The sequence below is a fragment of the Amphiprion ocellaris genome, chromosome 5 (assembly GCF_022539595.1).
Source record: "Amphiprion ocellaris isolate individual 3 ecotype Okinawa chromosome 5, ASM2253959v1, whole genome shotgun sequence".
Classification (NCBI taxonomy): Eukaryota; Metazoa; Chordata; class Actinopteri; family Pomacentridae; genus Amphiprion; species Amphiprion ocellaris.
In genome coordinates, this window is record NC_072770.1 from 1,779,221 (window position 1) to 1,836,463 (window position 57,243).

The 57,243-nt window shown below is 40.6% G+C and overlaps 2 protein-coding genes across 5 annotated transcripts in view; both read left to right on the forward strand.

The window, feature by feature from the left end:
* Window positions 1–16,375, forward strand: part of LOC111568405 (retinoblastoma-like 1 (p107)) — a 25,380-nt gene extending 9,005 nt beyond the window's left edge. Inside the window, exons 9-23 of one of the 2 annotated variants that reach the window (XR_008601829.1) lie at window positions 145–311; window positions 1,313–1,425; window positions 1,709–1,812; window positions 2,062–2,199; window positions 4,461–4,625; window positions 6,300–6,453; window positions 7,071–7,298; window positions 7,976–8,178; window positions 8,303–8,479; window positions 9,624–9,695; window positions 11,268–11,355; window positions 11,987–12,135; window positions 12,212–12,376; window positions 13,888–16,043; window positions 16,098–16,375. Coding sequence is in view for 1 of the 2 variants with exons in the window: in XM_023270051.3 (XP_023125819.2) it covers window positions 145–311; window positions 1,313–1,425; window positions 1,709–1,812; window positions 2,062–2,199; window positions 4,461–4,625; window positions 6,300–6,453; window positions 7,071–7,298; window positions 7,976–8,178; window positions 8,303–8,479; window positions 9,624–9,695; window positions 11,268–11,355; window positions 11,987–12,135; window positions 12,212–12,376; window positions 13,888–14,082 (2,118 nt within the window). In the remaining variant the exon portion in view is untranslated. Of the gene's footprint in view, window positions 1–144; window positions 312–1,312; window positions 1,426–1,708; window positions 1,813–2,061; window positions 2,200–4,460; window positions 4,626–6,299; window positions 6,454–7,070; window positions 7,299–7,975; window positions 8,179–8,302; window positions 8,480–9,623; window positions 9,696–11,267; window positions 11,356–11,986; window positions 12,136–12,211; window positions 12,377–13,887 lie in introns of both variants that reach the window. The other variant, XM_023270051.3, reaches the window with a different exon arrangement.
* Window positions 16,376–22,023: 5,648 nt separating this feature from the next.
* Window positions 22,024–54,803, forward strand: tmem74b (transmembrane protein 74B). 3 transcript variants are annotated; one of them, XM_035948043.2, is made up of 4 exons: window positions 22,024–22,153; window positions 28,446–28,508; window positions 29,591–29,860; window positions 39,392–54,803. In XM_035948043.2, the coding sequence occupies exons 3-4, from the start codon at window positions 29,639–29,641 to the stop codon at window positions 40,037–40,039; spliced, it is 870 nt and encodes a 289-aa protein (XP_035803936.1). In that variant the 5' UTR covers window positions 22,024–22,153; window positions 28,446–28,508; window positions 29,591–29,638; the 3' UTR covers window positions 40,040–54,803. The 3 variants fall into 3 exon arrangements, with proteins under 3 accessions (XP_035803936.1, XP_035803937.1, XP_054866643.1); XM_035948044.2 differs by having other exon boundaries at window positions 39,395–54,803; XM_055010668.1 differs by lacking the exon at window positions 28,446–28,508 and having other exon boundaries at window positions 22,049–22,153.
* Window positions 54,804–57,243: the final 2,440 nt, after the last annotated feature.

A 57,243-nucleotide genomic window follows, 5' to 3' on the forward strand; every position in this document is an offset into this window, starting at 1 on the left:
AAGTACTGCAGCTGATCGTGTGCATCCCTCCATGACCACACTTTACTGTTCAGCCCTACATAAACAACAGACTCTTGGTTTCATGTTCTGAAGTAAATACAGATGGTGTCAAGGCGCTCACAGAAACAATCTGTCTGTCTGCAGTCCGGCTCTCTCGCCCCCTCCACTCCTCTAACGGGACGAGTCTACCTGAAGGAGAAGGACCTGCTCGTCACGCCTGTTTCCTCGGCAACGCAAAGTGTGGGCCGACTGCAGAGCATGGTGGCCGGTCTGAGGACGGCACCCAGCGACCACCTGATGCAGATCTTCAAGTGAGTGCTCAGCTCTGTCTCTGTATGCAGAGAAATGACCCCAGAGTAAGAAGATGAGAGAAGAGGGCACGGCAGCAGATTAAAGAAAGATGAAAAAAAATGAATACAATCAGGATGAGTCGTCTGTTACTTTGGGGGTAGAATTTCTTATTTTTATCTGCTTTTTTGTGTTGTACTTTAAGCCTCTGAACCCCAAGCAGTTTCTTGGCATTTAGTTTACTGGCTGTGGGCTCATTTTTCACTGCAACATGAAGTTCTGCACCTTTATAGAAACAGCACAACCATGGCTAGAAACAGAAAGAACTCAAAATTTTCTTTTAAGCAATATGACAACATGGTACTGCGATAAACCTAAAAGCACTTAATTTCTTTGATTATTCAGCTTTTATTAAAAATTTTAAACTAATTGAAATCAACATGTACAACATTTTTTTGCAAGCAACGAGTCTTAACACAACTGGGAAAAAGTCACGACTCGAAGTCCATTTTTCATTTATTTCCATATTTGTCTTTTATCTGCTCTGTGTAATCACATCATGCAAGTTTAACTGAAAAGTTCCTGAATTTTTGTCATGTAACTGTTGGTCACAGCTGAGTTGTGTGTGACTTCATGGTTGAGCACTGAGTTGTTTTGTTCGATGCAAATTCAGGTCAGAGCAAATCATTCATATCTGGTGAATTTTTAAATGAGACATATAAAATGAAATGTTTTTGATGACATATTTTTTTAAAGTTTTAATCTTTCCCAAAAGCATGGCACATCAAATATGACTATTTCAAGGTCATTTCAAACCCACTTTTGGTTTCTGGGACTCAAAGGGGTAAAATGGACATTTTTTTTGTTAGTTTTTTTGGTTTTTTAGTTGTAACTGCTCTTAACGCTTTTTACATTTAAAACCTTAAAATCCTAACTGAATTGCAGAGTTTTAAATGAATGGTTCTAATGTGGTAATACAGTATAATTGTATAATAACATAATGTTTCCTGTGTTCCTATCAAAGGTCCTGCTCCAGAGATCCCACAGAGTCCATACTGGCTCGAGTCAAGATTCTGGGACAAACCTTCAAAGAACATTACACCAACGACTCAGACGATACGCCTGGCTCTCATATAGGTACAACACACACACACACACACACACACACACACACACACACACACACACACACACACACACACACACACACACACACACACACACACACACACACACACACACGGCTGGTGGTGACGTATCCTGAATTTTTTACGGATCAAATTAACCTTGAGAACTAGAAGTTTTACTATTTTGGATGTTTAGCCCTCGTCTGATCACTGAATCCTCCACAGCTGATTTTGACAACCTTGGAATCAGAGTCAGCAGGATTCCTGTGACAGATGAATGTCTTTTGTTTCAGACTTTGCAGAGAACCGTCTGAAGCTGGCGGAGATACTCTACTACAAGATCCTAGAGAACGTCATGGTTCAGGAGACCAAACGGCTGCAGGGCAGAGACATGAGTGTAAGCAGCCTCTAAAGTGTGCGATACCAAACACCATGACCGCTCAAACATGACAAGAAAATGTTCCAAAATCATCTGTAGTTTGAATTTTGATCAAATATCTGAAGCAGCTCCAAAATGTCAATCTCACTGTTCATTTCTTTCCAACTTCCAATTCCAGCAGATGTCTGTGTTATCTGGTTTTATGGCGGTTTTATGAAAACGTGTGTTTTTGTAGTGGATATAAATGTGTGTGTGCACTGTCCTCAGGTTTTACTGGAGCAGGACATCTTCCACTGCTCCCTGATAGCGTGCTGTCTGGAGGTGGTGCTGTTTTCGTACAGCTCCCAGAGGACCTTCCCATGGATCATCAGCGTCTTCAAACTGGCTCCGTTTTACTTCTTCAAGGTAACAACAACATTCACATTTGTCAGTTGAGCCAGACAGATTTCTTGATTTAATAAAATGACAAGAGGGGCACTGTATTTAGGCTCTTAACTGAATGTTGTCCTTTGCACACGGCGCTCTAAATGAAACTAAATCTTTGAGTGATGGGGAGAGTACGGTATGCAACACGTCAGTATGCTGCTTTGCAGTATCACTAAAATGTCAAATGACCTCTCAATAATTGCATTATTTCTGAAGTCGAACAGTAGAGTATTCCCTCTTTGGAACATCCTAAAAACATATAATATATTTTGCAAATTTCAGACTATATTAAAAATACAGGCCACAAAGTAGAAACTCGCTGCAACAAAAGTTAATGCACTTCACCAAATATCAGTCCAGCAGTAATCAGGAGGTACAGAATGAGCCACTAGTCAGAGCTGCTGCTGTTGATGTACTTCTGAAATGCCTCCACAGACGGTGCACTACTTTAACAATCCAGCTGTGAGAAAACACACGGCAGCTGCTTCTCAGTGGTTATGAATGGACGGCTCACATAGTGTGAAGGACGGGGCCGAATGTTAACCTAACCTCTATGGATGATGTCCAAGAAAAGCAGCCTTGTTTGCTTTTTGGCACAAAACTGTGAAATTAAATAGAATACAGGCCTGATGAATATTGGAAGTGCAGTCTTCGGTTGGATTACACCGAAATAAATGTGTTTGATTCAGACCAGGTCCAGAAAGTTTGGTGTGAACCTGGTCAGGACTACCACAGTGAATGCATGGTCCTGACAGTGAAGCACAGATCTGGGTGTGATGATGTGGTTCTGTACGAGTACAAAAGGTGCTGGGAAGATGATATTTACTCCACCCACCAAGGAAGGCGGTGGAGTTATGTGACAATCATCATCTGTCCCTCTGTCTGTCTGTCTGTCTGTTGGCAACATTACTCAAAAACAGATGAAGGGATTTGGATGAAATTTTCAGTGAAGGTCAGAAATGACACAAGGACCAAGTGATTAGATTTTGGCAGTGATGCAGCTTATAGACTGGATCCGTGGATTTGTTAAAGATTTCTGTATCATTGTGAGATAGTGGCACAGCGTCACTGTAACCATGACAACAAGTGAACACTACATCAGCTGCCTGCTGATGATCACATGACTGTGATCCTACTATAAATCCACCACTGAGGACTTATCAGGACTCATCCATCAGAAATGATACAAGGAGCAAGTGATTAAAATTGTGGGGGTGTTTCTGAGTCCCATCAATTCCCGCCTCCCGCTACATATTTAGGTCAGCCGATCCGGTATCCGTACATAACGTACACGTGCAGAACACATGCCTGTGCTCAGTGCAACATCATTTTTTATTTAAGATTTCATCCGTCGGAAATGATACGACTGAGCAGCCTTGGCGGAGTACTGCACTCTGAGTGCTTTTCTTGTTATAGATGGCACTATTAATGCTGACATGATGACTTCCAGTCTGCACAAGATGGAAGAATATTCCAGAGTGGTAATGATCCAGATCACACTGCCAAAGTCATGTGTGTTTCTACAGGAGAAGAAGTTGAAAACTTTGACCAAATATGTTGTCTGACCTAAACCCAATAGAACCCCTTTGTGGTATTTTAAAACTCTCCAACAAAGAGCAGCTGAAAGATGATCTTAAGAATGAGTGAACACCTCCAGAAGTGTGTACAAGACTGGTATCCTACATGCTGAGAAGGATTGAATTAGTTCCTGCTCTAGATGTGTTTTTTATTTACATGAGGGCGAACACCTTCCTGTTCAATGTGGAAGTGATGCTATTATAGTAAAGCGATTCAATTTTCACTTCATTTGACATCCACATTATAAAGGGTGTCCCTAAAGGCTGGACACAGGAAATCTCATTAACTATCATTTTTTTGCCTCCATAGATTAAATATGGCTTTTGTATTAAATATGTATTGATGAATTATCAAATATATATTAAATTCAATATATCAAAACATGTATTTATTGAACAAGCTGTTGTTAAAAATTAAATTTCTTGGAATTACGTATTTTTGCCTATGTGTCCGGACTTTAGAGAAACCCTGTAGTACCCACAAAAACTTCACCTTGGCCTCGTGAAGCATATTATGGAGCCATTTAATGTACAATGCAGCCAAACACTGCATTTAGTGCCGCTAAACTTCAGTGTACAACGTAATGTGTCTGTTTTGTAGTTGAGTTCTACCATTGTTTTTCATTGTTAACAAGCTTTCTAACTGGTCTGTTGTGTGTGCAGGTGATCGAGGTGTTTATCCGCTCAGAGGAAGGCCTGTCCAGAGACATGGTGAAGCATCTGAACTCAATTGAGGAGCAGGTCCTGGAGAGCAGAGCGTGGACTGCAGACTCTGCCCTGTGGAGCGCCTTGCAGGTTGCTGGGAACAAAGTTCCCACAGTGGAGGAGGTCAGCAGGACACAAACTCACAGAAACATACAAAATAATAATGATCAAATGCTCCATTGCTGTGCAGACATTAGGCCCCTCTACAGATGTTGAGAGAAGGTAGGAGATGTCCTTGAATAAGCGTTTTAAAACTTGAGGCCAGTGTGCAACACTTTGAACAAATAGAATAAGATTTGTTGTGAACTGCTGAGGTTAGTGTTAATAATGAAGCTGATTTTATTGAACCAAAAACAAAATAATTTCTTCTTTGTTCTTTAAAAAGTGTTAAATTATTTTCAAAAATTGCCCAAATCTCCTGCAAGAAGAAAAAAAGCAAGTTTGTTGTAAAATAGCAAGTAAACATTTAGACATGTTTACTTTGCAAAAAACACAGCAATTTTTTTTTGTTAGTTCAAAATGTTTTTTTTTTTGATAAGGTTCAGTTTATTTGCACAGTTAGAAGTACAAAGACTGAACAGGAATAAAACAAATTAATTCTTCAAGCAAAATCAAAGACAAATTGGCTCTTTAAATGTTTCTGTAAGTGTTTCATTTTGATTTTATTTGAACAGAAAGAAACAAACAATAGCAAAGAGAACAAGTTAAATACTGCTTTTGCTGATGTGTTTCCCTGACCACCTCCAGGTTGTTGTTGTTTCCTCAAGCACAGCTATAAGGGCAGCATATTAAAATTGAAGTCTGAACCTGTTGACCCTTCATTAGTTACGTTGTTACTCACCTTGGGCTCATTTTGCTAAAGGATATAATAATGGCACAATCATGGTTGGAAGTAGAGAGAACTCAAAAATACTTTTTGTGCAGCGTAACAAATGTACAATATCATAAAACATAAAAAGAAAAAACTTGATTTTGTTTGATGATCCTTTTTTTTAAAAGTAAAAAGCTGGAATCATCATTTACAACATTTTCCCAATATCCCACTGGTGTTTCCAATGCTGGAAAAGTTGGTGCCTCGAAATACTACAGATATTTTTACTTTGCCAAGACACATGGCAGAGTTATGTTATGATTGGTGTTGGTTTGTCTGTCTGTCTGTCTGTCTGTCAGCAACATTAAACGGTATAACGGATTTGGATGAAGTTTTCAGGGAAGATCAGAAATGATACAAGGACCAAGTGATTAGATTTTGGCAGTGATGCAGCTTATAGACTGGATCCATGGATTTGTTAAAGATTTCTGTATCATGGCGAGATAGCGGCACGGTATCACTGTAACCATGACAACAAGTGAACACTACATCAGCTGCCTGCTGATGATCACATGATTGTGATTCTACTACAAATCCACCACTGAGGACTTATCAGATCTTATCCATCAGAAATGATACAAGGAACAACTGATTAAATTGTGGGATTGTTTCTGAGTCCCATCAATTCCCGCTACATATTTAGGTCATGTGATTCAGTATCCGTACATAACGTACACATGCAGAACACACGCCTGTGCTCAGTGCAGCGTCATTTTTTTTGTGGTACATCTATATTAAATGGACGCATTCTATGCTGCTGTGATTTCTGATCATCAATAACTAATATACAAATACATTTATTTAAAAAATGCTGCATTTCTGACGATGCCATATGTGGGAATGAGCTGCCTTGGAGGAGTACTGCGCTTTTCTTGTACTATTTGTCCCAACTGTGAGACTATATCTCACCTCCCATCTCTCTGCAGGTGAATTTTTCCTCCAGTCTTGACACTGGCTCTGGTTCTGGCTCCTTCAGTGCTGGTTCCACAGTTCAGTCCCACCTTCCCCTGGTGGCCCTCTCTCCCATCATCCACCCTCGTATCAGGGAGTTCAGATCAGGCCTGGGCAGTGCACGTAAAGGTGAGTCCCCTGCAGAGGAGCACATACCGACATGCCGTCTTTGGAAACCTTCTCTTATACTATAAAAACAGTTCACCAACGTGTGCTTTTGAAAATAGAGTGAGGAAACGGCCATGCATCTGTCTTTATTGTAGATCAGCAACAGTTAGTGTAAAAGTTTTTCAGGAGTTCCAAGAGGCAGTCGAATACCCCTGATTTACATAACAAAGACTAAAACCCAACCTTATGCAGGTGAGGAGCAGCCAACGTGATGCCCCGACTACCAAAAACACAACTCTGCTCCCAGAATGTACTGCAAACCTGCTTCTGTAGACAGTGAATAGAAAGTGTAGACACACACCATTAGTTATGCTACTTTCTCATCTGTTTGGAGAATATGTTCCATGCTTGCGCCGTAGATCAGCATCCACGTATTTCATGCATTCACACTACTGCCTTTGTAGCGTACTCACCAAACCACACAATTCAACTCACTTGGACTCTAGCAGACGCTTCCATGCTCTTGGATGCAGAAATGCCTCTGGACTCAGTCTGGTCTGTGTCTGGAGGTAGCTTCTGTACTTAATGTGTGAAATCGCCTTCATGAGCTATAGTTTGTTTAATTTCCCCTCTTCCAGATATGCCTCCATCTCCGCTGTCGGTCCATGACAGGTACAGCTCTCCTGCGGCCGGCAGCGCTAAGCGGCGTCTCTTCGGTGACGACCCTCCGGCTCCATCTCCAGGCCTCAACCCCAGCGGGAGCCCCATGCCGTCTCCAGCCAAGAGGCTGACGTTTGGCTCCAGCAGCACCCTGAAGATCGGAGCACAGGGGACCCAGACCACCGTCCTGAGCATCCCGCTGCAAGGTCGGTACACATTTACATCTCTACACCCTCTTTGATCGCTTCAGACGAATCCACAGAAACCAGACAGGTTATTCAGATGTTTCTTTCCCTGAGCTCAAGTGGTTTCTTGCAGAGGAAGTGTAGGAGCTGTAACTCACACTTTTGTTAACACATTCAGTGTGTAAAGCAGAAAAGTTACATTTATATTTAAGCACAAGCTTCACATGTAAAGAAAAATATTTTAAAAGCAGGAAAAGAATGAAGAGTCATGAATTCAGTCCGTCCTCATTAAGGTTGTAATCATAACAACACAAGCTAAAAGGAGACACACTTCACTGTGATGACCCTAAATTTGAGTTATCTGGTAAAATAAATCTGTTGTGAGTCCTCTAAGAACTACTGCATCATCTTTTCCTAAACACTTTTACATGACCTCAGTGGAGGACTTCATGAGGTCATGGAAAGATGTGAGTTAGAATTCTTGAGGACAGGATGTTGGTGTGGACCGTATCACTGTGAATCTTGCTGCCATATGGACTTGTGAAACTGCATCTTCATACCTTACAGTTTGACCACTTCTTTTCACAGCACATGTAGTGAAGCCCCTCCCCTGACAGACTGAGCTGAGATAAGTCTACATAAAACATGCTGGCAGCTTCTTTATAGAGCTGATTGTGTGTCTGTGTGAATACCTGCAGGGATGAATAATGAGCGCACCATCACGCTGATCCCAGTCCAGCCATGTGACTCCTCTGCTGCCGTCACCGCTCAGTTCCTGCTGACTGCCTCCCCCAGCCGGATCGCCCCCATCCCGGCCCCCGCTGCTGCCACGACCTCCGACCCCCAGACAGGAAGTGGACGGCCGCGACGCACCGGATCACTGGCGCTGTTCTTCAGGAAGGTAGGAGCTGCAGAACAGATGAAGATGGATTTTAGTGTCCTTCATGGTATATTCCACAGATAAATCTGGGAGGATTTATCCTGTGCGGTCGTGGTGGTTTCATCCTTTCTTCTGTGTTTCTCAGGTGTACCACCTGGCCAGTGTACGTCTCAGGGATTTGTGCGTGAAGCTGGACATCTCATCGGAGCTGAGAGGGAAAATCTGGACGTGTTTCGAGCATTCTCTGGTCCACTCTACCGATCTGATGAAGGACCGACACCTTGACCAGCTGCTGCTGTGCAGCATTTACATCATATCCAAAGTAAGGAAAGCTTCACGTTTAGTTCACCTTTTGAACCACAAAACCTTCCAGCAGGTTTGAAAGGGAAGCTGTCTTTTTAACAAATCTCCAAAATGACACTATTTACATGATGGTCCTGGAACTAATCATCTGTGATGTTCCTTCAGAAACTTAAACAAATCTCAGCTTAAAATCATAGAGTTTCAATGAAATGCCTTTGGTCTAGATGTGTCACCGAAACTGTTTGGAGTTCAGGGGTTTAAGAGAACTGGTGAGAGCTGTTTTAAAAGGAAGTTTCTCTGCTGCCTTCAGGAGAAATATATTTAGGACATTTTTCAGGTTTTTAATTTTTAAATCATAATTTTGTCCTTTGAGAGACGTGTGTTTCTGACAGCTGCACTAAACTAACAGCCAGACTGAAATTAAATAATATCCGGTAGCTCTTTTTTTTTTTTTTTTTTTTTTTTTAAAACAATTCTCAATATGATTCTGTTTCCACCTGTATCAGTATCATACAGTTTTATAGAGATGCTAAACATTTATATACATTAATTATAAAATGTAATGTCTAGATATGTTTTTCTCCCTCTGTCACAGTCGCAGTTAACCAAGTAACACTCTAACAACACAAACTCAAGTCATTCGCATGGATTTAAGTTACCAGGTTCCTCAGAGCAAAGCAGGTGTATTTGTTTTGCATATTTTAGCAACAGGTGCAGTGCAAGATGTGAATAAAATGTACTAGATGGTAGGAAAATGAAAAATATCAAATCCTAGCAGTGGGAGTGGACCTCTGGTGTTCTGGGAGAGAAACCAGGTTGGACATGTGATTAGTTATCTCTCTGTAGTTACTGTAAATCCTTAAAGACATGCAGCAGGTCGGTTCTGATCTCACTGGAGAAACCTCACGTATTTTAACTGTATTAGTGATGAGGATGATGATGGTACTTGTGTGACTGTGTTGGTGAAAACACAACTTCTAGAGTCAACTTTGTGTCATGAGACTTTCTCTCAGTCTTTTGTTATGAACACGTAAGCTGTAAAAAACAAAACCATCGACTGGGGATTCGGGGGTCGATCTTCTTTAATGAATCCGAATCGACTGTAAATTCACTTTCTGTGATTAGACCGAATGTGACTCCTGTGATTCCTGCCTTCATTGTAGATCACTAAAGAGACGCACACCTTCCAGGACATCATGAAGTGTTACCGGAGCCAACCACAGGCCAGCAGCCACGTAAGAAACACACTAAAATACACATGCTAGACAAACATAATGTACCATTAGCCACGTTTACATGAAGTTTTTTAATTCAGAATTATTAATTCCAAATTAAAGTTTACATGGACCGCACGTTTATCCCCTTCCTTAATTCCGCTTTAACACTTGAGCGTTGGAAAGGATTCTGATTGGACAGGAAGTGGACGTGACGTATCCCTGTTTACCGGAAGAAAACAAACTCCATTTGCCGCGGCATTTCTTTTCCCCAACAACATGGAGGAATAACTAATAAGCACGCTTTTCGCTTTGCTTTTTATTGTCGTTTTGAAACAGCAACTCGACAATGGCGTACTACTTCTGTTGCGTCACTTGAGAAGGAGAAGAGAGACAGAATACCGGAGAAAGAGGCAGAAGACCAAGCTGTGTACGTCGCTACGTCATCGCTACGTGAGGAGCCAAGCATGCGCAGAATGACCGGAATTAACTAAAGCGGAATTAACTGTATACATGAATAGAACGGACACAGGAATAAGTTTATTCAGAATTAACATCGGAATAAACCAGGTAGTTTATTCGGAATTAAGTTTATTCGGAATTAACTTTTTAATTTGGAATTAAGTGTTTACAAAGAGATTTTAAAGCAGAATTAACTTTAATTCCGAATTAAAGAAGAATTAAAGGTCTCATGTAAACGTGACATGTGGTTATTACTCTGCCAAGGAGTGCAGCGGAGTTCTGTGATGATCGGAGTTGGTTGGTCTCTGTCTGTCTGTCCGTCTGTTTATCTGTCTGTCTGTTAGCAACTTTACTGAAAAACAGACCAACGGATTTGGATGAAGTTTTCAGGGAAGGTCAGAAATGACACAAGGACCAAGTGATCAGATTTTATCAGTGATGCAGCTTATAGTCTGATCCACGGATTTGTTAAAGATTTCTGTATCATTGCGAGATAGCGGCACGGTGTCACTGTAACCATGACAATAAGTGAACACTACGTCAGCTGCTTGCTGACGATCACGTGATTGTGATCCTACTACAAATCCACCACTGAGGACTTATCAGGACTTACCCATCAGAAATGATACAAGGAACAACTGATTAAATTGTGGGATTGTTTCTGAGTCCCATCAATTCCCGCTACATATTTAGGTCACGTGATTCAGTATCCGTACATAACGTACACATGCAGAACACACGCCTGTGATCAGAGCAAGGTCATTGTGTTTGTGGGTACATCTATATTAAATGGACACATTCTATGCTGCTGTGATTTCTGATCATCAATAACTAATAAACGAATGATGCATTTCTAAAAAATGCTGCATTTCTGACAATGCCATATGTGGGAATGAACAGCCTTGGAGGAGTACTGCGCTCTCTGAGTGCTTTTCCTGTTATAATTTTTTTTTTTTTTTTAAAATGCTTTTTGTGAAGTCTTGTGCAGTATGTTTAATCCTGTAATTGTCTGACTATTGTGGACAGTTTGTGTTTCAATCAGATTGGAAACTTACTGAACTCTGTGTGTGTGTGTGTGTGTGTGTGTGTCTGTGTGTGTGTCTGTGTGTGTGTGTGTCTGTGTGTGTGCAGGTGTACCGCAGCGTCTTACTGCGTCACACTCCCAGAGAGCAGGTAGCTGATGAAAACATGGAGGTGGATTCTGTTTCAGGTGGAGAATGTAAGATCACACAAATTCTTCACTAAAAACCTTTAAATGAAGACGGAGGCCTGTGGTCACATTTAAAGCAGCACTACGCAGTAATGAGTAATACCCCCCACACCAATCCACAAACAACCTTATTTTAGACTGATTCTGAACAGTTGAACCATTTTAATGGAGGTGGTGTTCTCAAAAATGTGTTAGTTTTAACCTAAAAAACTGACTTGCAGTCAATCATGATCTGGGTTTCACTGCATAACCCAAAGAAAGTTCTTTCTTTTTCCAATTAATGCACATTTTGACTCCTTAAAGGGGTGCTGAAGCACAGGTTGAGACCACTGATTTTCCATTCATAATGTAGAAATCCAGAGTAAATCTAAATCCATATGACCATGGAACAACAGGGAACAACAGAGCACACCAGGGCCACAGCTGATGATTGTCTTCATCAGAGATTAAACTTGTAATTGGTCATATTTATTTATACATTGACTTACTGATTCATTTTCTTGAATATAAATGTCACAAAAAGCCAGCAGGATTCAGTTTATTATGATACAAGTTTGAGAAAGTCACATTTTTGACATTTGAAAAGCTCCAGTGTACAAACGTTTGACATGTTTAATGATTGATTCATGTGTTTCTGCAGCTGCAGAGAAAACCAATCAGCTCCCAGGAGATGCAAACTCCAACCAATCAGTGGAGGAGGAGCGTGGAGACCTCATCCAGTTCTACAACAGCGTGTTTGTCCTGAAGATGAAGAGCTTTGCACTGCGATACGCCATCCACGATAACCGGGTACGACGTCTCCCCGCTGCACGCTGAGCACGCTGAGGTTTGAGCGTTCTGTTTAACTTTGTGTTTGATCCTGCAGGCCGACGCTCCTCCTCTCTCTCCGTTCCCGTCGGTCCGGGCTCAGCCTCTTTCTCCTCGCAGAGTCTCTCAAAGACACTCGCTGTACGTCTCCCCTCACAAGAACTCAGCAGCCTGCCTCACCCCGAACTCCTACACCTACAGGATCAACAGCAGCCCGTCCAAGGCAAGAACACACTCACTCACATGGCATCCCTGGGTGTCCACAGATCCCTGCACTGGGACCAGACTGTCAGGAAAAAGACAACCTGCCGCCATTATTAGAAGGTTGCAACACTCCTGCTGTGACTGAAATGGAAGCAGCATGTGTAGTTCTTCATCATTGCATCTTTAGCATCAGATTTGGTAGAACTGGCTCCATAACATCAGTGTGACTGACCCGCTGCTGTTAGACTGTTGTTTACTCTTTTCTACAGTTTTGATGAAGCTGGAGTGAAAGGTTTCACAGCTTTCACTCTGACACAGTAATACTTATTGTATTTGAATGTTTATCCTGGTGTCTTTGATCCATTGAGCCCATTTTCATTCTAGCCTCACAGATCCTGTTCGTGAAGTCATTCAGGGATGATTTTTTTCTTAGGGGGTATTTTTATTTTTATTTTTTTTTAAAGCAGTTAATCAGCAGTTTAAGTAAAATACATTCATTTATTAATTGTCTTTAAAAGTAATTAACAAGGCCTTAAATCCACGTCTCACAGGTCTAAAAAGCCTCAGTCAATGAACTGTCAGTACCTCAGAACCCACCAATGTGATCAGGAGGCAGTCATCTTAAAAACAACTTGGTAAAATGACATCATTTATCAGAGCCAGGAACCGAAAACAGGAAGAATTCTTATATTTTCAACTTTTCAGCAGTCCTTTACCACAGTTTGGGAAAATAATTTCATCAGCATCACTTTATTCTTCCTACCCATTTAAAATGTGGAACAAAATCAACTGTCTGTGAAGCAGATTCTGTGAAAAACAAAAACAAAGAAATTGGTGACAAAAATGGAGTTTTTGGTTGAACTACAGGCTGTGTTTACACAGAGCAGAGAGGAGACATGTAAGGAAAGTCCATTACAATAGATTTCACTGGAATCACTTTTTTTTTAATGTGTCTCCTTTAAAAATTTGCCAAAAACTGCATTTGCGCTAACCACATTCTGTAAAGAACAAGAAGCTAAGATCCATGACAGCCTCAACAGCCTCAGCCTCAGACCAACATTCATGGGCGTTTTGAACTGCAGGCTGTGTTTACAAAGACCTTATTTCTATGGTAAATGGCACGTTACAATGTTTCCCATTCAGTCAGCGATAGCGACAGCGCTGCCATGGTGCCTGCCTACCACTGGGAACAGTTTGAGGTCAGCGTCTGGCCCATGGAGAGGCTGCAGATCAGTGGACAACCAGCTCTACTTCTCATGCAGTGAAAAATGAGGCCACAGTGATCCAAAGCAGGACAGGAACCGTGTGGGGTTCAGAGGGTTAAAGGTGGAGGATTTGCTGCCTCTCTTTCATACAGGATGGTGAACTGAGTATCTTTGTTATTGAGACATTTCAGGAGGTCACCACAGACCTGGAAACTTGTGATCTGAAGTAAAAACTGCCCCTGTAGGAAACAAATAATAATGCTGGTTGTTACTGTTAGTACCATGAACCTCATTCAACGCTGTCTCTTCATCTGCCTCCATGCAGGAACTGTCAGACATCAACCGGATGATCCGGCAGGGCTGCGTGAGCAGGAAGAGGGCCTTCACTATGGAGGGAGATGTGATGATGTCATCAGCGTGCGACTCCCCCAGTAAGAGGGCGTGTCCAGAGAACGGCAGCAGTCCAGATGTGCTGCTGAAGCGTCTGCAGGACGTCGTGTCGGAGAGGCAGAGTCACTGAGAACAGACAGAAACCAAAACCCCACAGTTCATATGAAGCTGCTCCTCAGGTTAACAAGCTGCCCTGACAGAAACCTTCAGGAAACTAAACATTAAGGGTCTTTCTTTCACAACTTTGACTTTGCTATTATGACCTGAGGGTCATAGAGACTGCAGCATGATTCATGCCGTGTTGTTTTAAACAAAGCAGATTGTAGTTCCACTGTCATCATCCCAAAGTTTTGACTTTTATACCAGTAATAATATCCAGGATGTGATATTTACACCGCATCAGTTATCAAAGCTTAGAATGGAGCAAACAGCAGTCAGACGATAGTCTGTGTGTCATTTACAGCCATCAGCATCACATTATGACCTTCGTGGAGCAGACTGATCCTGGAGCATCCCACAGATGATGGATGTTTTTCACTTCAGCTGTCAGTGGTCAGAATGTTGTGGCTGATCAGTGTGTACGTGTACAGACTGCTTTTATACTGTACCTGTCCACTAGGTATCATGTTTAGCTCCTTAGCTGTTCGTTGTTTCTTTTCCATTTTCACTCAGCCTCCTCTCCCAACCAGAAATCGGATCAACCAGTGACTTAAAGCGTAGGTTGTCGAGGTTCAGATGTTTTCAGAGACCTAACGTATCGACGACAGTTTGTCTTGGTGCTCACTTGCCGTATTATAATGGAAAAAAATCCCTGCAGCCCTAAAATATTTTTAATTGACCTTTTCATTGACCTCCATTATAAAAAAAAGACATCTGTAAAAGTGTGCTAAAAACAGGGTTTGATTTTACTTTTTCTACAATAAGCTTTTAATCTATTGAGGTTTTGTAAACCTTTGTGACCTGCAGTTACCCAGAAGACCTTCTCTCTGTCACAGTTTATTGGCAGTACATCACTTTGGCTTAACTATTTTGTCAGTGTAAATTGAATATCTGTTTGACCTAACTGGATAAAATGAATCTTGCACTAACCCTCTGCTGCACTGACCTACAGGCGTTTTTAACAGAACATGATGCAGCAAAAGATGCTTGAGGTACTTCAAAAATGATGCAAAAAGCTATTTTTCCTTGTAGTCACAGAATAAACAACCTGAATGAGCTTCTTCAAACAGTGTGGATCTGGACTAGTCTGATAGTGTTCAAATCAGATGTTATTGTAATGTAACAGTTTGACGATCAGATCTTTTTCCCATGTGGGTTGGATGCTGATGTTGAAGCATCAGAAGCATTTTTTTCAAAGCTTTTGGAGCTTGGTGACAGCTTGAGAGGTAATTCAGTGTTTCTGCAGGATTTCATTTCCACCTTTAACGGACTGAAAGAAACAGCACGCTCTCTCCATTAACAAAGAATAGCAGATGTTTGTAGTACGTTCTTGAATGTAACACCATCCCAGCTTTTTCTAAAACAAAAAAACATCTTATATTTTCTTTAAAGTCGGTATTGAATTTTACAGCCGTGATGAAGAAGAAAACATCTTCAGTGAATCGATACGAAGTTTTTTGGCTCAGATGACCTTTTTATTGTTTCCTTTTTATTCATCGTTGCGTTCACTGCGGTACGATGAAACTCTGGGTTACCATGACAACAGCGGTGCTCACATCTTTTCACGGTCGAACCTCTCAACCTGTCGGTGCCTTGTTTTAGACAAAAAACTGACGATATTTTTAATATAAATATAGGAATTTCAAGTCCAACTGGTGAACAGTAAAGCTCTCTGCTGCCAGGTGAGTTTCAACCCCCAACTTGTGTATAGTTTTCTCTAACATGATGTGTTTCACTACAATGTCTGCAGAACCTCCACTTTGTTTGGAGACTTTATTTCTGTCTAATCTTAATAGTCTCCTTTTAATATTTTCTTTCTTTGGTTTTGAACCATGTAATGCTGTATAATGCTGTAAAAACAGGCTGAATGCTAACAAAAAGAGCTCGACTCATGCAGCGCTTCTGTACCTAAGTGTGTGTGTGTGTGTGTGTGTGCGTGCGTGCGTGCGTGCGTGCGTGCGTGCGTGCGTGCGTGTGTGTGTGTAGTATCTACACTTGATCTTTTTACTGAATTTAACATACTGAATTGTTTTCATTTATACAACAGTACTGCTGTTAGAAATCAATCTTTGTAACGTTTAATATCTTTTTACTTTCATACCTGTTGAAGGAAAAGGTCAGAAATGAACCACTTAGTTTTTTTTTCTTATTGACAGCCTTAGAACATAATGATGGAGTCTGCTCTTCTGAACACTCACCAGTCAGTGACTTTTGCATTTTCTGCAGTCATTCAGGTTTTGTACAATAAAATTTACTTCATTCTTTTTATGTCTTCAGGTTTCATTTATCTTCTTTAAAGTGTAAATGCCTTTTAGAATGGATATATTTGAGGTGCAACGTTAATCCTTGACCCAGAAAATGTGCTTGAAGCTTCAGAAAGACCTCTAAATGCTCCATGTGAGATGATTTTTTTTTAAAAAACATTTTTGTATTTTTTTTGTAGTGTGTAGTTCTGTTTCCAGCTTCAAGATTTAACTTCAGCGTTTAAGACCAGTATGCATGAAAATGGCATTTTGAATCTGTTCATTTATGTGATTAAAAAAAAGCTTCACAATGACTGCTAAATGGACCTTAATGTGAAGATCACCAGATGTGAGTAGGAGTCGTTCTCTGGAGACATGATTACAAAGGAAACATAAACGTCATCATCATCCTGCTAGTATGGCTGATAGAACGTAGATCACACAACTGAAGTGACAGTTTTGTTTTTCTCTGTGGTCCTTTAGCATCTTTCTGTGGCCATTTTGCATTTGTGCTCATTTTTTATTTGTTTACAATAATTACTCCGCCAAGGAACGTGGCAAAGTGGCATAACAATCAGCGTCTGTCTGTCTGTATGTATGTCTGCAAGATTACTCAAAAACAGACTAATGGATTTGGATGAAATTTTCAGGGAAGCTCAGAAATGACACAAGGACCAACTGATTAAATTATGGGGGTGTTTCTGAGTCCCATCAATTCTCGCCTCCCGCTACATGTTTAGGTCACGTGATTCGGTATCCGTACGTAACGTACACATGCAGAACACACACCTGTTTTCAGAACAAGGTCATTGTGTTTGTGGCTAAATCTATATTAAATACACACATTCTATGTTGCCGTGATTTCTGATTTAGCAGTGATGCGGCTTATAGTCTGTGGTTAATTTGTGTTTCATTTTTCTTCACTTCCTTTTCTTTGTGGTGGATTTCAGGCTTTTTGTGATCATACAGTATCTTTTGTGGTCACTTTGCATGTTTTTGTGGTTGTTTGTGGGGTTTTTTTTTTATCTCTATGGTTGATATTTGTCTTTGTGGTATGCCTTTGCTTTTGCTTTTGCCTTTTTGTTGTTTCTTTGTGCTAATTTTGCACCAGTTGGTGGTTGTTTGTGGTCATTCTGTGTCTTTTTGTCATTGTATTTTGTCCTTGGAGTAGTTTTGTGTGTCTTTGTAGTTGATTCTTGCATTTTTGTGGTCAGTTCGCATCTTTTTGTGGTTTAATCTGATGAGTCCAGGTTTGAGATCTTTGGTTCCACCTGCCATGTCTTTGTGAGACCAGAAAAGGTGATGGATGGTCTCTACATGTATGGTTCCCACCGTGAAGCATGGAGGAGGAGGTGTGATGGTGTGGGGGTGCTTTGCTGGTGACACTGTTGGAGATTTATTCCAAACTGAAGGAACCCTGAACCAGCATGGCTACCACAGCATCCTGCAGCGACATGACATCACATCCGGTTTGGTTTAGTTGGACCATCATTTATTCTCCAACAGGACAATGACCCCAAACACACCTCCAGGCTGTGGAAGGACTATCTGACCAAGAAGGAGATGATGGAGATGACCTGGCCTCCACAGTCACCTGACCTGAACCCAATCTAGATGGTTTGGGATGAGATGGACCACAGAGTGAAGGCAAAAGGACCAACAAGTTCTCAGCATCTCTGGAACTCCTTCAAGACTGTTGAAGAACAATGGCAGGAGACTAAGGTGCGTGTTTCGGTATTTCTAAAAACACGTTTGTTTTTTTTTTTTTTAAATCTGATATTGCACATCCTAAAGAAGACTGAGGGAAATAACACGGTGTCATGTGGCAGACTGTGTAAACCATATCGACTCTAACCCTGGAATCATATTTTTTCGTTCAACTGTTTTTCTTCACAAACAACAAGTCGATCCAGCTTCAAGTATCCACACGATCACTTGGTATTTCTTAACATTCCTTTTGCACTGCTATGCTGGTGTACCCATGTAGAGGTCTTAAAAGAGTCATATTTACTATTGTAAACACTGAGAACCTTATCGGTCGTCACAGTCTTCATTTTGGTGTGAATTTAGTTAAAAGTGAGATCCAGAGAGAACTGCTGCAGGTTTTCAGTATTTAATCACTGTGAGGAATAAAAGAAAGCCAAAATGTTCCATATGCCCATGAATACAATCCTTTCTCATCCTTCAAACCTGGATACAAAGGCCTGATCTAAAATTAGCCCAGCTGAGCATTTAGGCCAGCTCTGCCTGTGAACCAGCCTCTCTGTGGTTCCTCTGTGCAACGACTGAGACACGCCACACTTCCCTGACCTCACATCTCCTCAAGGTGAGCTGATGATCCGCCTGAGGCTGCTCAGAAACACATCTTCACCGCCGTGACATGAGATTATTCAGCATTTCACGGCCTGCTGCCTTTTTACATGGATGACTTCTCTCTGACAGCTGGTGCTCCCTTCGCCTTCAGTATCTGTTCATCGTATACCAAGAAGTCACTGTGATGTTTAACGTGTTCCAGGAGCTGCTTTCACCTGCCACTTACATTCTTCTTTTTCATTATTTGCCAGCTCTACTCATGAAAAACCTTGAGCTAAATCCCGCTAGGGGCCCATTTCCAGTCTATGTTAAGTACTTACCCATCAGCCCAACCTCACATCCCAGTGTTAACAGAATCCTGAATACAGTTTTATACTCTCAATCCACACAGCAGCCTGGCTGTCCACTGGTAGCTTTCCCACTTCGATCCTCAGTAAAATATCTGAACCACTTCTCAATATTTTACATCATCTGTTGAAAGGGTAGTGTGAGGTTGACAGTGTTTGTTTTGGGTGTAATACTTGGGGGCTGCACAGAGGCTTGGTGGTTACCACGTTCATCAGCTAGAAGATCCCCGGTTCACGTCCTGGCCTTCCTGGGATCTTTCTGTGTAGGGTCTGCATGTTCTCCCTGTGCATGCTTCTTCCCACTGCCCCCCAACTGCAAAACTCATGTCATTCCCACCAGCCTCAGCTTTAAAGCTATCTTTTTTTTTGGCTATTCATCTAAAGCATTCTAATATAGAAACTAGGAGGGAAAATATAGACATGAAGCTGAACAACAACGTGGTAGCATGCTAACGCTGCCATCATCAGGTGAAATCATTTGTGTCATGACTGAGCCCTCTTTGGCAGGAATGTCAAACATGAGGCCCGTGGGCAAAAACCGGCCCTCCAGAAGGTCCAATCTGGGATGACATTGCAGAGGTGAAAACTAATCCCAACTGTGAAAATATTTAAAGACATTGAACATTGTTCAACATAATGTGAGTCAGCAGCTTCAGCATGACTGAGTCTGGTTTGGTTGAACCCTATTGTTGATGCACTAACACAACTTTTATGCATTTTTATGTACACATTTTCAACATTTACAAGGCAGGAGGACAACTTAATCTTCTTCCTTTTATTCACTAAAACAAAAGGAAATATTTGGAGGAGTTGTTGTCCTTTATAGGTTTATTATGCTATGATTTGACCGGTCCGGCCCACTTAAGATCAAATTGGGCTGAATGTGGCCCCTGAACAGAAACTAGTTGGATGTTCCTGCTCTACAGGATAGATATCTGTGGGCATCCTGGAGTGCGTGAGTCAGAATAACGTAGTGTGTCTGTGCTGATGAAGGGACCATATTAGGACCACAAGAAGCTAAAAGGAGAAGGTTATGTCAGGCTTTTATACAACTTATTCTTTAGCTTCTTGCATCATCTGCTGACCAATAATGTGGCTGCAATGCATGCTGTTTTTTGAGGCTGCTGGAGAAACTACAGTCCCCTCCATGGTGCCCATTAGCAGCCTGATGATGTTTACCTCAGCAGAGTGTTTGGAGCTGCAGACATACAAAGCATCATTCCTGGAACTGTTCTCCAGTAGAACCAGGAAGAGATGAGGGAACATCGTCAGAGACCCCATTCACCCTGGACATAAACTGTTCTCCTCCCTCCACTCCTGTACACTGAAACCTCCAGACACAAGAACAGCCTGATAGACAGCTGAGCCATTCCTCCACACCTGTACAACATTCTGATGGATATGCACATTATTTTTGCACTAAGAACAGCATTCTCTGCTTTTTACACTGTATTATCACTGTAGCAGTTATCATTTTGCACTACTGTGTTTATATATTCTTTCTTTTTTCCTAGATGTGTAAATATCGGTTTATTTATTTTTATTAAACTATTTTTTAATTTACTTTATTTTTTCTCTTCTTCTTTCTGTAGTTTCTTTTTTAAATTATTATTCTCTTTCCATATTCCCAGGGTGACACCAGCAGCTGATACCAGACTCCTTGTATGTTGTGTACGTACTCAGTCATTAAAGCTGATTCTGTAGATAATGTGTAGAAATCAGCAGCAGTCAGACGACAGGTGTTTGTCAACTAATGTTTTCATGACTGCTGCTTTTATGAATGCTAATGTCTACGCTAGATGTGTGTTGCCGTAGTAACGGGTATGGGGATTGTAATCTTTGGAAACCAAAATGAGGCTGCTTCCTGGTTCTGTTGCCTCCCTGTGGCTGTTTTGCATCTATTTGTGAACATACTGTGTCTCTCTCTGGTCATTTTTGCGTTACTCTGGTTAATTGTTGTCATTTTGTGTCTGTTTGTGGTTGTTTTGCGTCTCTTTCTGGTTGTTTTATGTCTGTCCATGACTTTGCAATGGCAGGCACGTTTCATCAGTGCATTGGTTACACAAACTGGCTGTGCAAGACAGAAGAAAGCACTTGTTACCCCACGAAAAACACATTCAAGTATCGCTGTGCAGCATTTTGTTGGCTTTAGATGATGTGAAAAGAGGCAGTTGTTTTAGGTTTTGTTGGACAATGTAAAAAGCACGATTTTCCCCATCTTTTAATGATATTGAAAACTGCATTATTTCAGATTTTGTTGTGTAAAAAGTTGCTTTTGCTTTGTTGGCCTTTGATGTTGTATTAAGCATGTTGTGTTTCTGATGGTGTTCAAAGCTGATGGTTTTCTTCTTGGCTTCTGACTGTAAAAAGTGATGGTGTAAAAAGCAATGATAGCCTGAAAGTCACTAGAGCACCGTAGAAGGCATGTTTTCATGTTGTAAATTATTATGGCACCATCAAATGGCTTTGATGGTGTTAAAAGGCTCCTTTCCTTTTCTTCTTACCATTTCTGTTACTCCCAGCTATTTTTATATATATATATATATATATATATATATATATATATATATATATATATATATATATATATATATATATATATATATATATATATATATATATATATATATATATATATATATATATATATATATATTTGTTTTTATTTATGTTTTTGCTCATTTTTTCTATATTCTTTCTTTCAGGGTTAAAACCTATTTTGACAAACCAGGGAAAATCTGCTCTAAAACCCGTTAAAAGCAGTTTGAAAGCGTTCATTGTTGTGGTTTACTTGGAGGACAGCATCCCTGAAGGTGTGTTTGGGGGCGCTGTAGACTCGGTGCATCAGGAGATCTATCTAAGAGATGTAGGTCAAAGGCATGAAGTCAGGAGGTTCCTGTGACTCCACCAGCTCCACACACACCAGCACCACTCAGATCCACGGGCTGCTTCTGCGCATGGTCAGTCTCACCCCTCTCTCTCCCCCTCTCTCTCCCCCTCTCTCTCCCCCTCTCTCTCCCCCTCTCTCTCCCCCTCTCTCTCCCCCTCTCTCCATCCTCCTCACTCATCCTCCAGCAGCATCCATCTCTCCGGGCGTCCACGGCGTCTGATTCCCGGCCGGTGGCGGCTCCAGCTCCAGGTAAGACTCGTCGTTCCGCCGTCATTCCGCCTCTTTGCGCATCGAGCCTCTCCGTCCTCTCCGTCCTCTCCGTCCTCTCCTCCCGGCGGATGATCGATGCTTTCGGCGGCGTCTCTACGGATGCAGCTCAGGGTGGATGCTGAATCCATCCCCGATGTTTCCCTCCGGAGAAATGTGTCGCTGGTTGCATAATTTCCCTCCGATTATCCGCTGACTCGGTCGGTCCCTCCTCCCGTTACCAGCCGTCCGGATAGCATGCCGGTGAGCGTTATCTTCCCCGGTTCCTCCTGTCGTCTCCACACAGCCGGGGTGTGCGGTCCAGGTTTGGCCGTTTGGCGCATCACAAGGTCACGGTGCTGCTGATGGCCGGAGCTGCAGAATGACCACCGGGCACCGGGCACCGGGCACCCTGGGGCTCCGGAGCTTCATGTCAGGATGGATGGGAAGTGTGTCAGTGGGCTACTGTGGCCTGGAGCTCCCCGGAGATTAACCTGTAGCAGAAACTAATTTTACAAAAAGTAAATATCTGCGGGATAGATTTAAAAAAGGATGGTCTGTCAGGAGAATAAACTCCAGCTGTAATATCCTCCCTTATGGATCACACCCAGGACTCTACAGGAAAACACAGGCTTTCTTTATATTCTGCTGCTTTTAGCTGTGTGTTGCTTTGTGAGGATATTTGTGGAAAGTGAATTTTAAGGGCTTATTTTGGAATCATATTTCTGTTTTACAGAAAAAATATCTATTTTTTCCCTTTATGTATATATTATCAGATTAAAACCGAAACACAACGTATTACGGAGTCTTGAATCATAACAATATAGTCATAATCTGCTATTAACATAATGATAACAGAGTCCTGACACAGATATAAATTTATAGCCAAACCAACACGATAACAGAAGCAATAATAATAGCAGCAATAATAAAACTGCACTTAATTTAAAAATAAAAATGAAGAAACACCAAATGAAACAATGGATTTTAGATGTACATTTAGAATAAATATTAGTTATTTTCCGTCATAACCACACTAGCTATTTCTGTATCTAAAACTTAATCGTGGCTCAGTGGTTCATTTTCAAAATAAACTTTGAAAATGTCAACATAAAAAGAGAACAGCAACAAAAGACAAAAAATATGTTTCTCAAAAATGGGTGGGAAGAAGTGGAAGTTTATCTAATCCCACCGCTTCTCCTTACACAATGATTGTAAATCTATTCATTCTGCTTCTTCAAAATACTACTGTTTATAAACAATTTTAATAATAATAACAATAATAATAATAGTGAACATGATTGTAGAATAAATATACACCAATATGTCCATTTTCATTTTTACAAAAGGACCTAACAACAGCAAAACACAACGGAAAGAATAGACCCAACTAATAATACGCATAAATAAAGAAAAAACAAATCATTAAAGAAATAAATCATTACTAACAGTAACCTGTGCACACCCAGTTTTAAACTGTTGCATGTTTGGATGTTGTTTTATGTCCTCACCCAGACTGTTCCAGAATTTCACCCCACAGAATGAAATGCAGAATCTTTTTCTGTTTGTACAAATTTCGTTCATTTTGAAGTTGTATTTTCCTCCCTAATGAGGATTAAGTGGTGTTAAAGGATGGATGTATGTATGTATATATTATCTTCTCATGAGCGTTTTTAACAAGTTACAGAACAAGTTCCATTGATGAGCCATTTTGTTTCATCCAGAAAAGTTGCATGTCTGTCTAGTGTGAGTCCAACACTGATCAGGTTACAGTAAAATGTTCTTTTCTGCAGAACTCGGTGAATTTGAGTCAGTTTTATGTCAAGGTTGAGCAGGAGATGCACACATGTCAGTGTAGGTTCAAATGTGTGTGTGTGTGTGTGTGTGTGTGTGTGTGTGTGTGTGTGTGTGTGTGTGTGTGTGTGTGTGTGTGTGTGTGTGTGTGTGTGTGCACATCTTTATATGTTTCTGTAGACACATTTTAGATGATTTTTTCAGGCTTTGTTAGATTGTAGGGCTGCATAATGAAGTGCTTCAGCATCAACATTACGGTATGATTCTATAATAAAAGTGCAGGAGGTGCACTGTGAAGTCAGGCAGCTAACTCACAAACATTTTGTTGCACCTTTTCTCGCTTCTCAGTACTAAAGGTTTTCATTTTAGACAAGTCAGATTGATGTATAATTTAGTTAGATTTAAAGGTCTTTGAAGCGTTACTTTTTTTTGTTTTTTACTTTATTTACAGGACACAGAGTTTGCTGAAATGTGGCTTTCACATACACACCACAAACTGGGCAAGGAACAGGAGAGAAGTGCTGAAAAAAAGACAAAATTAAAAAAAGAGAGAAAGAAACGCAGCTGTATGGAAATATATCAGCTACACAAAGGATGATGCTGACCAACAACTGGCCCTCTGTTAGCAGAGTCCTTCAATCACCACAACTACACTGAACAAAAATAAAAACACAATATGTCCAGTTTTCTTTTCTGACTTGAAAAATCTCAGTCTCTCATCTCTTGTTATGGTTGGAAAAGCGTTCAGTTTGTTCAGTTGTGCACAGAAACAGATGCTTGACCATGGAGTTAACCTACACCCTGAAGAGGTGTGGCTTTAAAGCACAAACATCAGATAGTGTAGCTCCTTTCATCAGTGAGTGTTAAAGGACACCTTAAAATGCAGCTTTATTCAAATGACACGATGCTACAGACAAATATTCAATCCTTGATTGCTAAAACAATAGATCTAATTTAATTATTACATGCTGCATTTATATTTTTGTTCAGTATAACTAGTCTGACCATTTGAATCAGCACCCAATAATCTGGTGAAAATTCCTGTATTTTTTCATATAGCAATATATTTACTACAGAAAACTAAATATCTCCAGTATTTACAGCCCTATTAACTGGAACAGGCCTTGGCGATAAGGACTTACATGATGCTTTATGGAGCTGAACAATATGCAGCAAAAATCCAGTTCTGATTAGACTAGGTGGCCTTCGATGTTGTAAAATGCAGCATTTTGTTGGCTTTTGATGGTTTCAAAAAAAAAACATGCCTATTTTTGTGGCTTTTGACTGCATTAAAAGCAGATTTCTTTGGCTTTTGGTGTTGATCAAAGAGGGAGTTTCTTGCCTCCTGGCAGCACAGAAAGTGACATTTATTCGACTTTGACAGCGTAATAAAGCAGACTTTATTTTTGCATTGGACACTGTAAAAAGCACAGTTTTTTCCATCTCCCAATGATATAGAAAGCAGTGTATTTTCAGATTATTATTAGGTAAACTGTCGTGGTACGAGGGGGGATTTGAACCCAAGAGTGAGAGCATATAGAGCAGGCGGTAAGCAGATCTCTATTAAACAGGTTTTATTAAACAAAGAGCAATGCCAGGCAGGATCCTCCACATGGTTTATCTTTATTTTCATGACTATTTTCATTGTAGATTCTCACTGAAGGCATCAAAACTATGAATGAACACATAAGATAAGTCCTTTATTTCTCCCCACGCCAGGGGAAATTTACATTGTTACAGCAGCTTATGTAGCAATAGACATAGTAATAGGAATAAAATAATAATAGAACAGTAGTAATAATATTTACAATATATACAGGGGTGAGCGATGAGGATGAAATAATACAGTATTGACACACTGTAAGACAATGTAGTATAAAGTGGCTTAAAAAAATAATGTTTAAAAGTGCAAAGATTTAGCAGTGCAATAATGTCTGTGTAAATTTTATGGTTTGGGGTGGTAATGATATGAGTCCAGTTTATGTTAACATCAGCCAGTGATGCTGATGTTGTAAAGTCTTATAGCAGATGGAATGAAGGACCTGTGATAGCGTTCCTTCTTGCAGGGTGGATGTCTCAGTCTGCTGCTGAAGGAGCTGCTTAAAGACTCCACAGTGTCATGCAGTGGGTGAGAGGGATTGTCCATGATGGATGTGAGCTTTGTCAACATCCTCCTCTCACCCACCTCCTCTATGGAGTCCAGGGAACAGTCCAGGACAGAACCTCCTCCTGACCTTCTGTTTAGTCTCTTTCTGTCCCTTTCAGTGCTCCCTGCTCCCCAGCAGACCACTGCATAGAAGATAGCAGACGCTACCACAGAGTCATAGAATGTCCTGAGCAGAGTCCTGCACACTCCAAAGGACCTCAGTCTCCTCAGCAGGTGGAGAATGGAGAACATCTGGAATTCTGTAGTAAACAAAAAAGTGTGAAATGAGTCAAAACATGTTTTATATTTTAGATTCTTTGATTACTGCTTTGAACACTCTTGGCATTCTTTCTATAAACTTCATGAGGTAGAACCTGAAATAGTTTCCAACAGTCTTGAAGGAGTTCCAGAGATGCTGAGCACTTGTTGGTCCTTTTGCCTTCACTCTGTGGTCCATCTCATCCCAAACCATCTAGATTGGGTTCAGGTCAGGTGACTGTGGAGGCCAGGTCATCTTCATCATCTCCTTCTTGGTCAGATAGTCCTTCCACAGCCTGGAGGTGTGTTTGGGGTCATTGTCCTGTTGGAGAATAAATGACGGTCCAACTAAACCAAACCGGATGGGATGTCATGTCGCTGCAGGATGCTGTGGTAGGTAGGTAGGTAAAATATGGACCCATCAGACAAAGCCCAGATTTCCACTGGTCTAATGTCCATTCCTGGTGTTTCTGGGGCCAAACTAATCTCTGCTGCTTGTTGCTTTTCCTTAGTGGTGGTTTCTTAGCAGCTATTGGACCATAAAGGCCTGATTGGTTCAGTCTCCTCTGAACAGGTGATGTACAGATGTGTCTGCTACTAGAACTCTGGGTGGCATTTATCTGGGCTCTAATCTGAGCTGCTGTTAACTTGTGATTTCTGAGGCTGGAGACTCAGATGAACTTCTCCTCAGCAGCAGAGGAGACTCTTGGTCTTCCTTTCCTGGGGAGGTCCTCATGTGAGTCAGTTTGGTCGTAGTGCTGGATGGTTTTTGTGATTCCATTTGAGGATACATGTAAAGTTGCTGAAATTTTCTGGACTGACTGACCTTCATGCCTTAAAGTAGTGATGGACTGTTGTTTCTCTTTACTGAGTTGATTGGTTCTTAGCATACTATGTCTCACAAAGACACCTGGGTGGCACCAAAGATCTCAAATTTAGACTCATCAGACCAAAGCACAGTTTTCCACTGGTCTAATGTCCGTTCCTGGTGTTTCTGGGTCCAAACTAATCTCTGCTGCTTGTTGCTTTTCCTTAGCAGTGGTTTCTTAGCAGCTATTGGACCATAAAGGCCTGATTGGTTCAGTCTCCTCTGAACAGGTGATGTACAGATGTGTCTGCTACTAGAACTCTGGGTGGCATTTATCTGGGCTCTAATCTGAGCTGCTGTTAACTTGTGATTTCTGAGGCTGGAGACTCAGATGAACTTCTCCTCAGCAGCAGAGGAGACTCTTGGTCTTCCTTTCCTGTGAGTCAGTTTGTTCGTAGCATTTGATGGCGTTTTTGACTGCACTTGGGGAAACTTTCAAAGTTTTTGCAGTTTTCCGGACTGACTGACCTTCAGGTCTTAAAGTAATGATGGACTGTCGTTTCTCTTTACTTAGCTCATTGGTTCTTCCATAATATGGATTCTAGCAGTTGTCAAATAGGACTGTTAACTGTAGACCAACCTGACTTCTGCACAACACAACTGATGGTCCCAACCCCATGAAGAAGGCGAGAAATTCCACAAATGAACCTTGACAAAGAACACTTGTGAAGTGAAAACCATTTCAAACACCAAGGGTTTGCAAAACTGTCATCAAAGCAAAGGGTGGCTATTTTGAAGAATATAAAACATGTTTTGACTTATTTCATTATTGTTTACTACATAATCACATATGTGTTCATTCATAGTTTTGATGCCTTCAGTGAGAATCTACAATGAAAATAGTCCTTAAAATAAAGAAAAACCATTAAATGAGAAGGTGTGTCCAAACTTTTGACTGGTAGTGTACATCTGAAGAATATGATTTGTAACTGCAGTTAGAGATTTTGAGACTTCAGTAATATTTTGGATGAACTGTTCAGTCTTAGTGCTAAATGAGCTACTAGGATGTGTCTATAACTATAATTCAAAGCCATCAGAGTTTTTTTTTTTGACCAGTCTTCACTATACAGGACACTTCTGAGGGGTATTTTGGGTTCGTTTGGTTTTTGGGTTCAGAGTGAGGTGTTCAGGAGTCAGTGTAGGTTTTCATTAAGCAGAAACATCTCTTCTCTCTGTGGCATCTGTTTTAGATTCAGCATCTGATTTTAACTGTCCATTGCACTCAACAGGATGTGACAGCAGCGCTTCCAGTGATGACAGGAGGAAAGCAATGGGAATAAATAACCACCAAGGTGAGATTCCTGTGATTCAATGTGTTTGTGTGTGATGATTCATGGCTGAGATGAGATAACAGTTTTCCCTGAAAATCCTCTCTGGTGCAACAAAACTGAGCCATTTGTGACAAACTGAGATGTCGCTGAGATTTTATTTACTGTAACAAAGGTCAAAACACTCCAGTGAAAGTGTTTGCACTCAAACACCTGTATTTGTATGGCACATTATGCTGAGACATTGCGTATAATTGGAGATATTAGTGGTTAATTAAGGTAGGTAGTATGTTAGTGCTCTCAAGAGATGCATTATTTTAATGAGTTTAAATAGTGTTGAGGTATTTAATAAATAAAAGACACATTTTGTGAATTAAATCTTGATTTGAAAAGCAGGCCTGTTGCCTTAGCTGTTAAATAAACGCCGCGGGCATTGTGGGAAATTAGTCCCACTATAAAGTGATGCAGAAAAGGAACATGTGGTGCATAAAAATGTCACCAGAATGCAGTGAATGAAGTGTTTGATGCTCAAAGACCCCTGCTTAATCTTTATAAATGGAATGTATATAAACTGTTGGGTTATTTAATAAATAAAGTAAATGTTTTGTGAATATCTAAAATAAAATTTGGGCTTTTTACTGTAGCTGTTAAATAAGTGCAGTGTACAGGCACATTTTTAAGGTGAAATGCTGAAAATGGTACTTATATTTCACTCCACTACTGTTTTTTCTTCAGCACTGGATCTTTTTTTCCTCCAAATTGTCAATATGAATTATAAGCTCATACAATCATTGAATCTTTAATTTAAAGTCTAATTAGATCCATATCTATTCTGTTGTATTTTATTTGATTTTCTGTTTTCCTTTATAATAAAGACATTTACATGATAAATTAATACAGAAAAGGCAAAATCATGCATAAAAATTAATCAGATTTCAGGAAGTGTTTGAAACTTAAAGACTTATTTTGTCCCGTCCCATATTATAATATTATTATAATAAACCTACGCCCATCATTCAAACTATACCAGTGTAAAGATGTTGTGTTAATATAACCAGGCTGCTTTTTCTTGTGCTGTCAGTCACTGTTTTAATTCCTTCTTTCAGGGAGGATAAAGCAGAGCTGAGGGCTGGTGAAGACATGAGCACATTTTGATGGATTCCTCTTTCAACGCCGTGGAGCTCCGGGAGTTACGGGGTGGAGGAGGCCGACGAGGCCCGTCTCCATCGCTGACCTCCTGGACCGCGGCCACAGTGGGCAGCACCGCCCGGGGCTTCGAGAACGCCTCCTACCTGCAGGACGAGGAGCAGAACCAGCAGCAGCAGGAGGCGACCACATCGGCCAGTTATCCACCTCCAGCATCAGGCAGCAGCAAGGTAGACCAAGGTGTTCAGCAGATATCTGTGGTTAACTCTGACTATTCATAATTCCTGGCTGCACAGTCACTTGGTGGTTAGCATCGTCGCCTTGCAGCTAGATGATCATGTCCCGGCCTTCCTGGGATCTTCCTGCATGGAGTCTCCATGTTCTCCTGTACATGTGTGGGTTTTCTCCAGGTTCTCCAGCTTCCTCCCACAGTCCAGAAACATGCTGAGGTTAATTGGTGATTCTAAATTGTCTGTAGGTGTGAATGTGAGTGTGATTGTTTGTCTCTATGTGTAGCCCTGTGATAGATTGTTACCTGTCCAGGTGAACCTGTGATAGACTGTTACCTGTCCAGGTGAACCTGTGATAGACTGTTACCTGTCCAGGTGAACCTGTGATAGACTGTTACCTGTCCAGGTGAACCTGTGATAGACTGTTACCTGTCCAGGTGAACCTGTGATAGACTGTTACCTGTCCAGGTGAACCTGTGATAGACTGTTACCTGTCCAGGTGAACCTATGATAGACTGTTACCTGTCCAGGTGTCTCCTGCCTTCACCCTCAGTCAGCTGGGATAGACTCCAGCCTCCCATGACCCTGATGAGGATGAAGCGATGGATGGATGGATGGATGGGATAGTCATGATTCTGGTTCAAGATATCTTTAATTCTTCTCAGTTCAGGATATCTACATTATCGTGTAGTTTTATCCTTGTAGTTAGAACTAATTTTGTAAATATATTGAAATAGAATTCTGACCAGTAATTGCAGATACCTTGACAGAGACAGCTTGTTTTTCAAACACTGCTGTGGACAGAGACCGACGTTCAACCACAAGTCTAATGAACAGAGCTCTTGTTCTCCACAAACTCCTCGCTGATGAGCAGAGGTGGGACCAAGTCCTTGTTTTGCAAGTCAAAGTCGAGTCTCAAGTCTTTGCGCTCGAGTCCTGAGTCGAGTCCCGAGTCAAGACAGTCGAGTCCCAAGTTGAGTCCCGAGTCAAGACAGTCGAGTCCCGAGTTGAGTCCAAGTCCTAAACTTTTTTTCCTCGAGTCCTAAACAAGTCATTAAAAAATAAATAACTGGGGAGGTGCCAATAAGGAAATTTTTGGCTGAGATATCAATACACTCTTTGTGAGATGTGAGCTTGTAGATTGGGTATTTTCACAATATCTGTCTGTCAAACACAACCAAGTGAAACAAATTTAACGCCCCACTCCTACACTTCCAGACATTTGAAGACACTTTCACACCTTGAATTACATAAAATAAAATGAAGATTTAATACTTAAAGGATCCAGAGCCCCTGTTCTGTTGTGTCATTTTGTGAAAGAGACAATAGAAAACCATTAACTTGAACTTTAATAAAAAAATAAAAATGATATATGGATAAAGTTTCAAAATGTTTATTTCTTTCAAGGTTTTTTTTTCCCCCCAAAGGTGCCACTGAAATTTAACAAAAATACTGCACAAAAATAGAGCCCAACACAACTTTCTCTGTTGGCTATAACAGTCTTTGAGCTTATTTATACAGGATTACCTGAAAAAAATTCTAATGTAATGTTTTATTTTTAAATGTAAAACTTAAACTTTAAAGGACCAATTTACCTTGAAAATGACTTGTTCTATCAGTTACTCTCCCCATGGTGAGTTGAATACAAGGACAATTTTAGTTTTCAGTGATTCAAGAAATCCAGAATGAATGGAATTGATGGAAGGGAATGAGATCTGCTCCCCCGTTGGGCAAAATCAGGCCCTGTCACTTCCATTCATTCTGAATTTCCTGAATCACCTTAAAGGAATGTGACAAAAACAAAAATTCTCCTTGTGTTCAACTGATCGTGGGGAGAGTAACTGATAAAACAAAATTCATTTTAAATGGGAAGTGATCCTTTAACAGTAAACTTTAACAGTAGAACGTATGCACAGCAGGAAGCCAATACCAAAAACCTCCTTTAAGGATAAACAAAAAAGTGCTAATAATTCTTTCAGAACATAAGAGGTAGTTGGCACTTTGCAACATAAATCAGAATGAGCAACATGCCCCTGTACTGTTGAACACAAGATTTGAGTTTTGAAATACAGCTCAGTGTGCCTTGGAAACATTCCTCAGTACTTCACCTTATAAATGACTTTTCTTCTTTCAATTACTCACAGCCCTCCATGTGTTCTGAGGTGATTTATTGATACAAGAAAAGCCATATTTTAGTATATAAGTATATAGAGTGGTATGTAAAAGTTTGGGCACCCCTGATAATTTTCAAGATTTTCCTTTATAAATCACTGGTTGTTCGGATCAGCAATTTCAGTTAAATGTATCATTTAGCAGATGAACACAGTGATATTTGAGAAGTGAAATGAAGTTTATAGGATTTACAGAAAGTGTGCAATAATTATTTAAACAAAAGTAGGCAGGTGCATAAATTTGGGCACCCTTGTTGTTTTATTGATTTGAATACCTTTAGCACTAATTATTGGAACACAAAATTTGTTTGGTAAGCTCACTGACCCTTGACCTACATACACAGGTGAAACCAATCATGAGAAAGGGTATTTAAGGTGGCCAGTTGCAAGTTGTTCTCCTCTTTGCATCTTCTCTGAAGAGTGACAACATGGGAGCCTCAAAACAGCTGTCAAATGACCTGAAAGCAAAGATTGTTCAACATCATGGTTTAGGGGAAGGATACAAAAAGCTAGCTCAGAGATTTCAGCTGTCAGTTTCCACTGTGAGGAACATAGTGAGGAAATGGAAGACCACAGGCACAGTTCTAGTTAAGGCCTGGAGTGGCAGCCAAGAAAAATCTCAGATAAGCAGAGGGGAAGGATGGTGAGAACAGTCAAACTCAACCCACAGACCAGCTCCAAAGACCTACAACATGATCTTGCTGCAGATGGTGTCACTGTGCATCATTCAACTATTCAGTGCACTTTGCACAAGGGGATGCTGTATGGGAGAGTAATGCGGAAGAAGCCTTTTCTGTGCACATGCCACAAACAGAGTCGCTTGAGGTATGCTAAAGCACATTTGGACAAGCCAGCTTCATTTTGGAATAAGGTGCTGTGGACTGATGAAACTAAAACTGAGTTATTTGGACATAACAAGGGGTGGTATGCATGGAGGATGAAGAACACAGCATTCCAAGACAAACACTTGCTACCCACAATAAAATTTGGTGGTGGTTCCATCATGCTGTGGGGCTGTGTGGCCAGTGCAGGTACTGGCAATCTTGTTAAAGTTGAAGGTCGCCTGGATTCCAGTCAGTATCGGCAGATTCTTGCGAACGATGTTCAAGAATCAGTGACAAAGTTGAAGTTGCGCCGGGGCTGGATACTTCAACAAGACAACGACCCTAAACACTGCTCAAATTCTACTAAGGCATTCATGCAGAGGAACAAGTACAACATTGTGGAATGGCCATCTCAGTCCCCAGACCTGAATATTATTGAAAATCTGTGGTGTTATTTAAAGCGGGCTGTCCATGCTCGGAAACCATCAAACCTGACTGAACTGGAGATGTTTTGTAAAGAACAATGGTCAAAAATACCTTCAACCAGAATCCAGACCCTCATTGGAAGCTATAGGAAGCATTTAGAGGCTGTTATTTCTGCAAAAGGAGGATCTACTAAATATTGATGTAATTTTTCTGTTGGGGTGCCCAAATTTATGCACCTGCCTACTTTTGTTTAAATAATTATTGCACACTTTCTGTAAATCCTATAAACTTCATTACACTTCTCAAATATCACTGTGTTCGTTTGCTATATGATATATTTAACTTAAATTGCTGATCCAAACAACCAGTGATTTATAAAGGAAAATCTTGAAAATTATCAGGGGTGCCCAAACTTTTACATACCACTGTATATAAGTAAAGTTCTCCTAAAGTGGTTGTCTTACATGTTTTTAACAATACACAGCAGAAAGAATGTGATCAATTTGAGGCCAAAAGTGAAGTCATGTTAAATCAATGACTAGGTTCTAATTTGGTACACAGAGCTCTTAAGTAAGTCCTCTGTGTCTGTGTGTGTGTGTGTGTGTGTGTGTGTGTGTGTGTGTGTGCGTGTGTGTGTGTGTGTGTGTGTGTGTGTGTGTGTGTGTGTGTGTGTGTGTAAGAGAACTGACATTAAAATGTCATGTGCAGTTGACTTGCTGCATTTTTAGTTATGTGTGAGAGAGAAAGAGAAGAACTAATATGAGACAGTCACAGCCAGCCTGGCTATTATAGCATCTGTGTGTGCATGCATGTATTTGTGTGAGAGAGAGCCATGATTGCTGTTGGATTTGTGTGAATGTTTGCAGTGGTGGCATACACATCAATGTTTCATTCACCTACAGACTAGCATTGCATTTGCAAAAGATCAAATTGGCCAAAAGTCTGTCAGTCATTTGTGCACAATGGGGCTGCTTTATGATACCACCATGGCTGAAAACTCGCTCAACCGGAGCACTGGTAGCAGGAACTGCTAAGACCCTGATGGCAACTCGAAATAGTGAAGGAAGAGCCTTCATGTGCATTGCCCAGAATGACAACACACTCTGTCCTTCACAGAAGTTGAGATAGTGACTTAGTTGTAATGCTGGAGTGGCATTAGCATCCTTCCTCTGTCTCTTACGGTATGCAGCAAACAGACCTTCTTCTTCAAGGTATTCATCTCCCTCCTCATGAGACACAGGTTGGTCAGCCTCCACTGCATCTCGCAGGACCAGTTCTGGCAAAACATGTTAAAACAAAATAGAGATTATTGTTTGTGTTGGGAATACAGTGGGTTAAACTCAAGGGTATTCTGTGTTTTATTATTTAAGAGGAAATACATTAACAGTGATGCAAACACAGTGTGGGTGAAAACAGAACAATATCAAAACCATTGCAGTGAAAATAGCCAAATTAGTCGTTTGTATGTCCAGTTAAACTCAAAATTTACCTTTCACTTCTTTGGCCACCTCTGCCCTTATGCCAGGACTGGCCAGCACATGGTGGTCAACCCAATACAAAGCAAAGGCTGGATCCAAGGCAGCCGCTTTGAGGTAGACTGGGTCTGAAAACGGGACGGTGGTTCCATACTGTGCAGTGGCCATTTTCACATTTACAAAGATTCCAAGAAATCTGTTCTTCGGGGATTCCTGGAGACTTCTGACCAGACTGCCCAGGAAACGGACTCGAGGTATCATCTTCTCAAGGTGGTGATTGAGGGCCAGAACCGAAGGAACAACAGAACTGATGGTAACCAACTTCTCCCCCTGTGTCAAATCTGTTGCTTCTGCAAATGGCTTCAGGATGTCTACCAGCTCCTTCAATAGACTCCACTCATGTGCTGTGAATGTCAACTCCATGTGTCCCACCTTTTCCAGGACATTGGAGAGCTTTAGATGATCACATCGGAGAGCTGCCTGCACCTGCCTCAGTGTTGAGTTCCATCTGGTGTTGACAGCAGCAGGGATGCTGTTTCTTTCTCCATATGCAGCCTCAAATTCCTCTTTGAATGTTGTTCTTGTGTGAAGGAGTGAACTGAGTTTTGACAACTTTGACAAAGAAGATCTTGTCACCTTTGTGTCTTTCAACCCGTCTCCCACCACCAGCTGGAGAGTGTGTGCAAAACACTGCAAGCGCTGTTTTCGTGCCATAGCAGCATCTACTACCTCCTGATTGTCTAGACTTAGGTCATGCCATAGCTCTGGGTCATCAAGGTGATCGTCATCATGTACTTCACCTTCTTCACTGGGGAAGCACACTGTGAATGCCTTCCGCATATTGGCTGCATTGTCAGTAATAACATAGTCCAGCTTACTTTTAATGTCATACTCATGACATACGGCCTCAAATTGTTCACAGATCCTTTCTCCTCTCTCTGTGTGAACCTTTGAAGCGATCGCAGGCCAAGAGATTGGACTTCAGCTGTATGTTATCTTGGTCTATCTCCATGTAGTGCACGGTGACACCAAGGAACCCCCTCATCCTTCGGTCAGACCAAATGTCAACAGTGACTGAAACACTATCTGAGTTGCTCAGCTGAGTTTTCAGTTTGTCACGTCTCAATCCAGCAACTGTCTCTGTTTTTGAGGTCAATGTTTTGCGGCACACTGAGTTGTATTGAGGATCAACTATTTTCAGGAAATCCCGAAAACTCTTGTGTTCCACCACAGACAGGGGCATTTTGCATTCGATGACCAATTATTCCAGTATTCCATTGGTAATAGCTTTCTGCTGTGGATGATTCATGGAATACTGCCCTACACAGATGTCCAGGAACTGCGAGACTGAAGGCTGTTGTGGTTCTGGTTCATTTGTGATGCCTTTGCTCATCATGTATTCGTCATATCTGTAAGATAACAAATTAGCATGTGTCAGAAAATGTGCTACAGCTTTCATAACAGCAGACTAAAGAACTCTATTACTCATTTTCTACACGTACACATGGAACCAGAAACCCTCATTTGGTTCCACTTGTACACTCAGAGTTACAGTAACACTGAGGTTTTGACCGTGTAGATTGGAAACTATAGGGAACCTTTGGTCATTGTAATTTAAAACGTTGGAAAACACATACTGTACTGGATGTCCCTGTGATCCGATGAAGTGAAGCGATACGAATAAAAATGATTCATACATCACACTTTTAATTTTAAAAAATTGCACCATTATGACTCGACATGACTCGTCGAGTCAAAGGGGTCGAGTCAAGTCCAAGTCTAGAGTCACTGAGCTTATAGAGTCCAAGCAAGTCCAAGTCTTTTTTTGATTTCATCAAGTCGAGTCAAAAAGTCATAAAATCGGGACTCGAGTCCGAGTCGAGTGTCCAAGTTCCCATCTCTGCTGATGAGCTACTTCAGTCTTGTTCACCACAGCAGCAGCCATCACCTCTGCTGTCTTAGCTGGCCAGCATCAAACATGAAGCCTCACATGAGCAGCGTCATCACAGCAGGGAAGTTTCTGCTCTGCTGTCAGTCTGACTGAACCCAATGTTGCTGTAGATGTCTGGAATATAAATTCTGGCTCGTCACAGCACCATTACTCAGAACAGCGTTGTTGATATCTGTGATGCTAAGTGTCAGTCTGCTTTTGAATGCTAAAGCGGCTCGTCTAAGGTGAGTGCGGTTATTATTTGATCGCTAATATTTGCAGGAGCTTCTTTCTGTCATCTACCTAGAGACCAGCGAGTTTTTTTGTGTTTCTTTATGGTTACTTTGTATATTTCAGTTGTGATTTGGAGTTCTTTGTGGTTGATTTCTACCTTTTTGTGGTCATTTTGTACCCTTTTATGGTTGACTTGTGGCCATGTTGTCTTTTTCTGATTGTTTTACTCCTGGTGGTTGTTTTTGATCATTTTGAGTCCCCAGGATCAATTGTGGTAATTTTTTGATACAAGGACCAAGTGATTAGATTTTGGCAGTGATGCAGCTTATAGTCTGGATCCATGGATTTGTTAAAGATTTCTGTATCATTGTGAGATAGTGGCACGGTGTCACTGTAACCATGACAACAAGTGAACACTACATCAGCTGATCGTGATCCTACTACAAATCCACCGCTGACGACTTATTGGGACTTATCCGTCAGAAATCATACAACAACTGAGCAGCCTTGATGGAGTACTGTTCTCTCTGAGTGCTTTTCATGTTGTGTCTGTGGTCATGTTATGTGTCTTGTAGCTGATTGCTGCCTTTTGTGATAATTTTGTGTGCTTTGTGTGGTTGTTGTGTATCTCTTTGTAATCATTTTGCATCTTTTGTCATTTTTCCTCTTTGTGGTAACTGTGTGTGTCTTTTTGTGGTGGCTTTGTGGTCATTTTGTAGGTCTTTGTAGTTAATTTGTGTCTTTTTGTGTCTTTTGTGATATGTTTGCATCTTTTTCATGGTCATTTTGCATCTTTTTGTGGTTGTTTGTGCTTATTTTACGCCTCTATGGTTGATATTTGTCTTTGTGGTATGCCTTTACATTTGCTTTTGCCTTTTTGTTGTCTCTTTGTGCTAATTTTGCACCACATGGTGGTTGTTTGTGGTCATTCTTTGTTGTTTTGTCCTTATTTTTTGTCCTTGTCTTCGTAGTTGATTCTTGCCTTTTTGTGGTCAGTTTGCATCTTTTTGCGGTTGTTTTACATCTTAGTGGTCATTTTGTGCCTTTTGTCGTCAGACTGTTCTCCCTGTGATTACGTTGTGTGTCATTGTGGTCATTGTGAGTTGAAGAACTACAGACCGTCTGGTTGGCTGGTTCACCAATCTGCTGCAGTCACATGAGCATGTATTCAGAGCTGATGAATTCATGTTTAAAGTTCTCTCTGTTAGCTCTGTTTTTGGTCTCTACCTTGTTTTCAAAAAGCTACTTTGACCTTCGATTTGCTTTCACACCCAATGAAATATGCAAAACCAACACCAGCAGCACTCATGTTTGAGTAAGACAACCTGAATGCTCCGTGACTCTGCACTGAAAACAGTCCAGATTGTAAAATATGAGCGGCTGGTGAATCCCAGTTCAAACCCAGCACCAACAGGATGAACAGACTAATGGGCTGCTGAGGAGCTGCCAAAGCTCTCCAAGCTCACAGCGGTGAAACACAGAAAACACAGTGACGGGACCACAGCAGGAACCTTCTCATGGTTCCAAATACCACCACAAATATTACAGATAATAGATATTATTCATCTTTTAAAATAGTCATGTGCCACTTTATACAGTTACATACATTTTCATTTGTCATGAATAAAACAAACATTTACTGTTTACTGCCTGCGTTACCTGAGGGTATGTTGTTGTTTGTGGCAGCAGATTATTCACTGACTTACATTATTTATTATTTATTACCAACTTCATATTTGTTTTTTGTGTTTTTTTCTGATCTCCTTGCTTTTCTCCTTTTCCTTTATTTCTTCTTTCCTCCCTTCTTCTCCTCTTTTTCTTTCCTCTTTTGTTTCTACTACTTTCCCATTTTTATTTCATCCTTTCCTCCCTCCCTTTTCCTTTGTTTGTTTTCGTTTTCAATATTTTTTCTTTCATTTCTTTTTTCTTTCCCTCTTTCTTGCTTGCTTTTATTTTTTCTTCTTTCTTTCCTTCATTCTGTCATTTCTCCTATTTACTTTCATCCCCCTTTCTTCTGTCACTCTTTTCTTTTTTCTTCCCTTTGTTTCTTCCCATCCTCTCTCTTCTTTCCTTTCTTTCATTCCTCCTTTCATCATACCTTTCTTCTTCCTTTCTCCATTTTTGTTTCTTCAATCTTTTTTCTTCTTCCCTGTTTACTCTCCTTTTATCACTCCTTTTCTTCTTTCATTCTTTACTCTCTTCTTGCTTTATTTTCATTATTTCCATTGTTCTTTTTTCCCTTTCTTCCTCCTTTCTTTCTTACTTCTCTTGTTTTCTTCCATCTTTCCTTCAATCATTGTTTCATTCTTCATGTTTTCATCTTACCTCCATTCTTCTTTTCCTTTTTGTTTTTCCTTCAATCTTGCCTTCCTTCTTTCTTTTTTTGAGCTTTTTTTTAAAAAATCTTTTGTTTTTCATTAACCCTAACCCTTCCCTCACTCATCCCTCCTCTCTTTCCTTCCCTCTTCCAGCAGCAGCAGCAGCAGCAGCAGCAGCAGCAGCATCAGCATCAGGAGGCGTCTCCTCAGTCCTATGACGATGAGGAGGCCACTGCTGCAGCTGGAGGTCCAGAGGACGGTCAGGACTTGACTGAGTTCAGCCCGGCTGACGACCACACAGCAGACTACGGCTTCATCCTGGCTCTGGTGTTCCTGGTGAGCGGCATCGTGCTGGTGGTCATCGCCTACACCATCCCCCGGGAGGCTAAAGTGGACCCAGACTCGGTGTCGGCGCGGCAGATGGAGAAGCTGGAGATGTACTACGCCCAGCTGGGCTCCCACCTGGACAAGTGCATCATTGCGGGTCTGGGCCTGCTGACGCTGGGGGGGATGTTCCTGTCGGTGCTGCTCATGGTGTCCATCTGCCGGGGAGAGATGTACCGGCGGAGGGCGGCCTTCGTTCGGCCCAAAAGGACTTACGGCTCCATCAACCTGAGGATGAAGCAGCTGGCGACCGGGGAGGCGGGAGGAGGCGACGGCGGGGACGGAGGGGAGGAATTTTTGGTTGCAGAGACTCGGAATAACGTCCAGCCTGAACCGAGCCGGGACTCCAAACTAGAAACAGGACCGAGCAGACATCCAGCTCCTCCTGCTGCTTCAGCTGGACGAGGACTCAACTAATCCTGCGGTTTGTTCACTCTGCAGACGTGTTGCCTTCCTGTGCCCCGTTGCATTATGGGGATGCACAGCAGTGCAGGTGCCGACTGGAGAAGCACAACCTGAGCACAAGGCTTTCCGCTGGAGCTTTACGCCGGCGTTTGGGATGAACTGAGTTAAAGGATATTTATTCTAACTGATCACGAGGGATGTACTACTTCACAGAAGAGGGCTTTGCTGCGGTAGAAGAGTGAGGTAAGGCTGTGGCTGCCTGGAAAAGAGCACATGTGGAGACGAACAGTTCCATATCAAAGATTAGAGTTTCAATATTAAATCCCAGTATGTTAATCAGAGACTTGATTTCACAATAAAAGCACATAATAAAGAAAAGCACTGCAGAGAGCAACATTATTGTGAAGATATTCCACATTAGCCATATTTTTAACACTTTAAATTTTGGCTTGCAGCTGTGAATAGCACTTGTGAAATCTGAAAGACAGTTCAGCCGTTGGATAGCAGCGTCATTCCAGACGTCTTAAAGAAGTGGCACGGACAGCGTGATGCTAGCACAAAGTAAACACAGGCAACGTTCTGGGAACTCACTCACCACTAGCAATAAATGGACAATAAAAGTGTAAATATTCACAAAGCAAAGGCAAAAAAAATCTCAGTTTAAACTTGCATTAAGCAACATGTTTTCACTAATTAAAAGGATCATTTGACTGCTTTCAGCTCATTGTTTTGGTTCTCTGACAGCACAGTTGAGCTTCACGTGAGGCAGTAGATTAGAGCTGGATGGGTTCTGATTCATCCTCAACATTTTCATCATATTATCGTCACTTTAAGTTCATTATGTGTCACTTTGGATCATTTTATACTTAAAACAACAGGTGTTTGTAGCCATAAAACATATGCAAATCCAACATTTTCTATCTTCAACTCTGTTTTTGTCTCTTTAGCTACTAAATGCTGCTCTGTGTTCACCAGCTCGTCTCTAACTATCTGTCTGCTGTGGAGCAGGTAGCGATCAGAGGCTTTTTACAGCTTTATTCTCTTCAAACATCTGCCTCCAGCACTCACAGAGCAGCATTATGATTCATATTGAGTCATGGTTGTGTGCATCTGATGGATTTATCATCCAGTATCCAGTTTTTGAGAGATATGCGGCTTTTCAGCTGCTAAATGCTCCATGTTAACCAGCTCATCTCTAACGGAGTCTGTCTGCTGTTTGTTGCTGCTGTATCAGCGCAGAGAGCAAACCAAAACACTACAGTTAGAGTAAACAATGAACTGGCTCTCTGTAAAGTCAAGATTCATCTTCAAAAGGATGTTCATTTGTTATTATTGTAAGATCACAATTATAGTCACTTGTAATTCAAATATTCAGATTTGTTTTGAACAAGACTGCAGATAATATTGAGACCTTAATATAAAAATCACAGATGAAGTGGCCCTTTAAAGCAACAACAGATATATTAGCCCATATAAAATGTTTTTATGGTTTTGTCAGTCATAGGAAAACAGCTCCATAGTGTTAGCAGATGTCAGAAACTCCACAGGGAACCTTTAAACTATAAAATATTAATACTTATATTGCCAATCAATCTGTCTGTGACTGCAGTTGAGCTACACAAAAGCAAAGACAAGTGAAAAGATAAAATAGCAGCCAGTCTCCCCATGGAATGAGAAGTTTACTGAGAGAATCTTAAATGTCTTCATGTGGAAGATAATTGCTTAATGCAGCTTTAAACACTTAGCCGGTCGTCAATAAGATGCAGTGAGAGGCAGGAGGTGACGATCAAAGGCGAGACTGAGAGGTGCAGAAGTGAAATGAGTCACCGTTTACTGTAACTGCAGCAGCCAGAATCGGTTTGTTGTTGGCTAACAGTGTGTGGTTCTCAGACAACTGGAGGAGACGTGTAGCTCTGCCTGGAAACTCCTCCTCAGTTTCTCACATATTTAACGTCTTCTCTGCTGCGGCTGAAGGCCAAAAACACAAAAACAGATTTAAACACACGAAACATGGCGAGCAAATATTCTAACACGTCCAGTGTCTCATAATGCTGCATCACCCAGAAGTGTTGCCTCGTGTTTACTGATCAGCATTTCTGCTAACATCTCCGCAGAATCACAGTCGATCTTCTGTCAGCAGCTGCTGTTCCCAAACTTGAAATTACATTTGAATGGTCATATTTATGTGACGTTTTAAGGTGGAGTATCAAACTTTCCTGTGCTACGTACTAGTGGCTGCTGCTGCTGCTGCTGCTATAAAAAGAAACTCCAGCTTTATAAATGAAATTTTGCAGATCAAGCTTTTATTATAGTCAGTGGTGGGGGAAGTTCACATTACTGATACCACAGAAATAGAAATATTTATTACAAGTATGGATTCCTGCATTGAAAATTTCACCTAAATGTTACACAAAATGACCCTTGTGACTGATAGGCAACATATCATTGTAATTGCAGCTCGCTGGTTGTTGTTTTTTTTTTTTGGTTTGTAATAATTCAAGAAATACTTCATTGTCACCAGAGCCTAGAGTGGCACCTTCACCATAATTTATTTTTAAAAGATTTATTATTCAAGAAAAGTGAATATACACGTTTGAGAATGGAGTTGGAGTGATGAAATCTAGGGGCATTTTTCTATTAAAAATAACTTCTGCTGCTGCTCATTTGAGCTCTACTAGTTTCATTTAGGGCTGCAGTGATGATTGTTTTCATTGTGGACTAATCTGTGGATTATTTTTTTAAACAATCAATTAGTTAATTACTCTGTGAAATGTTAGAAAGTGGTTTACACCCTCCACTGTCTTGTTTTGTTTACAACTAGGCCTGGGCGATATGGCCTAAAAAAAAATCTCCGATTTTTTCACAAAAAATCCAGATTCACGATTTATCCGATTTTTTTTTTTTTTTTTTACCCCCTACCTAACCTCTGCAGGCTGGAGTCCAGTCTACTTAATGCAAATGAGCTGCAGCCCTCTCCAGGTAAACACACCTGATCACAGCTGGAAATACGCCGCATGTGGCATGCTGGTCCGGCTGTGGTGCGTTTCCAGCTGTGATCCGGTGTGTTTACCTGGAGAGGGCTGCAGCTCATTTGCATAAAGTAGACTGACTTCTACTTTATGCAAATTCAGTGAGGCGTGCGGAGATTCCACGCATTGTGAAATGCATCACTGTAACCATGACAACAAGTGAACGCTACATCAGCGGCCTGCTGATGATCACATGACTGTGATCCTACTACAAATCCACCACTGAGGACTTATCAGGACTTATCAGGACTTATCAGGACTTATCCATCAGAGATGATCCAAGGAACAACTGATTAAATTGTGGGGGTGTTTCTGAGTCCCATCAATTCCTGCCACCCGCTACATGTTTAGGTCATGTGATTCAGTATCCGTACATAACGTACACATGCAGAACACACGCCTGTGCTCAGTGCAACGTCATTTTGTTTGTGAGTACATCTATATTAAATGGACACATTCTATGGTGGCTTGATTTCTGATCATCAATAACTAATAAGCAAAAAGCTGTATTTACAAAGAAAAATAAAAATGCTGCATTTCTGACAATGCCATATGGGGGAATGAACAGCCTTGGAGGAGGACTGCGCTCTCTGAGTGCTTTTCTTGTTTCCAAAGCCTTTAAGGGTTTTATTCACCAAAAGTTTAATTTAAAAAGCACCTCCAGCTGTTAGATAAACATAGTGCAGTGAAAAGTCGAATAATTTCTACTGAACTGACTTCAGATAAACGTCTAAAGTACAGTACTTGAGTAAATGCACTTAAGTACATTCCACCACTGATTATAATGAGCTGGGCCTGAATGGGAACTCAGCAAACTGACTTTTAAAGCATTACGGAGACATGTGTGTGTTTTCTCTGTCTACAAGGAGTTGGTTTTGAGTGGAATAAATCTTTCATGACACAGCGCCTACTTATTTGTATTATAACCTGATGTAATTTATGTCATGTAAGGATACAATATGCCTTAATGAGTAAACACACACATTGTAAATTGTATATATATTATGCTAATGTATTATAGTCTGTATAGTTAACCAGTTAGCCAAGGGTAATGTAGCCACACACACACACATATACAGACAAACACACACTTTAAGTCCAGCTCACTGTTACATTTATACTCATCCTGAGCTGTTTGCTGTGACACAGTACAGAAACATTATAAATATCACAAGAAGACGTCTCGGATGTAGAGGAGCAGCAGAAGCTAAAGCTCAAAAACCAAATACGCAACACAGGTATACAAAAGGGGAAAAACCTCGTCAAAGCTGGACCAGTTTGTTCCTGTTATCAGATTACTGACTGCAGCAGGAACAGAAAACGGAGAAATTGTGATTTAATGAACATACAGGTAAATTAAATCACAAAGAAATACACTAAATGGTTTGTAGATATTAGGGCTGATTGATTATTATAGTGACTATTTCCCTGATTAATTGACTGTTTGATCCATAAAATGTCCAAAATAACCTGATTTAAATTATCAAATAGATTATCATAACTTTTGCACCTGGAAACAGTGAATTTGGGGTCTTTTTTGGTTAAAAACATGACATTACTGACAATAAAACAAGTGTTTATAATGAAAATAGTTGTCAGTTTTAGTCAGTTTTAACTCCAGAGTAGTCTACTAATTATTTCAGCAGTTACCCATTTAATGTCTCATAAATGCTAAAACAACATTATAAGAGCCATAATCCTCAAAATATTCAGTTTAACATCCAGTTTGACAAAGAGAAGCATCATAATGTCACATGTTGGAAGCTGGAACAAGCAAACATGATAAACCAATTATCATCAATTCATTTTCCAGCTGTTCATGAAGTAGTTGATGCTTAAAAGGAAAACTAGAACATCAGGTTTCCCCCAAGATTCACTTCAATTTCACATGCACAGCATATACAGTCACCAGCCACCTTATTAGGAAAATGAATGCAACATTTTGCATTAATCGACATTTTTAGTTTTTGTTGATCGTGTCAGTGTTGCAGGTGTAATAAAGGCTTGTTCACTAAACATTATTAAACGGAGTAATCTTTTATTTTTAAATATCTGCAACCAATATTATTAACCGCTTTATGAAAGTAAAACACAGTAGCAGAGTTGTTATAAAGGTGTGTCTAATAAAGTGGCTGGTTAGTGTATATAATAATGATAATATTATTATTAATGATAAAAGTTGTTCATTAAAAAGAAAAAAAAGATCTGATGAGGTTCAGAGATGCTCCACACTGGTCAGTTTAATCTCTGCTGCATGCAGCAGGTTAGCGCTGTGATTTACATCTTGTTCTTTTACTGGACAGTTCCATCACCTGACAGTCCATCCCTGCTGAAGTGTCTTCAAGTATATCTGCATTCATGTCAGCTTAATCCGCTGAACCTCAAGCAGTTTATGGGGTATTCTTTTACTTACTGTGGGTTCATTTTTGAAAATAAATTCCGGCGCCTCTATTTAAATAGCACAAAAATGGCCAGAAGGAAACCGAACTCAGAAATGTCTTCTATGCAGCTTAACAAACTTTTGACATATATCCAAAAAAAGATTTCTTTGTTTTTACAGAAATTGGAAAAACCTGCAATCAACATGTACACCACAGGTGTTCCCATAATGGAAAACTCAGATGTTTTAACATTTACACAGCCTGCAGTTCAGCTGAAAAGTCCCTGAATTTTTCTCATGTGACTGTTGGTTGCAGCTGAATCACTAAAAGCTTCACAGAAATTAATTTTTTTTTCACAAAATCTGGTTTAGAGCAAACTTTTACCTTTGGCAATTTTAAAGTGAAACACTTAGAATGAAGCAATTTTGATGAAAAAAAATCACTATTTTAAGCCCAGATGTGGTTTATTTTCCTGACCAAAGTGAAAGTCAAACATGATTTATTTATTTATTAATCTTTCTGTTTTTACAGTTTCTGGCTCTAAGAAACTGTGTAATGTTGGTGACTTTTAAACATAAGCTGCTGTATCACCATTCAGACAGAATTAGAAGCACCAGTTCTTGGTTCAGGCTCTCATTCAGACGGATGTGCACTGAGCAGTGTCGGAGCAGCCAGAAGTAAAGAGTGCAAAGCTCTGCAACTAGAAAGAAGCACAGCAGAGTGTTTTCTGTGAGGGAGAAGTGGAGTGAGTGACGGAGGGAGAAGCAGTGGGCGAGCGGTGGGATGCAGCTGGATGACGTGAGGTGATTCTTGAAGAGGTGGATTCTCAGCACGAAGCTAAATCCTCTCAATGACACATTCAGGTTTCCACACTCACCTCGGGAAAGAAAAGATGAGAATAAACAGACAGACACGAGTCAGATTAAGCCTGAAAGAGCAGCTGATTGTTGTTGGGAGACAGAGAGGAGGAGGCTGTCATTAGAGGAGAGAAACAGCAGCTGCAGAAACACAACGTGATGCAGGGAAGGATTACTGCTGCTGCTGGGCTCTGGAGGTCTGACAGGTTTTATTAGAGTTACATGGCTGGATAGATGCAGCGAGGAGCAGACCCAGAGACCGGGGACTGCTTTTGTGGAAAAAAACCTCCACTGATTTAACACATCAAAGCCCCGTTCAGACAGGATTAATTCTCCGGGGAGGCGGGGGTTGAACATTACCTGCCCCACTGAGTAATTAAACAAATGACCTCCTGTTTTTCTGTGAACTCGATGCTCCTCCTGCAATTTAAATCCCATATTTTAAATTGAATTCTTGATATTTTTTCTTTCCTTCTTTTGAATTTTGTCTGCTCTGTGAGGAAGTCAGAAATGTTTCTACCATTCTGCATTTATGTGCACATCTGTTTAAAGCTGCAGCTGTTAGAAGTGAAGCTAGTCTACTCACTTTAGCTTCATCTATAAAACCACTGTAGTTGTATTTAAAATCTGAAAACCTAATTTATTTCTCATCATGACATTGATTCAGAATCAAAAACATTGAAAAAGTACATCAAATACATGATTATGAGTGAGTTGAAATATGAAGAAAAAAGGGTCATTTTGAAAAGTCCCGTCTTCGAGCACATTAACAACACAACTGATACTGTAGCAGTCAACTAGTGATATGTATCTCAGAAAGTATTTGATATAATAAGCGAAAAATCTAACATATACCGTTTTAAATATCTATATTTTGTAATAAAAGCAAGTTTTAAGTAAATCACAGATGGTCAGATTATTCAAATTTGGTCAGGTAAACATACTTATCATATATTATATAATCGCTGTAAGTCTGAAAATGTATTTACACCTTTCAAACAAAAAGAGAACGAATTCTTTACCTGAGAAACACATTAGAGCAACACATACTACTGTTCAAAAGTTTGGGGTCACTCAGACAATTCCATGTTTTCCAGTAAAACTCCCACTTTTCTCCATGTGCTAACATAACTGCACAAGGGTTTTCTAATCATCAATGAGCCTTTCAACACCATTAGCTAACACAATGTAGCATTAGAACACAGCAGTGATGGTTGCTGGAAATGTTCCTCTGTACCTCTATGGAGATATTCCATTAAAAATCAGCTGTTTCCAGCTACAATAGTCATTTACCACATTAACAATGTCTACACTGGATTTATCATTCATTTACTGTTATATTCACTGAAAAAACTGCTTTTCTTTCAAAAATAAGGACATTTCTAAGTGAGCCCAAACTTTTGAACAGTGGTGTATTTGCAGTTAAAAGGCCAGTTATTTACACTTAAAGAGCATCTTCAGCTTCAACATGTGATTCTCTGCAGGGTTAAAATATTAAAAATGAGAGAATCTGTTAATGGAAAATACATAGAAACACATTTGTACAATATGTTGTATTGGAGATAGTTTTATCTGAAGTAACACCGAGATTTTCAATCAAATACAGAGAAGATAAATAAATACAAATAAAAACAATATCTGCATGTTAAATTAACAGGAAACACTGTTAGCAGCTTTTAAAGGGACTCTTTTTCAGTAAAGGATAAACCTAAGTCAGAATATTCAGTGTCTATGGATTAACTGAGCTTTTAAACTAAAGCTTCAGTGATGATATTTCAAGAATCACATCTTTTTTTCAAGCTACTTGGCACTGCAGAATAAACAACTTTAACTGACCGAAGTTGTCTGTCTGCTATCTCAAAAAATAAACACGCCTGACAGTTGCTGTCGTATCTGTTGACATTCAGGGCACCTTTATTTGTTTCCATCAGAAAGATGGAGGTGAAGCTTGTGAATGTGCAGATGAATCAGTCATTTCAGAAGATAAACTGATTAAAAGAGTGAATATTTTCCCAGTCTTTCCTGAAATGACTGATACATTTATAACGCGCCCTCCTGCCCCAACAGCTTTACTCCAGCGGTGCAGTTAAACACATGAGTAGATATTCACTAGAAGTCAGAGCAGAAAGACGACGTGCTGTAAAGAAAGAAAAACTGAGTTTCAGCTCCTCTGTGACGTGTCTGAATGTCAAGACCAAACACGAGCACCTTGGCCAAAGACACAAGAGAAAATCAATCTTTATTCTGTCAGCCACACGATGACTCCGTTACCATAGAAATAGTCTATTTATATCGAGGACTGTTGGGGGAGCAGTTCTCAGATGTCATGGAAAGTCCTTGTGAGGACGCAACAGCAAAGACAAAGTCTTAAACCCTCTGGTTGTCCTTGCAGACAAGGAGACGAACAGTTGGCATGAGTGCCAGTAAATACCACGTTTTTAATAAAAAAAATAATGAAGATGTAAATGTTTTAATTAATTCACTTCAGGTCAAAAGTGGCTACCAAGTCAGAGCGTTTAAAGCAGACAAATAACTCCGCTGGGCTAAAGACTAAACCATCAGCAGCTAGAGTTTCCTAAATCCAACACAACCACGAAGCCTTTAGTGAGTCAGCAGCAACAAGTCACATGACAAAAATCCAGAGCTTCTCAGCTGAACTGCAGGCAGTGTTTACACAGACCAGATGGAAGACAAGGATGGAGACAAATTAAACATCCATCCATCCATCCATCATTTATACACGCTTCATCCTCATCAGGGTCATGGGGGGCTGGAGTCTGTCCCAGCTGACTGAGGGTGAAGGCAGGAGACACCTGGACAGGTAACAGTCTATCACAGGTTCACCTGGACAGGTAACAGTCTATCACAGGTTCACCTGGACAGGTAACAGTCTATCACAGGTTCACCTGGACAGGTAACAGTCTATCACAGGTTCACCTGGACAGGTAACAGTCTATCACAGGTTCACCTGGACAGGTAACAGTCTATCACAGGTTCACCTGGACAGGTAACAGTCTATCACAGGTTCACCTGGACAGGTAACAGTCTATCACAGGTTCACCTGGACAGGTAACAGTCTATCACAGGTTCACCTGGACAGGTAACAGTCTATCACAGGGCTACACATAGACACAAACAATCACACTCACATTCACACCTACAGACAATTTAGAATCACCAGTTAACCTCAGCATGTTTGTGGACTGAGGGAGGAAGCTGGAGAACCTGGAGAAAACCCACACATGTACAGGAGAACATGGAGACTCCATGCAGGAAGATCCCAAGAAGGCTGGGACACGAACCGGGGATCTTCTAGCTGCAAGGCGACGATGCTAACCACTGAGCCACTGTGCAGCCCCAAATTAAACATGTAATTAGTAAAATATCTACAGTTTGTAGAGCCACCACTTTAGTACACTTTAAGCTTCATATTTTCATCCTATTTTTAAAAGTCATTCACATAAGTTGAAGTTGAACTTTGTCATTAGTTAAAAAAACAACTATTAGTTTTCTTCTTGTATCGCTGATTCTCAGAATCTATCCTGTTGACTTTGCTAATAATGTCCATAAAAGAAAGTTTGGTTTTGGGGAAACAAATAGTGAAAGTGTGTGATGTGTGCCACTAAGGCTCTGCCAAGGCCAGGGGTAAATCAGATAAAGATAAAATACATTTCCTCAATTATTTTTATACACAACAACATATTTAAATGTATAAACAGTAAGATTGGCTGCTAACTACATGTACTACATCTCAGCAATGGAAACACAAAGTTGTACACAATTCAAGAGTTTTTTTTCATTCATCTCACTATTTTTCAGTTTTTAAGATTTATGACGTTATAGCGTGAACAAAATACATTTCTGTGTTCTCTCCACTTCTAGCCCACGGTGGCCAAAAATGAATAAAAACTGCTTCAGATACACAGTCATCCATAAATTCACCAAGAAAAGCAACAAAACCTCACATTAGGAACCTTAAACTGGCATTTTTTTTATCTTAAAGAAGATGAATGAATGAATGAATGCTGGTTCATTGTCTTGTGGGCCAAACATTTGTCTCAAATCTCAGTTTGAAACCTTTAAAGAAATGCAGGATTTGTTACATATTACTAAATATTTATATGTTATTAAATGCAGATTTGTCAGTGCTTAAACTCACAGGACCCCCGTTATAATCTTTTTTTAAGTTATTTTTTGGCCTTTATTGTATGGGACAGAGGAGAGAGAGACAGGAAACGTGGGTAGAAGAGTGGGGGATGATATGCAGTAAACGGCCATGGCTTGGATTCCAACCCATTACCGCTGCATCGGGGACTTTAGTCCCTCAGCCAGCTGAGCTATCCGGGTGCCCCAGCCGGTTATAATCTAACCCTAATGTCTTGCAGTCACACAAATACATATAAAGTGTCTTTAGAAGAAGACAAAGTGTCCAGGCTGAAGGTCAGAGGTCACAGTGTTTCTGCAGCTGCTTGGGATGCAGCGCGATACTCAAGGACACTTCAGCAGACCCCGAGTTCAGCCTCGTTAATCACAACACATCCTGCTGTCTCAGCACCGGTCGCCGTAGCAACAAGCCCTTGGTCTCAGATATACAACCTCAAATAAGCAGCTAGACAATAATAGTTTCCGGTTAACCTCCTGCTGTGTTGTTCACCTTAAACAAACCGCTGTCGCTCCTGGCAGGCTGCAGCTGGATGCTTCCCTTTACCTACAGTAAACAATATGCAGAAATGTAACACACAGCAGTAGCATTTTACTCAGAGACTCAATGAATGTACAAACTGATGCCGCAGGAGGAGGCACAGCACAGCAGTGTCACGCAATATCACAGTATTATCATCTGTCATTCACACGTGGAACTATTTGATGTAAAGTCACATGATTTCAGTGAAAAACACTGTTGTATAAACATTCCTGTTCTTCTTTTGTTCCGTCCTCAACGTGCAGAGTAACTAGATGTATATTTAATGAGATAAAGCGATGCTTCACGCAGGTGGAATGATTTTATGGATTAAGCTAGAAGTGAACAGTCAGCTTCCACTGAAGAATCTGCTTGTTTTAAGCCTTTACTGGCCTCTGAATTCACAACATTCAGACCTGAACTGAAATCATTTAAGCAGCCACTTTCTGAAAAAAGATCACCTCTAATCAGGTTTCATCCGGTCCTCACTGATTTATTGTGGTTGTAGAAAGTCATAAAAATATTTCCCCTTTAAATTTGTTGTCGTCCCTCTGAAAAAGTAAACGAAGGAACATTTACAATTTGAGTCATTTATGCATTTATTTTTATTTCAAATAAAAGTAGGACTCAGTCAGTGGCAGATGTCTCGGGTTGGCCTGTGTTCACAGCTGAATGTTCATGAATTTAAATGTGAAAAAGTTCCATCCCAGTGAAATATTGCTTTAGGAAATGGAATGAAATGATGCATATTAAAGTCTATGAAATGTATAAAAGGAATGAAAAAATATTAAGAGGCCTGAGAATAGAATTGTGTGTCTGTTTGTGAATCAAAGATGTGAATCTTTTGCAATCAATATATGACAAAGTAATGTTTAGCACAAAAGTATGGTGTAATGGACATTAAAGGGATATATCACTTGAATTTTTACTTATACTGTAAACTGGTGGAAATATTTATAGGTGGCAGAGTTGTTATAAGGAGGTTTTTGATCTATTGTACAGTAGTTATTCCAATATTACTTCAGAAAAGTGACATAACCCTTTAATCTGAGTGAAAACCAGGGTCTCTAGACTGTTGCAGAGCAGACGGCTGTTAAGATAAATCTGGTTGCATTTTTTTTTTTTTAAATATATATTTTATATTTTTTTGTTTAATGACTTTAGGGAAACACAAGCAGCTCATTTGCTCTTCCTCACATTCAGTGCTAAAACAGCTGAGACATTAAAATGGTGGGAAAATCAGCTTAAAGTCATCCACTGCTTTGTTTTGGTGGCAAATCAACTCATAGCCTTCGCTGTATTTCCCCCGTCATCAGTTGACCTTCCAAACTGAGGCTGGTCTGGTTTAGGTGTTTTCACATTACAGTGCAAAAACAACATGATTGTTGGTCAGTGTAGAATTTACTGCTCAGGAACTCCTCAGCTGCTGTGTTACTTTTGCTAGCAGTAGATCCAGAAGTTCTAGAGTCTCAAACTGCTAATATTTGGTCTATTTTTCTTTTGTCTGGTCTCAGTGTAATGCAGTTTTTCTGGTAAATAGTTCTGGAAATTAAGAAACACAAGCTCCTTTCGTTGCTCATTTGAAGCCCCAGTGTTCAACGTGATTGGTCGGGACTGCGGACTGTTAAAGATGGATGGCATGATGACTCCCTCAGGTGGGAATCCAAAACATCTCCAAAGCAAATGCTACCATTTTCACCAGTGCCATCATTTGCAACCAGAGTTTGTGCAGTAGTGACTGTGTGATGATGAAGGCCAGGCAGGGAAACACTGTAAACCTCCACAGACTGTGTTCCACTGCAGGAACTCTCCCCGTTAACCACCTTCCAGCTTTTGTGTTTCCATTGCTGTGTAGAACTGCAACATTAACCCAAAGTGCAACAAAACAACAAACAGTAGTTACTATATGTAACTCCAGGCCTATGAAGCATGTAGAAATAGAGCAACAGAGGCTGGTTATGTTTGCCTACACGGTTAATGTTACATGTCGGAGGGAAGACTGCTGCTCAAAAAGGACATCAGGAGGGCAGAAGAATAATACTCATTGTCTACTCCCAGTTTACTAAAATCAGCATTGAGACCTACATAGCGGTTTATCAGGGCCGCTCAGACGTACAGTTGTTGGCTCAACTGGAAGCAAGGGGTGTCGCTCCCATCTTAACTGTATACTATGAAGCCTAATATCACTGTCCACAAAAAATCTGACTTTTGAAGCAATCAAAGAAAAAAGGAGAAAGCTTGGAGCTGTCTGCTGCAGAATCAGCCAAATAAGGCTTAGAACTGTTCATACATGAACCTGCAGGCCTCTCTTTAGGAACTGTGTAAAAAAAAAAAAAAAAAAAAAAAAAAAAGATGAATAGAGCCTCCAGGACTGAAAAATGAAGCCAATGCAGGAGTGGCTTAAACCTGCCAGCAGGGGGCGACTTCTCTTATTGCAAATAGACGTCTGATTGTGTAGAAGTCTGTGAGGATTACCCCACTTCTCACTTGATTTGTTATCCAGCAAACATCTTCCTGATGATTTTATGGCCTCAATTGCTAGTTTCAAGTCTCCTTCAATGAAGCAGATGTTCATGTTGTAAATGATGGCCCATTTAGGGGACAAATAAACAGGGTATGCTTTACCATGGGCTACCATGTGACAGTTAGCTATCATATGAGTATCTTCCAGTCAGATCTATCTATCGCTTGTTGGGTTGGGTTTCAAAAAAGCAAAATGCTAAATGCCAAACTCAGGGCTTCAGAAGGGGTAGTCCACAAACCATCCATCTTTTATAGACAGTCTGTGGTGGTTGTCTCTGTGACCAGTCGACTATCGTCCTGCACACGATCCAGACCTGTGCAGGTTTTCATGTGTGCTGCCCCACTTTGGAGTTTTCTGTGAGTGAACTTGGTAACTATGGAATTCAGTCCAATGCGTTGACAGATGGAGTGTGGAGTAAGGATAAATAAAATGCTGTATTTCAGCTACACAGTCATGTCAGATGCATGTCATTGTTTTTGACTTTTTTTTCGAGACCCTATAAAAGAAAAAAACTCTGAAGCTTCTGCAGCACATTTTGAACATTTTCCTATTTTAATTAAAATAGCAACTTCCCTCTAAGACAGCTTTTAGGATTGGCTTTTTATGATTTTCACAAGAATTTCAGACATTTTCATTTGATATATTCCATCATTACCACGACATTTGTGCTCATTTTTGAACCAATAGCAGATGTTCAGTCATCTTATCTTCCCCGCCTGATACGAGAACAATCACTTTCTAACTGAATGGTGTAAACTGCACAGACCCCTGGTTTGCTCAGTGGCGTGTTTTATGAAGAGCACAGTGACTTGTGTACAGTGTGTAACTGAATTATATTATGAAAATGATGGCATGTCATACATGATCAGTATTTATTCCTAACTATTACCCATTGATAAATCTTTAAAATCCTGCTGAAGAGCCAACATAAACTGAATTAAAGCTGTGAAAATTCCTCCTAAAAACATGTTATATTATTAAATGATGATGAATGTAGAATTTTCAATGTTCTGTCACTGATCTGAAGAAATATATTCTAAAGACTGATCGAACAAATAAAAATATATCTGTGTCATCTCCTGTTGTTGGTCTTTACTCATAGTTTGAAAAGACGCTGCTTTGTGTGCTTCAGGAGAACAGTGAATCTGCATGTTACTAGTGTGTGACGCTGTAAAGGTCCGATTGCCTTGTTCTTGTACATACTGAGGAGCTGTATCCTGTGTGTAACAATGATGCTGATTTTTAAGTATGATTTTGCTAACGTGAACAATAAAGTTTCCATTTTGCTGTTGTTTTTAAATCAGCGTACTGATCTCTGCCTTTTCTTTTAATCATCAGCTGAACCTCATTTCCATTTCAGCAGGTTGATCTGCAGCCAGGCAGCATGGCGGCTGGTGTAACCATCCAATCAGAGAGACGCTTTAGGTTTAATATCGCCATCAGTGTTTTGAAGTTGGGAAAGCCTGTACCTGTCACCTTTGAAGTGCTTCTTATCTATCACACAGTGACATCAGAGAGGCTTCAAATTGTTGGAAAGGCATCACAAGATGTTGGTAGATGAATTTGCATCATTAATGGCAGTTTTCTGTAACACACTGATTTCAAAGCATCTCTGCAGCATTTCAGTCTTATGGCGAAAACTAGGAAACTGACATGTCAACACTGTCACACATGGCAGGGTTTTAGAATCATTATTTGTAGACAAGACTACATATTGCTCAGATGTGACAGGTATTGTACACCTGTCAGTACTGCCTGTGAGTTTTAACTCTGTCCAGCAGTGCTCAGAACAGCTCTGCCACTTTGTAAACCCTGGCAACCACATAGCAACGCTCTACCAACCACATGGCTGCATTAAAAAGAAAAAACAAAGCAACCACACAGCAACTGCACTGTAAAACCATAGCAACAATTTATCAACCACAAAATAAAGCCAAAACAACTGCATAGTAACCACATCGTAAAACCATAGCAACAATATATCAACCACAAAATAAAGCCAAAACAACTACATAGTAACCACATCGTAAAACCATAGCAACAATATATCAACTGCATAGCAACCCCATAACAAGACCATAACAAAATCTTAGGAACCACACAACAAAACTCTGGTAATCATATGGCAACAGCACAGCAAAACCATAGCAACACAGAACAAAACCATAAAAACCACACAGCAACGACAGAACAAAGCCGTAGTAACTACATAGAAACTGCATAGCAACCACATCTCAAAGCCCTAGCAACCACATACCGACTGCATAACAAAACCATAGCAACCACACAGCAATCACATAGCAAAACCATAGCAACCATGTTAAAAAAAAAAAGTAACCACACAGCAAAACCCCAACAACCACATAGCAACCATGTAACGAAACCATAGAAACCACACAGCACCTGCTTAGCAATCATATAGCAAAACCCTAGCAACCATGTAGCCAAACCCTAGCAGCCACGTAGTAACCACACAACAAAACCATAGCAACTACACAGCAACTGCATATTTAAAACCAGAACATCCACATAGTAAAACCAGAACATCCATTTGTTAACCACAAAACAAAACCAATTACGATTCAGCAAAAGTGGAACCCATTTGCAGCCCAGACTCAGGAGAAGGTTCAAACGTTTTAGACGACATGTGTGGTATGAAGGATGGCAGGTGGAGGCCGAGGGCCGGAGTGGTGCTGGAGGCTGAGGGTGGTGAGCAAATGGTGACTGACCAGGTGAAGGAAGTGCTCGCTGGGCTGTAGGAGAGTTAGCAGGCCGGCTGAGGGCCCGGTGAGGCTGAAGAGGGAGAATCTGAGGCACAAGAAAACATGGTTCGTCAAAAGGTAATTCAGTCAGAACGAAAGCAGGACCAGAAACAGTGGCTGAAGAGTGACAGCTACCTCTGGGTCATGGACAGAGTGATGACTGGGTGAACAGCCAGGTGGATGTTCTGCTGGAGCAGATGAGTTGAAGGGAAGCAGGTGTGCCAGATGAAAGCCCCCATGATGATTTAGTAATGAGCTGTGAAAGCTCTGCAGGTCTGACCAGTGATGCAGCGTTCTCTCACACTGAGTCTCTGTCCTTCAAATGTCTGCCTGTCCCTGCTGTTGGTTTGGATTATGAGTTATTGTCCGTCTTTTTATCCCACGTTTAGCATTTCTCAAGTCTTTTTCCAGTCGTCTGTCCCATTATTATCACTGTCAGTCCTTGGGCAGATTTAAATCTGAACAATCGCCTGTATGTTCTTTGTCTCTCTTTGTCCCCATCTTGCTTTTGCGTCATTTCTCTCTCTGCTGTCGTCCTTCATAAAGTGTGATTGCTCTGGTGTCAGAATGACTCATGAATGTTTTCACACGACAAAGTCAGATCCTCCCTTTGGGCTCTGCTCACAGGAACATCAGGTATAACCTAGCAGCTCTAATAAAGTAAGAGGAGACACGTCAGGTGTGACTCATTTGTGAGCTTCAGTTGGGAGTTCATCTCGCTTCTTTTTCAACTTCCTAAAGAAGTAAAACAAGGTGTAGGACTGTTTAAGTGGTCATAAAATTAAACTGCAACTTTAGTGTCCTGGAACCCAGATGGCTCAGTACAAATGCAGCCTCACACAGCTGATTTCTGCCTCTATTCCTGATTTTAACTCCCTGTCTTCACAACATTTCTGGCTCACACTGTATGCCATTTTCCCCCTCTTTAACTATCCACTGCCTGTGGTGTCCGCTAATATATTTACCTCTCAGCTCTCCCTGG

Coding starts and splice junctions, on each gene's coding strand:
- tmem74b (XM_035948043.2), top strand. CDS start 29,639: ATGGATTCCTCTTTCAACGCCGTGGAGCTCCGGGAGTTACGGGGTGGA. Junction 29,861..39,391: donor CAGCATCAGGCAGCAGCAAG/GTAGACCAAGGT, acceptor TCCCTCTTCCAG/CAGCAGCAGCAGCAGCAGCA.